The 71054-nt window shown below is 33.2% G+C and overlaps 8 protein-coding genes across 12 annotated transcripts; 4 read left to right on the top strand and 4 right to left on the bottom strand.

The window, feature by feature from the left end:
* The first annotated feature begins 3453 nt into the window (after nt 1-3453).
* Nucleotides 3454-7681, top strand: LOC129310291 (uncharacterized). Of its 2 annotated transcripts, none has more exons than XM_054952103.1 (3): nt 3454-3859; nt 4349-4933; nt 6122-7681. In XM_054952103.1, the coding sequence occupies exons 2-3, from the start codon at nt 4385-4387 to the stop codon at nt 6971-6973; spliced, it is 1401 nt and encodes a 466-aa protein (XP_054808078.1). In that variant the 5' UTR covers nt 3454-3859; nt 4349-4384; the 3' UTR covers nt 6974-7681. The 2 variants fall into 2 exon arrangements, with proteins under 2 accessions (XP_054808078.1, XP_054808079.1); XM_054952104.1 differs by having other exon boundaries at nt 3455-3859; nt 4431-4933.
* A 2159-nt stretch (nt 7682-9840) lies between these two features.
* On the bottom strand, nt 9841-11912 carry LOC129311431 (protein SHORT-ROOT-like). Its single transcript, XM_054953762.1, has one exon. It carries the CDS (start codon nt 11696-11698, stop codon nt 10178-10180), a length of 1521 nt encoding a protein of 506 aa, XP_054809737.1. The 5' UTR covers nt 11699-11912; the 3' UTR covers nt 9841-10177.
* Nucleotides 11913-21321: 9409 nt separating this feature from the next.
* LOC129311170 (uncharacterized) lies at nt 21322-24261 on the top strand. The gene is made up of 4 exons (XM_054953238.1): nt 21322-21663; nt 22599-22746; nt 23490-23560; nt 23656-24261. Exons 1-4 carry the CDS (start codon nt 21436-21438, stop codon nt 23875-23877), a joined length of 669 nt encoding a protein of 222 aa, XP_054809213.1. The 5' UTR covers nt 21322-21435; the 3' UTR covers nt 23878-24261.
* Nucleotides 24262-27277: 3016 nt separating this feature from the next.
* LOC129311169 (adenylyl-sulfate kinase 3) lies at nt 27278-31758 on the bottom strand. Of its 4 annotated transcripts, XR_008593248.1 has the most exons (8): nt 31317-31757; nt 30313-30453; nt 28713-28880; nt 28509-28627; nt 28284-28368; nt 28140-28186; nt 27451-27648; nt 27278-27342 (listed from the first exon to the last, which is right to left on the bottom strand). XR_008593248.1 is itself a non-coding variant. In XM_054953237.1 (7 exons), the coding sequence occupies exons 1-7, from the start codon at nt 31630-31632 to the stop codon at nt 27905-27907; spliced, it is 903 nt and encodes a 300-aa protein (XP_054809212.1). In that variant the 5' UTR covers nt 31633-31758; the 3' UTR covers nt 27278-27904. The 4 variants fall into 4 exon arrangements, 3 of the variants coding, with proteins under 3 accessions (XP_054809212.1, XP_054809209.1, XP_054809211.1); XM_054953237.1 differs by having other exon boundaries at nt 27278-27931; nt 31317-31758; XM_054953234.1 differs by having other exon boundaries at nt 27278-27648.
* A 6773-nt stretch (nt 31759-38531) lies between these two features.
* On the bottom strand, nt 38532-42847 carry LOC129311766 (BTB/POZ domain-containing protein At3g49900). The gene is made up of 4 exons (XM_054954218.1): nt 42702-42847; nt 42492-42561; nt 41117-41641; nt 38532-39367 (listed from the first exon to the last, which is right to left on the bottom strand). The coding sequence occupies exons 1-4, from the start codon at nt 42842-42844 to the stop codon at nt 38702-38704; spliced, it is 1404 nt and encodes a 467-aa protein (XP_054810193.1). The 5' UTR covers nt 42845-42847; the 3' UTR covers nt 38532-38701.
* A 7686-nt stretch (nt 42848-50533) lies between these two features.
* LOC129311626 (60S ribosomal protein L26-1-like) lies at nt 50534-51248 on the top strand. The gene has a single exon (XM_054954005.1). The coding sequence runs from the start codon at nt 50632-50634 to the stop codon at nt 51070-51072; it is 441 nt and encodes a 146-aa protein (XP_054809980.1). The 5' UTR covers nt 50534-50631; the 3' UTR covers nt 51073-51248.
* Nucleotides 51249-55475: 4227 nt separating this feature from the next.
* On the bottom strand, nt 55476-59353 carry LOC129310965 (mitochondrial outer membrane protein porin 2-like). The gene is made up of 6 exons (XM_054952869.1): nt 59128-59353; nt 58942-59009; nt 56646-56756; nt 56479-56565; nt 56191-56399; nt 55476-56089 (listed from the first exon to the last, which is right to left on the bottom strand). Exons 1-6 carry the CDS (start codon nt 59174-59176, stop codon nt 55783-55785), a joined length of 831 nt encoding a protein of 276 aa, XP_054808844.1. The 5' UTR covers nt 59177-59353; the 3' UTR covers nt 55476-55782.
* A 2473-nt stretch (nt 59354-61826) lies between these two features.
* LOC129311111 (casein kinase II subunit alpha-like) lies at nt 61827-68773 on the top strand. Its single transcript, XM_054953129.1, has 10 exons — nt 61827-62280; nt 62658-62787; nt 63429-63623; nt 64407-64564; nt 65946-66036; nt 66701-66766; nt 67191-67273; nt 67367-67430; nt 67516-67584; nt 68443-68773. The coding sequence occupies exons 1-10, from the start codon at nt 61832-61834 to the stop codon at nt 68500-68502; spliced, it is 1365 nt and encodes a 454-aa protein (XP_054809104.1). The 5' UTR covers nt 61827-61831; the 3' UTR covers nt 68503-68773.
* The last annotated feature ends 2281 nt before the right edge of the window (nt 68774-71054 follow it).

Below are 71054 nucleotides of genomic sequence, written 5' to 3'. Positions count from 1 at the left end.
TCTTCTATCAACTAAACAATTGATCTTTTGCTTTCAACATATCAATATTCACAAAATATTTATAAATATAAAATTTAACTCATTTGAGAATTATGTTATTTCTCAACAAAAATCAAGATTTTTCAAACAACAAAACAAATACACAATTAATTACACACACGTATATTATTATACATTAATAATGGTTACCTCGTGTCTTAAACAAGATGTTTCCCTATACAACACCTCTTTCATCCCTTTTTTGGTTAACACAATCCACATAATCATTTAATAATATATGTATAATATTAATTTCATAATACTAAATATTAATTTTATATTAAAATTAATAAATAATTTTAATTTAAAGAGCTAGAAAGTTTAGGCCTAATTTTTATATTAACATTAATTCAAAGTCAGTGCCTTATTTAATTTTTTTTTTAAAATTCTCATATCCCAATAGACTATATTTAAGTCTTAAATTAATCCTAATGTCAAAATTTTATCAATTTATTTTCCAAAAAATCGTACAAAAATAAATTAAAAATTTAAAAATTATTCTCAAACCTCGAATTACCATTTTATAACCTTAAAAAATATTTATTCATACTCAAATGAATATCTAATGATCAAAAATCGATCACAACATCTCATATCTAACATAAACTCAACCATAGAGGTCTAGAATTTAACTCAAAAATTCTCAATCTTAAAGAAAATTTCTTTAGTGTTTATTACACCCTTAGTAACCTCAACATTTACTTTTAAATCATTATAACTTTATATTAACTATCATATAAGAAAATTTCAATCAACAAATTTTCTCTATTTATCAATATAATACTATTGTCAGACAGTTCTTAATGAGTGAAAATATTTAGAAAGAGAACTTGAAAAATGAAAGTAATTTTAAACACCTAAATAATCTAAAAATTTAGAACTTTACTTGAATAAAATGAATAACATTGAGAGAAGAAGAAGATGCAAAAGTTGAAATGGAATGAGAAATGAAAAAAAAAATAGAAAGAAGGCTATATAAAAAATAAGAAGGAAGATGTACTATTTATAATAGAACATTGGTCTCATAGTCATTTATTTTATTATTATTTATTTTATATATATATATATATATATATATATATTAAGTGGCACAGGTCATTGACTTTTGTCCCCCCTTTTTATATCATTTATTTATTTTTTAAATATTTATTATTTTATTATTTTTATTGTTTTTTAATTATATCATAAATAAAGCTAATAAATGAATCTTATATGATTCTAAGTCTAAATTTAATCCATAATCAAATGTCTAAATATGTTATTAATTTCAAATAACTTCGAATATAAATTTTTTTATTCTAAACCTCAAAACAATATAAATTGCTATTTTTGAATCATTAATAAAAATTTAAATTTTATAATTTATTTATTATTTAAAGATAAAGGTGTTATGAGTTTAGCTTTTGAGTCCATGACTAGATCAGCCAAAAGTTATTGCGCATAAGAATTGAGATATACATTTCATAATTATATTTTTTTATATTTCCTCGTGCATCTACATTTGGTTAATTTTATAAGAATTAAGATATACATTTCATAATTATATTTATCAAATATTTATTCTATCTCCTTATGCATCTACATGTGGTTAATTTTATATTTAGTTTTGCTTCTCACAAAATTATTTTAGAATAAATGTGTATTTTTGCTTTTAAAGTATTCTCTGAAGAGTATCAAACATCTAAACTATTGATTTGAATAGTTTTACCCTTAAAGTAATTAAAATAGAGCATTTTTACTCTTGCTGTCAAATTTTTAATGTTGATCGTTAGAAAATGCTAACTGAAACTCCGATTAGAATAGGGAATAAGGGCCAAACTTGAAGAATTAGGCTTGAAAACTTTGTTTAAATAAAGGTTCGAACTTGAAAAATGAGTGTTTTTTAGGGTAAGCAGGCTTCAGGGCCCTGCCCTGGTAAACCCTAAAAAGAGACTTTAGCTTGGGTGGCTTCCAAGCCCTGCTCTATTTTTTTCCTTCTACCTTGGAATGTATTATTTGGAAAATAAGAAAAACCTTAAGTGTTCAATCATTCTAAATTCTCTAACTTTCTTCATCTCTTGATTCAATCTCTCCTTCTCTCTCTCTCTTCTTTCCTCTAGCCGTCTCACCACTCTGCTCGTCCTCTGGCTCTCTCTGGCTCTTGACTCACCTCTTCCTCTTGTCTTGACTTAGCATCTCCCTCTTAGTGTTCCTTTACTTTGCCTTTTTTGCTCTCTTACTTTTAAGTAATTTCTCTTTTAGCATAAACCTTTTTGTAGGTTATAGATGTCTAAGATTTCAATTTAATTATCACTTTTAAGATTTTAATTTGATTTGAAAATTCTGACCCCCATCTTATTCTGTGAGGATTATATCAATATGCTTAATATGTTTTGTTTCTGAAACTTTGTTGTAAATTGTGATGGTATCAACTAACATGTATTTAAACTTTTAAATCTTTTATTTGTTGATAAAAAAAAATCTTTTATTTAGTTTTTAGGTGATGTGAGACCTTAATTTAGTTTATATTAAATTCTAGAGTTAAATATTATGATGTTGAATTAAATTATATTTTAGAAGAACAATATTAAATTATAATGTTATTCTTTTATTTTTTTTCAAAATTAAATTTCTGGGCCTATCCTTGAACCCTTTTAATAAAAGTCGAACCTTAGGATTTGGTCAAAAATTAAAAAATTGGGTTTCAAGCCTGAACCTTTAAGGGTTAGTCCCAACTATTTTCACATCTCTAACTCTAATGTTGATCATTAGGAAATTTAACAATGACAAAAATGTTCCATTTTAATTATTTTAAAAACAAAATTAATTTGATTAATAGTTTAAGGTATTGAATGCTCATCGAAAAATACTTTATAAATAAAAATGCACATTTATCCTTTATTTCAAATACAAGAATGTCTTATTACAGTGATAAGGGAAATGGCCGAGAATGAGTTATTGTTAAGATAAATATATTTAGTGCTAAGAAGATCAAGATAATAGCTGAAAATTTTCTAAAATATTATTTTTACTTCTAGTAATGCCCAATCACTATGATAGGTCATTCCATGTTTTTAATTCTAAAATTGTTTTAAAAGTAACATAATTAAATATACTTTTATTTTGTTTTGTCATGAAAAAATTTACAAAATAATTTCTTAAAAACAAAACTAAACAAAAATCTGTAGAAACTAGATACCACTACACAAGAAAGTCAAAAAAAGGATTTGAGTGGTGCCCTTGGATTTCCCGATGCTACTCCTTGTTCTGAAGGTTACTATATACCAGGAGACTATACTACTATTATATATATGGGTATATATTTATATTGGATATATTACAAATGATGAGTTGTTGCTAACTGTACCGGTGTGATTGGAGGTTGACAGTAAATTATTGAGAATATCAATATCAACGGCTAATGAGCTCAACGAAGAAAGCGAACGGCGAAAATAGAAGGCAAGACAAGAGAGGCAAACGCAAAGAAGGCTCGTTATGTCGAAGCTTCTAGCCTGTCTTTACTCTTTCGAGACATCCGCACCAAAAAGCACCGTCTGATAGTGCAATTGTAGATTTGGTCGCAAGTCAACGTCATCAACCTCAGATCGAAATTTCTCCCAAGCTTAACTACCCCAGAAACCCAACCTTTGCTAATTCCATTTTCATTTTCATTTTGCTCCAACTCCCTTTTCTGTTTCTCTTCGCCACCAGCCTTTTATTGCGGCTGCGAAGTGAAATCGGTGTAGTTTGGTGGTCGCGGTGCTGTTATTCTAACTTTAAAAGCCGCAGGGAATACTCATGTTCGGGAGTTTTGCTCAGTTCATAGTTCGGGTGGCATCACGTAAGTCGTCTTTTCTGGTCGCAATTTGATTGTCTGATATTATTATTATCATAATCTTAAAAAAAAAAAAAAACTGAGAGCTTGTGGAGGATTTTCATTTTCTCCATTTTGAAGCGATGATAATTTTAGGGGTAAGCTATGTTGCATTGTTGGGTGACGGTCTAGTGGATCTGACCAATAGGTTTTCACTTTGATTCTGGTTTGATGGGAAGATTGACTTGTATCGTATCTATTAATGTGGCAAATCGCTGCTCATCATGATGAATTAATGGCGGTCATTAGTGGGATTTGAATATGGCGAGGAAAGAGAATAATCCGATTAGTCAACAGTTTATTGTCACCCTTTGAAGTGATTTCTTATCATCTTTCCTGAATTGGTTTTATCACAATTAATTGCATATTATCTTTTGTACAAGATAGACTAGATCGTTGTAAGTTATATTTAGTGGGGTTGTGAGGTCTCCATAGGTTGCATTTTGTTAATTGCAGCATTAGCTTGAAGAGAAAAGGGAAGAGAAAGAGAGGATGAGGAACAAATACAGGAAACCAACAAATTTACGTTGCAATGCAGGGAGCAGATTTTCTGCATCTGCTGTGGTGTGGAGCTTGGTAGGATGCATTTTTTTGATTCATTTCTATTCCAATATTCATCAAAGAGATAGGGAAGGTGGCGAGGTCCAATTGCGAGTAAGCGGTCATCCCCAACTCCGTGAACTTCTAGTAGTGGAGGAGGAGGAGAACATACGAATTCCCACACCAAGGGGAAAGAGGTCCCCTAGGGCAGCAAAACGTAGACCTAAGCGTGCAACCACGGTGATCGATGAATTCCTTGATGAAAATTCACAACTGAGACATCTATTTTTTCCTGGTCATAAAAGGGCTATAAATCCAGCAAATGCTGGGAATGAGAGTTATTATTACTACCCTGGCAGAATTTGGTTGGATACAGATGGGAATCCTATTCAAGCCCATGGAGGTGGCATTCTGTATGATAAAAAATCTCGGACATACTACTGGTATGGTGAGTATAAAGATGGGCCCACTTACCGTGCTCACAAGAAAGGAGCTGCCCGTGTAAGTCTTTTTTACTTGAAAAAGTACTTGTTTTTAAGTATAATGTGATTTCCCCCTCTAATAATAGGAATTCGTGCATCTTATTTTGTGGTCGGAAAAAACGCTTGGTCATTTTCATGATTGTTGAAGAGGCTAATTCTTATGTTCAGTGCTATGCTTAGATAGTTGCATCCCTTGGTCGTCAAATCTATAACGATGTCTTAAATAAGAGGAAGGCTTTATCATAAGGAAGAACTCAGTGATTGGAGATGCTTACATGGCTTTACATATCTGCACTGTTCCTTCTTTGACAAAACTGCTTAGTTTAAGGGGCCTTATGTTTCATTAGTAAATTCAATATCTTGAGTTTTGAATATTCTTGATGTCATTATTTGATGTGAAGTCTTTGGCAGAGGGATGGCATTTGTTTTGGCTGTCATTTGGTTCACTAGATGCTAACATTGGCACAAAAGTTATGTATTCTAATTAGTCTTCTGGTCATTTGACGATCTTTCAATGTGATAAGTGGAGGATTTAGAAAACGTAAGACTCTTTCCAATGTGGAGCAAGTGCAAATATATCATATGAAAAGCTTTTATAGGAAAATAGCATCGTAATGAGATATAAGCATGACAGCTTCATCGATTTATGGAAATGCCTTGTGGTGACTTGAATCACTGGGGGATTACGAATTATTGACCTGAATGCCATAGTAAACATTAGCTGTGTCATAAAATTAGCATGTGGAGGTTGATATGTGGTATGAATAAGTGGGATGTAACTTATTTTTTCATTTTCTTTTTTCTTGTTCACCAGATAATTGGCTTCAAACTGAACTTGCAACGATAGTAATACTAGCTATATGAAATGATTCCATGCCCAAGTAGATATCAATAAATTCTTCATGCGTACACACACACATTTATCTATGCCTTTTGTTGTGTCTCTCTTGTTGTCATAGAGTGAACATTTTTTTACAATATATCAATGTGCTCTGTCTCTGTCTGTTTTATCATATTTTAAAAAAAAAAAATTGCCATAGTGCTCATCTAATAAGTTATACCATGCTGTTATCAGATATGACGGCCTCTTTGAGTAGCAATCATGGGATAACCCCTCAAAATATATATATATATATATGTATGTATACTTTCTCAGCTGCATAACCTTGTGCCAAAATTCTAATTAGACTATCTCTATCTCCTTCAGGTGGACGTTATAGGAGTAGGCTGTTATTCTTCCAAGGATTTGTGGACTTGGAAAAATGAGGGAATTGTATTGGCGGCAGTGGAAACGAATGAAAATCATGATCTGCACAAGTCCAATGTGCTTGAGAGGCCGAAAGTGGTTTACAATGATAAAACTGGACAATATGTGATGTGGATGCACATAGACGATGCCAATTATACAAAAGCTGCTGTTGGGGTGGCAATCAGTGATGCTCCTGATGGTCCTTTTGATTATCTTGGTAGCCAAAGGCCACATGGATATGAAAGCAGGGACATGACAGTTTTCAAGGATGATGATGGGGCAGCATATCTAATATACTCCTCTGAGGACAATAGTGAACTGCACATTGGACCCCTAACTGAAGATTATCTTAACGTGACTTCTGTCATGAGGAGGATTCTGGTGGGACAGCACCGAGAAGCACCTGCTCTATTCAAGCACCAGGGTACATACTATATGATCACATCAGGCTGCACCGGCTGGGCCCCAAACGAGGCACTGGCTCATGCTTCTGAGTCAATATGGGGGCCATGGGAAACAATGGGAAATCCATGCGTTGGAGGGAACAAAGTATTTAGACTGACAACTTTCTTTGCTCAGAGCACTTTTATACTCCCTATGCCTGGATACCCTGGTTCATTTATTTTCATGGCAGATCGATGGAATCCTGCCGATCTAAGAGACTCTAGATATGTATGGTTGCCTTTGATAGTGGCAGGACCTGCTGATCAACCTCTGGAGTACAATTTTGAGTTCCCATTGTGGTCAAGAGTTTCTATCTTTTGGCACAGAAGATGGAGACTGCCTCTGGGTTGGAGAGGATTCATATAATGAGGTTCTCCTTGTACATTCGATCACATATGAAGCCTCTAAGTCTACAGCCCGCCGATTTGCATTGTCAAACCCTGGCTTAAAACTGTGAAAGTTCACCCGCAACATGAGTACGCGGATACAGGACTTCAGTCTCGAGAACTAGAGTTTTCACATTTCTTAATTCACAATAGTTAGAAGTAGCCTGTATATATATATCGAGAAAGATTGGCCATTGACCTACCGAGTCCTAACTTAGGTGGATACTTTGTTTGTTGACACTTCTCTTTACCATTTTGATATACACAACGTGAAATTGCTTCACATACTTGGATATAATGTACTGATTTCATGTTAATGCTCGATAGAAAAAAAGGGTGGGCTGTGATCCATACCTTGTCACTGAAATTTGAGAGTTCTATCATAGCCCTTAGTCCATAGTTCCATTATCCCATAAGCTCCAAGTTGTAGCAGCCCACAGTTTTTTGACATGTCCAGCACAGTCCGTAAGTCCATAGTGCCATTATCCTTATGCCCAAGTAGCAACCCATTGTTTTTTTAACATGTCTTGACTAATGACTATTAACTGTTGCGTCCTAGAAAGATGGATTTTCTGACTTCTGAGTACTGTGTAGAAGTGTAGCGTGTGCCATATGAGTGGGCCTCAACTCAAAATACAGGTTCAAGTGATCCGAACTAGTTATACAGAAGAAGCCTTTATGTTCCTTTTCACATCGGCTGTCACAGTGTCACTGGATTCGTCAATTATTGCTTTATCAAAGAAATTATTCGTCTGGTGCAACTATAGAAACAAATAAACAATAGACTAATGACTATTGAGTCCTAAAAAGATGGATTTTCTGAGTATTGTGTAGGGTGTACCGTCTGACTAGGCCTCAAATTCAAAATGCAAGTTCAAGCGAGTTTGGAGAACAGATGTCACGCATAAATTCAACTGCAACATTAACGTTTCTTTCAATCTTTCATAATATTAGTTGTTACTGGATTCTTCAATTATTGCATTATCAAAGAAACTATTTGTCCGGTATAATTATGGAAACAAATAAAATACAATAGACCACAGGAACAGGAAATACAGACAGAGGGACAAAGATCCTGAAGTACTTTGGGTTGGTAAATACGCTTGAAAAACCTTTATTGCTTGAAGTCGGTCCTATTAAAACATAAAGGATCACCTGGTCGTTGTCAATGTCACAGAAAAGAGCATCAAAGGCTTAAAGTCGTAGAAGAAAGTTGGGCCCATAGCACCAAACACCCTCTATAAAATTAAAAACCGAGTGAAAGCCACAATAATTATTTTTTAAAACTCAAAAGAGGAAAAAAAATAAAAACTAAGACAAACGTGGAGAGGGAAAGCCTCATCAGAACTGAAGTCCTGGACTTGCAACCCTAAAAAGATGAACCCACTATTCATAGTGTTTCCTTTTCATTGTCTATGACACTTACAATATATTAGCTTTCATGGGCAAAAGGTGCCTCATATGAACCCTTATCTCGCCTCCATGAAAGGGTTCAGGGTTCGTGGGGGCCATACAAAGAAGCTAAAGCTAATATCTGTGTCACACACGCATTATACATAATTGTATAAAGATGATAGACTTTAGAGAGAGAAAAGAAAAAGGAAAGACATGCAAAGACTATTTCAAAGACACAGCGTGCTTTGCTGGCCACTAAAACGCTACTTCCACTAAGGAGACTCTGCTCCTTTTTATGAGATTCCCTCATATATTTAACCCAACACAGTGGCCGCCCTAAGATTCTATATATCACTTGAAAGGCTTGGAACACGTAGTCCTCTTTCGTTTTTTGCAAGTTTAGTTTTTATATTTCTTTACCACTACCGGTATGGATTGCTACCTTTATTTATATTATTGTACACCATTATCCTTGCAGATGAAATCATCTTTATACACCAAATACCAAATCTTGATTCTTTTTTTGGGACCTTTTTGTGAAAAGAAAGAAAAAACAAAGAAAGATTAGTGTGTGATAAGGCTGAGTCTAATCTTTTGTTTTCAGGTTATGTTAAGCCCATGACTAATAATTAAATATTGCAAACATATATTTGTGATAATACAAGATTGTCTTCTCCGGCTTGATTATGTTTTTAATTCCCTCGCTAGTTGAGCGAACAGACAATAATACAGCTTGTCTCTGGTCAAAATTGAACCATAACCATATTTTGGGATTATATATATAATACACCAACTGAAAAGCATATCACCTGGCTACACAAGGAAACGTTCTAACCGTATATTTATGCCGATTATTGATCTTCTTCTTCTTCTTCTTTTTCAAACTCAAGGGTGATAGATTTAAGTAGTCTAAGTCTTGATTTAATTTATGCTGTATCCAAAAGGACCAGTGGCCTAGAGGGAAATAAGTCAAATAACTCTTACTTTGATCATTTCTCTCTCAATTTTAATAATACATATACATATATTTTAATTATAAGAAGAGGTTTAAACTCTGCATATTTACCTATACTTTACCTTACACTACTCTTAATTATCCTAAGCTAGTAATCAGTTGGCAATTGCAATATTATTTTAATTTACAGAAAAAGACTTTTGACCTATATTAATTTTATGACAATAAACTCCCTATATAATTACACAATTTTGGTATTTTTATATTGTTATTTTCAAATTCCAAATTGTCAGTAATCTTTTTAAATTTTTGAACTACATAAATCAAAAGTTAAATCGTCAAAATATACCAAAAATAAAATTGTCAACACAGTGACAACTATTTTCTCACACCAACAATATTCCACACGGTCACATCCCTGTTTTTGTTTCCTTTGAACATTTCCCTTGAATGCAACTAAATATAACATTAATTTAAGGGAATAAGTTCACTATCCCTCAAAAATAAAATAGTCGGACAATTATGCCATTGATTACTTCATACATACATATATATAATATATATATTCAAAGTCATAACCTATTTCTTCGTAATATGAAAATAAAATCACAAAATGTTATCAAGAATAATTGAAAATTCAAACTCCCCTCCCAACCATATCAACCTCCAATCGTATTGTCTTGCCATGCTAATCAAATTAAAAAAAATGAGAAAATAAAATAAAAAGAAACACCCACTTCAACCGAGTTACCACCACCACGGCAACCATGCACGTGCCAAAAAAACCAAGAACACGTGCGAAGCACTCTCGCAGCATCTCCATCATCTACGTCGTCAAGGCCTCCATGCACTGGCCCACACCACCGGCTGCTCCTTCCAGGCCAAGAATATTCCGGCGTCGGAGCAATGTGTTATTGCCCATCCCTCCTTGTACCTCCTCAACAGCGCTCTCACGTCGTCGGAAACCTCATCGCTAAACGGCACCACATTGAGCCCACTTCCATGCAGCCGCTGCGACCATCTTGCTGCCGTCTCCCGCCGTTCCACCGACTGCGCTGGCTCACAAGCCACCAAGTCAACGATGGCTCGTCCCGCAGCTCGCTCGAGCATCAAACGCTCGTTGCTTGCGTGGGGGAAGCTCTCCTCCAGTGCCTCGAAGTAAACCCTAAACCACCTCAAGCATTCTTGGAAACCTCGTACAAACTCAAACCCATGAAATCCGACATCAAGATCAGCTTCCTCTTCCACGACAGTGACTATCCTAGGTTGCAATCTCCGAAACGAGGAGATCAATACGTCACGATTATTACCAAAGGCTGTGATAGAATGCAACGCGTTAACACAATTAATGGCGAGAGCCTCGTCGTCTTTGATTTCCAATTCCGAGAAATTAAAGTCCGAGAGATCACCCGCGTGATGAATGACGTTGAATTTAAAGGGGACGCCCATGAGCCGAGCGAACTTCTCCATTCTAGTCCCTATTTCCTTCATGACTTTCTGAACAGCAGCGACAGAGCCACCGGCTCGGCGGCTAACCACCGTGGTTAACCGGAGGTGCGGGGTGTCATCGCTGCGAGTGGCCAAGGCTTCAAGAAGAGTCGGCCACTGGGTGCAATACGTATCGCTAATATCGACGATGTGCAACTTGGGCTCACCTTCTAAGGCCTCCAATATGGCGCCATTGGAAGCGACGTGACCGAAAGTAGTCCAAGGGCTGACCTCCTGGAACTTCAAGACCATCTTCCTGGTGGACTCAAAAGAGCAAGTTTTGTCCGACGCGGATGCCAAAGTACGGTAGGTGCGGTCGCCGGAGTCGGTGACACGACTGAACAAGGCCTGAAGGAAGTAAGCGGCGAGCTTCTGATCGATGTCGCCATAGGGACTGGCGAGCTCGTTGAGCATCCAAATTAACTGCTGGACACGAGCGCTGTTCTTGTCGGCAACGGCACGGGCGGTTTCGAGGAGGAGATCGTGAGCCCAGCGGCCGGAGAATTCAAAGGCATGGAGGTCAGGCGCTGCGGGGGAGAGGGAGAAAGAGAAATCAGAAGCGGTGGGAGTGGTAGTGGTGAAAGTAGAAACAGCGGTGGCGGTAGGGGTGGCGGAGGAGGAAGGATTATGAGGTTGATAAGGATAATACTGCCTAGAAGAAGACGAGGACAAGTCGTCTTCATCCATGAAAAAGTTGAAGCATTCTTCGTCTTCTTGCTGCTGGTAGTGATGATGATGATGATGGTTGTTGTTGTTATTGTTTTGTCTGGAGGATCTGGAGCTGCTAGAAGTTCTACTAGAAGAGTTGTTGAGAGAATGAGGATCAGGTTGAGGTTGAAAAGTGACTAGGCGAAACAAGGTATCCATTTAACCCACATCAAAGCATACAAATACGGAGACTGTGAAGTGTGAACACAAGGAGAGAGCGAAAGAGGCGTATGAGTCACTGTTTTTAACAGCGAGAGAGAATTGAAAGGAAGTTGAAGAATGTGGAATATATCGTAGGGATGGGGTGGGAATAGGGAAGAGGTTATGCAGAGTAATTAAATTTGGTGTAATTTGAGTTTGGTAAAAAGTAGAGGGCAATGGAATGAAAGGATTAATAATTGGAAATGGAAAGGAAGGAAGGAACTAGGTAGGAGATGGGCTAGTTGAGGGGGTTGGAATAGAATAGTTCTGACAAAAGATGGGAAATAAAGTAGGAATGAGGAAATTAAAGGGGTTAGTGGATGAGCTTTTCATTGTTTTATTGTTTGGGGGGAAGAGAGAGAGAGAGAATGATAGCAGGCGTGACGAATGAGGGTAGAGAGAGAGAGTAAAGCTGCCGGCGTGAAAGAAGATGGTGATGATGATGATGAGCAAACCCACTATCTCTCTCTCTGTATCACAACGCACTCACGTTGCTTGCCTCCTAATCACGCTCCAATCTCTGCCAAAATTCCCATCAAACTTTTTCCTTTTCCCTTCGTTGTTTTGCTCTTTTTTACATTAACCCCCATACATGATACACCCCCCTTTTCAAAAAACTGTTATTGTTATATTAATTGATCTATTTATCAAGAAAAATTCACCATTTAATTTTATAATCTTCACTCAATTAAAATTTAATTTATGAACTTTGACTTTGACTCATGTAAATCAATTCATATAATTTTATCTATTTAAAAAGTTAATTCCTACATTTTTAAAAAATAGAATTAAAAAAATAAAGTTATTTTAAATTGTCAAAACTACATGGATTAAGTTGCATTGAGTTAAAAGTTTTAAAGACTAAATAATAATTAAATCAAATTATAAGAATGAATTATATTTAGTTACAATTGAATGAAGAATATAGAGATTAAATGAGTATAACGATAACTGTTCTGGATCAAACTTAGGGTCGTCAAATCTACCACTTGATAACCTAGACTTTACAATAATATTTCTGTTCAAACTTGTAACCAGAAATGACTTAACTGTTGCGCTTAATTGATAAAAAGTGATGATTTTGAACAGATTGGGAAAAAGGAATAAGAAAAACGTTGCAGTGATGATATGGTGTTGTCCAACTCCAAGTTCTAGGGCATGCGGTTGTTTACTTTTTTCACAAAACCTCTCATTTGATCTGGATGGTTTATAAGCATGCAGTGATATTCAGTAATCACTTCAAGGCTTCATCTTTCCCTCTGACCCTAAATGTTGGAATCCACTTACTCACCAGAACTCTTTCTTGTAACAGCCTTTCAGAATCTGAAGCTATCCATTTTCAACCTCCCATATCATTGCTTTCCAAAGTCTCTCATCCATCCCTTCCTTCTTCCTCTTGCTCACTCTGCTTCGCCCAACCCACAACATCACTTTCTCTTCTTCTACCTCATCATATCACTCTTTACTACTAATTTCATCTCTAGCTCTCTTCCCAACTTTTAGCTGTAGCTCTTGAAGGAAACTATTCATCTTTTCTTTTGTTTGTCTTCCTCGATATTTCTTTTTGGCAAACTTTTGTTTTTCGTCTATAGACTATACAGTCCTTTTTAATCTGAACCTTTGCATATTTTTCCCACTAGCTAGTTAAAAAAATTAAGTTTATGTAAGAAAGTCTCTTCTTCCTATATTAATGTGGATTATATTTTCGAAATATGCTAATCGCCAATTTTGAAAAAGCCACTCGAGATGTTGATAATCACATGTTATTAATAATATAGCCATGTGAAAATATACTAAACAAAATTGTCATCAACAAATTATTGTAGAAGAGTCATTATCAACACAATATACTGCCTTTTTTCTCCACCGATATCCTCCTATTAAAAACAATCATATTCAAGATATTGTTGGGCATTAAATATGGACACCTCTTTCAATGAAGATTTAAATTTTGGTTCGTCACATTATGAGAGACGACTAATCCTTTTTCCTAGACCTAACTTTGAACAGCATTTTATAATGGCCACCAAATAATTCACTTTAATAAGTGGGCCTTAATTGAAAGTATTGGGGTAAAAGAAAAAGGAAAAAAATGAGACATACAGCTTTTTTCCCCACAAAATGTGAAGCCTACTACCCTTATTAATTCATGGCTTTTTGAACAAAAGAAAAAGTTATAAAACATCTATTAATGTGGTGCCCGTATTCAGGCGGAGATCAAACCGGGATATATATCAAAAGATAATGTATAATATAAGATTGATATATCATAAACTTTAGAGTTAAGAGGGAATTTTTGCTCTCAAAACTCAAAGTTGGCCAGTTGGCTCTGACCAAGTCCATTGCATTAAGTTTGACTTTAATTTACCTATTGATTAATTAACTTGTTATGTACTCTATCAGTATTATTATCACATAAGCAATATGATCTTGCTAATCAATTTCTTCAGGAGAGAGGAAAGAAGTCAAACCATGATATATATATATATAGAGAGAGAGAGTCAGGAATAAGGGCCAGGCTTGACAGGCCGCCTGTTTAAGCCCGTTTTAATAAGAGTTCGGGCTTAAAAATTTGGCATTTTTTAGGGTAATCGAGCTTCGAAGCCCAGCCCTTTTAAGCCCTAGAAAAACAGGCTCGGGCCCGTGAAGCCCGTTTTACTATTCACAAAGTATTGTTTTCACCTCTTTCCAAATAATGTACAAACATTGATTTGTATTTTGTACCAGCAATTGGTTGAATTGTTTTGTGCCATTTTATAGTAATTTTCATATTTTATCTTGTGATATATGTATAGATATATATTTGATAATAAAACAATTTAATTAATAATTATTGTAGGTGATGATGAAGAAACTACAAAAATAATTAATATTGAGTCTTCGCCTCCATCTTTCATAAGTGGACCTATATCTGAGGGTTTTAATATTTTATTTATGGATGATAATGAGGAAGATCTTGATTAGGATTGATGATGATGTTTGCCTTCATCTTATTTGGACTTTTAAATTTTTTGTTCATTTTTTAGATTATGTGAGACTTTGGTTTGATATATATGTTAAATTTTAAAATATTCTAAATAAATTTTAATGTTGAATTTTATTTTATTTTATTTTATTCTTATCCGGGCTTACGGGCCCGGCCCTAAGCCCTATAAATAAGGATCGAGCTTCAATTTTAGGATAAAATTGGGATAACCGGGTTTTAGGGCCTAGGCCCATAAGGGCTAGACCTGCCCGTTTACCAACTCTATATATATATATATATGTAGTGATAAGATTGGTCCATAGAACTTTGTTGACACATACATGAACTCAGTCACCTTCTTCCAATACAACTATTCAAAAGGTTCCATGTAGATCAAATTTCTGGTAAAAATATATAGATCAAATTTAGTTAGTTCAATATAAGTCATTATTGGTATTTTTATTCAAAATTTTTAATAAAAACAAAAATGTAAAGAGAAACATTAAAAATTAACAAGTGCTTTATAAATAGGATCATATTTTTTTTTCCTCTCTCTACCATATAAAAAGATCCAACTATTTATTGACTTTAGCAAAAACACGTATTAAATGTGGTTTGCATGTTCTTTTAAAAGTCATCCAAATAGACTATAAAATAACATGATTGTTGATAATGGGGCATCCACATTTACAATTTGGACCTTACTTTCACTTTACTGAATGGGCCATAATTGGAAGCATGAGTGGAGAAAAAGATGAAATGAGACAGTTCACTTCCCACACTAATTTCATGGTTTTTTTTTCGCATAAAAATATTTTTTTACATCAAAATTTTAGCTCATCAAGTTTATAAAACAAAAAATATTTACCCAATGTATTATTTCTAGTTGAAGAGGCTATGATTTCTTAATTAAACACAAGATCTAGGTCATATCTAAGCATGTTTAACTACAAAAATTACCTTCAGACAAAAAACTGCCTCTAATTGGATTCAACAATTAATGTTTAAATTTGACTCAATAATACTCAAATTTGACTCATATAATTGTATAAAAATATTTACTTAATTATCTTAAAAAAACACAAGACTTGCATTTAATAAAATTGGGAGTAAGTATTGGTTTTCAACCAACAAAATGTTATATTTTAAAATTAAGAAAATATAGTTTTTAGTCTCTTTGTGGTTAACATGGATCAATATTCCTATAGACTTTAATTAATTAAGATTAAATCTCTATAGTTTTCATTAATTTTGAGCAAAGTCCTTATATAGAATAGAATACATGACCTTAATCAACTCTCAATTTAAATTAAAAATATATTTTCTTTACTCAAAAGTCCTAGCTTAAGATTCACGTCTTTGACGGTGGGGAAAGGATCATAGCTTTTGGAACTCAAGTGTTTCCCACTTTCCCCCCTTTTAGCCAACTAAATTGGTAATATATAAAACATGCATTTATGTCCCATCTTTAATGTAATTATAGTCCTTTTTTTTTTTCTATTCTTATTTCTTAATTTTTAATTAATGTGGAACCCACATTCAGGCAGGGATCGTACCGGGACATATCAAAAGGTTGTGTGTAAGATAAATCATGAACTTTTGAGTTGGAAAGGAAGTTTTGATCTCAAAGTTGGCCGGTTGACTCTTATCAAGTCAACATTAAACTTGACAATTTAATTTACCTACTAATCTTCTTCTTATGTATAAGTTTTATCCCCATGAAGGAAGGTGCGTATAATTGTCCCTTTTCCCAAATAACAAAGATGTGTCGCTATTGTGCTTCAAATCTATATTAGATTAATCTAAAGAGATAAACAACCATCTTTCTTTAATAATATATGTAGTAGTAAACTAGCAATGGTAGTTAATTAATTGTCATCATCATGCAATATCTATTTCCGAAAGATTATATATATCAAACTTGCTGTGGTCATCATCAGCTAATAAGTTTCTGTTCAGCGACATGATTCCGTCTTGGCCTCTTCAATAATTTCTATTAAAAAAAATCCTCATGTAACGTCTCAACACACAGAATCTGATAGTCTAACTAACATGCATTTTGGGAAGAGTTTGTGCATATTATGTTGAAATAAAATTCCACATACAGGGCCTAATACATGTAATTATTATAATTTAGCCTAAATAAGGCAATCAGTTTAGATTGCAATTTTGAGGTTTATGAGTTTAATTATCATATTTATAATTTGTTGAGAAACCAAATTGTAAATATCATAAACTTAAGTTTAAAATAGGGGCTATGGTTAGTGATAAGTCAAGGAGTTAAAAATACAGTTCTTCATTCCCCTTCTTATAGATAGTCATTAATTCTCTGTGATAATTAATAATCTAGAAAACACACTCGTTCATGAATCAGAGATCAAATAAAAACAATGGATTCAAGTATGTTTCTTGATGCACACAAAATTTAAATGCATCGCAAGTGTACAAATTAGACATAGCATAGTGAATCAAGGTTATTCCGCAAGGAATTAAAGTAAAAGGAATTAGGCACAATTCAATTTCTCCTAGTTATCTAGTTCAATTTCAACTTTAAAATTAAAGCTCTCAATTAGATCTAAATGTCAGTCAATCACAAAAATCCATAATCTAACTAATGTTATGGTGTCCCATACAAGTCATGATTCAATTATATACAAATTTTACAAATATTATCTAGAGCTCTTGAATATAAGTTTATCTCAAGCGTAAATTAGATAAGTTATAATTTTAAGTTGCTTAATAAATGATCTAAGTGCAATTCTCTTCTTTTGAAGGCAAATTTCAAATCCCAAACATATATTAAAGTTGGTCATCCAATAGCAGGAGGAAAATGAATTCATAGTAAACACTAAAGCATTCATTCAACATCAATAACGGCCCAAAAAAAAATCTAACTATAGAACGCAAAGATTTATAGAATTCTAAAGTACAGATAAAACTAGCCACTCATGGCTCCAATTATATAAATAAAAAAATCAACAATAATACAAAGAATCAAAGGCCTAGCATAGAAGAGAAGATTTCTCACAAAATCTCGCTCAAGAGCTACTCAAAGTGCTCTCCAATATTCAAAAGCACTTTCAAGACCTTAGTTGAAGTTTCAAAATTGCCTCTTATACCTCAAAAACCGTTCATAATAATGTCGAACTCTCTAAAATCCTAGCCTCCCATGACTTAAATATAAACATCAATAAATGATGCCGTGTGTTTTATTGTACGACGTCGCCATGGCAGCTCCCATGACCCCAATGCTCTCTATTTTTTGTTGCACTACAGCACACGGCTGCCATGGCAGGTCATTAAAAACTTTAATTTCTTCTATTTTCCTTCCTTCTACTCCTTCTCGCTTTTAGCTGGAGTCATCTAAAATACAAGCAACACTACTCATTTTACCTCAAAACACTTACAAATTATAGTGATTAACAGAAAATGACCCATTTACAAATCATAACAAATTAAAGGGAAAATGAGTCAGAAAATTAACCAAACTAAAGGAGATTACTCTCTAAATTTGCGAATAAGATATATTCAAAACATAAAAAAAATTAGAGAATAATCACTTTCACATTTAGTTTTTCTATTCCTATGAATTGATAGGGGACTTTATTCAAGTTCATGAATTTAATTGCAATAATGGATTTGATTTCATAGTTTGAGTGTGAAAACCCGGTTGATTAGCAACAACCAATTCCAACATATTATTCATGAACCCCACTCCATTTCCACAAAATTTTGTTTTCATACGTGTACTTTCTGAAGCTTTCGCGCGTCCTGAATCCGATGTCACACACACTTATCTCAAGATGACCAAGTAAAACCATGACATTTTAATTTGTTGTCATTATCCATGTCACTAATAAGGCTAAATTGAATTTAGCAGCAACTGATGGGTCAAACATAACTGTATATGAAATTCATTCTTTTTTTTTTTTGTGTATTCATTCACATCTTCTCCCCTTTTTTATCTTATAAATCATCACTTTTATATATATTGAAGTCATATACCAAAACCGAAATCCGCAGAATAATATTGTAGTGCGTCCTAAACTAGATGGCAGTGAGCAGCTGATGAGCAAAAAAAAAAAAAAAAGTAACGAATTCTGTGTGGAGTAAAGTGAATTGATTGGATTGTAACGCGTCCCAGAAAGTAAGGATCAGACAGCTGTTAAAAGAAAGATTGATCGTCCAAAGTTGTTTCTCAGAGAGAGAGAGAGAGAGAGAGAGAGAGAGAGAGAGAAGTGAATTGTTAAAAAATCTGACAAGGCAGCAACAGGACATGATTCTGAAGGTCTGAAATTTTCCATTGGAGACTGGAGAGGCAGGGACAACACACCTAGTACAAAATTATTCTCCGTTGGTAAATTCTAGGTGTTTTACTAGGGACACCATTATGTTGTTTTCCATGTCATTTTTATCGGTAATGAAAATCTACAGATGTTACATTATCGATAAAGTCAAGTTACACTAGGTTCTTACTATCATCATCCTGCAGGACAATCCGACAATAATGTATCAAAACTTTCTCATTACTCTAGAAGATATATAGTTCCCATGAGAAACTTCTAACACTCTGTGACATGTATGTCCTTATAAAGAATCAAAACAAAATCAAATTCTTCAACTATTTAACACTACATAGCTGCTGCATGACTTTTATTTCATTGTTCTTTGGGCTTTTGTAATCTGTCAGTCTTTCTCTTTAGACTTTAACAGCACGTTCTTCGTTCATGGTATGCCTTAAAAAGAAGGTTTTGGATGAAGATACTGTGTTCAAGTGCTGGTGAGAGCACATAGCCTCTTTTTCTTTCGGGGCCAACACACGAAAAATTTTAACAAATTCAATATGTTTAATTTAAATCCGCTAATTTTAATGCCTGTGTCATTAATGTTGTCTTCGTTTAACTCCCTGAGGCTGTTGTGTTGTGTAAAGAAGCATAGATTTCATTTCAAAACCACTGGAGTGGGGGGTCTTTCGTTCTAAGTTGAGATTTGGTTACAAGCCATTCCAACATCAGCAAGACGTATAGCAGATAAACTAATTTGTGATTTAGAGAATATTCAAAATCTAATAAATATGCCAAGCGAAATATTATTTGTGGAAGTTCAAAATTAGGGAGATAAATTAATAAACCATTGATACAATCAACAGAAATACATAGTTTAAAGTAGGAACACCATGAAGTCGACCCATACACGTTTTAAGTAAACATCTATTGTTCTTTAACGTATTCTTATAGCCTAGTAAAAGATATACTTTTTCTTGTTTTTGCCTTTGCTTTTGCTTTTTTTTTTTTCCTTTTTTTTATGGGCTTTCTTATTTAAATAAGTGACTAAGAGTTTGAATTCCAACTACATAGCAACTCAGTTAAAAAGGGTTTTAGATACCATTAGTTTTCAATATCCTAAGAAAATAATCTTTGCTATCACCATGACTTACCTTTTTTATTCAAAAATATATATCATTTTTTTCTTCATCCCAAACAAAAGATACACTTGAAACATGGGTCAACTATTAGAAGTGGTAAAAATAAATTAGATTAAATTAGGCTTTGATTAAATAGGCCTGAACCAAGTGAGCGTGATGCACCCTTTAAACATCATTTTAGAATTTGATTCTTGAAAGCATGTATGGAGAGCATAGCTTGAGAGAGAACAATCCTTTAAATGACATTGAAATTTTTTGAGAAATTAGTCTCGTAGCTGCTAACTGTAGAATACTTTAAAAAACTAAAAAAATGGGCCTAAGCCTATATGGTATATTAAAGGCCTTAGTTTGATTTGAAGTTTGTATAATATTTTTCTTTCAACTCATATTTAAGTTTATTTAAAGTATGACCTTATTTAGAAACTTATTTAAAAACTTACTTAAAAGTAAATATTTTAAATAAGTTTACATATTAGTTTTAAAAGTCTCAAATATACCTAAAATCTATATATATATATATATATATATAAAACATGGTTGATCAATTCCAACATATAATAATTAAGATAATTTACTAACTATAATATAACATTTTGGTGAAAAAAGAAATACAATATAATTTAACTAAAAACAAAAAAGAATAAATTGATTGAATATCAAATAATGAAGCTAATGTGTATGTAGTGCATTACAAAATAATATATATGTAAATAAGTTAGCCTATTAAATTTGTAAGTTAAGCTTTGTAAAGATATGTTTGGCGGGGTCTTAATCAAATATCTCAATCTAATTTAAACTTATTTAATAAATAGATTAGATTAAATTTGAAACAGGGCACGCTGTAAGGCCCTATTTCCACCTTTAACTGTGAGTGCCGTGGACCAGTTGTCTGTCGGTCCTTGTGTATTTCACTCTTAAAGAAAAATTAGATTGTGTCTTTTTAGGGACAGAGCATTCATTCAAGATTGTTGTATAAAAAGAAGAAACTGTATTTCAGTATTTGAATGGTATATTGGGCGGGAATTCATATGAGAGATATGAGGCCCATACTCGCAACACATTACAAGAATGGGCTTGCTCATAATTACGAGAATGGGCTTGTTCAGAAATTGAAAGAAGCATTGGGCCCATAGAGTCGTAGCCCTAGAAAGCAAACCTTTTGAGTTTCAGACACACCGGGCACCTCAACTTTCAATCGGCACGTTTTAAATCAAAAAATACAAAGTTGCCAAGAACAATCCCAAGAGGGGTTTAAGGCTGACTGAAATTGGAATTGAAATAGTTACATGAGAAGCAGGGATTATAATGGGAGAACCCAGTAACGGCTACGACAGTAGCAGTGGGGAGGAAGATGGAGATGCCACGTGGAGGTCGGCCATCGAATCCGTTGCCGGAACTACCAGCTACATCTCTTCTTTCATGAATGGCTTTTCCTCTTCCTCCAAAGTGAAGTTACCCGCCAAAACCAGTTATTCGAACGACGATCGACAGCAGAAACCCCAAACTCAGAAGATTAAGCACTACCAAGTCAAGGTCAGTTCTTTTTGTTTCCCTTCGGGTGTCTCCATTTTTCCTATTTTCTGCTTGTTGGTATGCGTCCCTGTTTGCTTGAAGTTGATAATGGATCATTGGTAACACCAAGACATGCTTGAAGTTATCAAGTTTCAAATGAAATGGTAAAACAAATTTCACATATCAATGGGCCCTTAGGACTGATTAGTTGCACTCGCCAGTTATACAATGTAGGTTGGTTAGTTAATCAAGTTCACAGTTGTTATATGAAATTAAGTTTATGGTGTATGGGTTAGACTTTATATCTGAGCATCAAAAACAATGTGCAGCAACTCTGCTATAGAATGTTGTTCGTTATTGGAATAGTCTCTTCGATTTTGGCAATTTGTTTTGAGCGCAATTTCATTGCATGGGGCAATGAAGAGCCAGCCACCTGCTACCTAGTCAACAGTGGATATAAGAAGATTCATGCTGCCTCCTGTGAGATTCAATGAAAAATAAGATGAAATAAATAAGTATAATTTTGTAGCGCAGTGATTTTTAGGTGAACGAATTCATCTTTTCTTCTGGAACAACATGTGGTAATTGAATTCATGTCACCTGTGTATTTCGGTTCTTTATATAAAAAAAAAAAAAAACTATAATTCTTCTGAACCGTATAGCTCATTTTCTTCCTACCCTATCCCCCCCCCCTTTTTTTCTGATTTCTTGATGATGCTATGTCCATTATCTGGTCTGTGAACTTCTTTCTTGTCCTGTCATTGTGATTAACCCTCCTTCATTTGGACAGGGAGAAAAATAGAGAGGAAGAAAAATTAGGAGGGAAAACTCCTAAAAATAGTTGTAAAAACTACTATTTTTGGGAATTTCTCCTCCTAATTTTCTACCCTCCCTATTTTCTTCTCACTTTTCTCTTGATCCAAACCAAGCCTAATGGTTATTGATGCTCTGGACAGGCACAAACGCTTTTGAATGACATCTTAGAAAATACATTAGAGGTTGTGAAACAACCTGTCCCCGTCCTGGATGAGGATCCCGACATCCCTGAAGGTGGCATCCGTTTATTTAAACATGCTAAGCCTGGAATAGTGTTTGATCATGAGGGTAAGTCAGTCTTGTAACCACTCCTGGCTTTTTAAAATCAAACACAAGATAATCACCATGTCTTGATATAGATAGTTGATTTTGGGTTTGGAGAGTTAGGATGGTTCTACTTTGGTAGTATTGGGGATTTATTTAATGTTATTGTTATTGCTCACCTTTTGTGTTCAATCAAAATAAGGTTCTCTGTAAACTATTATTTTGCATGCTTGTGACAACTTTTCTGAGATATGCAATAGCTCTCAAAGATTGAAAAAGTACAATCCTAACGTGAAAAAGATTGTGCTCTTAATGGATCTGCATACATCTCCTTTTCGGTTTTTCCTCTTTTAAATTCATTATTTCTTAATATGAAAAGGGTTGAAGATTTTTGTCATTAACAATTTTGCGTTGCTCTATGATAATGCATGGCTATAATTTTTGCCCTTCTTAGCCCATAAGGTAATGGGGTGCGAGGCACTAGCTGCAGAGCAGCATGCTTGTGTGGTCTCCCTTATAGTAGCTGGTCTGGCCAAACAAGTTGCGAGATGTTTTCTCATAATTATTGATTTGCAAAATTAAAAACGCAAACCTGGATTATTTACATTCAAGCAATCTAATGATCTAAATAAAATTCAGCTTTTCTTTTATCCTTGTTAACCGAAAGCTTTTGGAAAGGTTAAAAACTTGTATACTTGTAAGATCATGCTTGAGATTTCACCAAGTTACATTTGTACATGTGTGTGAAATTGTGTATATGGCTGCAGATGAGCCCCAACCACTAAGAAGAAGACCTAGAATACTTCCTGGAGAAGATATTGATGAGAAATCGAAGAAGGTCTTTCAGTCTGTCTGTAGAATGTCAAACTTAGTGCTTATTTTGTTTTAGTTATACACAGTAATTTTCTTAACGATTGCAAGTTGCCTTGACAGTTTAAACGGCAGATTCAGTCTGTTGCTGTCAATGGGAGAGATATTTTAGCTTCAGCAGAAGATGCATATCGGAAGGCATTGGCTAGACTAGAAGCTAGAGATGCAGCAGCAAAGGCTGCCTCCAAGAGAGAAAAGGAAAGAGTTGAGAAGTTGAAAAAGGTTAGGGGAGAGAGATGGTTACCTTCCATGGCCAGGGACATGCAGCTTGGGTATAAACACTGACAATGGCTTATATTCAAGTTCATTCCGTGTTGGAGCTAGTGTGATTACAAGAGAAATTGGAGGATAAAGAATTGTGGAATGGTTCAAATTAGTGAAATTAAATGAAAGACGTAATGAAATTACAATTTCGTTCTGGCTGAAAATGCAATAGAATCGGTGTACTGTGTTTGAACTGGGAATTATCAGTGTGGGAAATTTGTAGGAGTTGCTATCTTCCCTGAACACATACAGACGCTTGAACGCCAGTGTCCGCCATTGAGGATTTACGCTTGCAACATCATTAAAAACCTTGTGGAGTTTGCATATGTGACATGTTTATTTGGGGATCTCTTTTCAAGCATACTCTTTTCTAGTTTAAATTATAAAACATTTTTTCTTAGCTCATCTTGGTTAAAAATATAAGGCACTTTGTAGATTTTGAATTTTTTTTTCTTAGTTTACCTTTGTATTTATTGACTTGGTTTGTTGTGTAACCTTATTGGTATTTACTACATTTTTCTTACTCTTTATGACAATTAAAATTTATTGGTCTGCACATTTTTTCATGTTATAGAACTTCATTAAAAAATATTATATTTCTCATTTAATTTATTATTGATAGTTGGGTAAAAGGGTACAAAAAAAAATTATGATATTTATAACTAAAAACAAAGATATAACTGAATTTTATTGGTATTTAAATTATAATTAAAAATGTTTTATATTTTAAACTAAAGAGAGTATATAAAATTATGAGGAACTTAGATATAACAATGCAAAGAGTATGAAGTCAGATGAAAATTGTTTAGACTGTAAAGACCAAAAACTAAGATTTATATGAACTATAGGATCAAATAATTAATTTTTTTCGTACTTTAGCTTTGAAATTTTTGTTATCCCAATTTTGGCCAGTCCAAGTGAAATTTCATCTGCGAAGTGCGGTGAAAATGAGGAATTACTTTTGCTCAAGGATAATGCATGAATCACATAATGCAACGTTGATGCATTTCCAAAAACTATTGAGCTAGTTCGCTAGGTCGCCAGCATTAGATGGAAAGAAAATATAGAAATTTGAAAAAATATAACTGTACAATGCCCATATTTTTAGCCTTTTTTAATATTATTTCTTACATTTTTTTTCATTGCTTCGAATCCTTTAAATTTCATGCATTTGCAATGTTAATTTTTATATTTTTAAATATAACTATAAGAACTTAATGGTGGTTTATGTGTATAAAAATTTCTTTACTTTTTATACTAATTTATATCATTAAATCAAAACAAACAGCTCATTAAATCAAAATTTTAAAGACGACACGATAATTAAGGTAAGCAAATCGAAATGTTAGCTGTCATTTTGTTCATACAATATCCAACTTCTCAAAATTTTATCAAATTAACAATAGAATTAATAAATTATGTACACATTAACATATTTAATTCTATCAATGACAATAAAGACCAATATTGTAGATAGATGAAAATTAAGATATTTGGAACAAAAAAAATAAAGTAGAAAGACTAATATCAAAATATGCCAAACGCACAAGGATCGACTATCATATTTTCCCTAAAAATTTTATACAAAAGATTCTAAGGAGAATGACAATAAAATCTTTTTAAAATATATAAATAATAATTTAATTCTTCAAAATACCATAATTTCCCTGAAGTCTTTTGATACTTCTTTGTCATTAATAAATTTATATAAATTATTAAATTGTCCTTGTTGAAAATAAATGATTTACAAGTTTTGTTTAAATATTTGTAAGTTTTTTTCTTATATTCACAATAATACAACAATAAATAAAAAATTTCACATGCGAAGTTGTGATTTGTTATTGTATTATTACAAATATAAAAAAGAAAGTTGTAAACATTTAAACAAAACTTATAAATCACTTATTTTCAACAAGAATAATTTAATAATTTATATAAATTCATTAATGACAGAAAAGTCTCTAAGAACTTTAAGGAATTATAACATTTCAAAAAATTAAATTGTCATTTATATATTTTAAAGAGATTTTATTATCATTTTTTCAAGATTCTCACTGTGATGTTATCCACGCCTGAAATATTTATGACCAAACTGAAGCAACTAATTAATTTATTGTAATGAATTGGGAAAACATTTTGTTTCAATTAGAATTAGGATGAATGGCAGCCGTTGTTTGGTGTGAAGCAGACGCGGTCACAAAACTGTAAATTTCTATTACGGGAAATCCAGCACAAGTCCAAGTGGGGGTGAGTGCCTTATAAGTTTAGCGTTAGGATAAGGTAGAAAAGAGGAAGCGTCGCGGAAGCAACCTAATGTATGTTGATGGAAGAGTACTGTGAGCAACAATAATTGTGATGTTAGAAGCAGCCAAAAGCAGGCATTGGAGGAGCCTTATTTTTATTCGCATGATATACTTATGATCTTCTGTCCTTAGCATTAACTGAAGCGTAAGTTAGAGTGGGCGAAACATGGCGCATGTGGTGGCAGTGATGGTGCAATACGTTGGTTACTTTCTGAGAACCATTTGGGGTCTGCAAGAGCGGCGTTTTGCCTCTACCTTCGACACTGTGAGCTCCGCTGCCATATCCGTAAGCATCTCATTCATGCTCTGCCTCTTCTCCATCAGTTATTCACGACCACCAGGTGCTATGGCCTTTGCCTCTTTCTAATCTCCTTTTCCCATTGTCAATTATTATAATTCCCTCCTTCCCTTTTCAACTAGTTTAATCAAATTTGGATCTGCTTTATTGCTTCCTTTTTTCCCCCCTTTTTCAAGTGCCAGCACTGGTTTGTTTAGGGAAATACGTCCCTGAAATTTAAAGAGATCTTAATTTGGACGAATAAATATTACTTCGGTCATAGATATCGTGATATTGACTCGTCATTTTTTTTATTCCATCATTATTTTCAAAGGGTTAAATTCATCAACGGCTTGAATACTGGGGACTGAAATGGATTGCAATAATTAAGTAATGAAAGGAAAAGGAGTGTAATGCATGACGACAAAGAAATTTGATGTGCTCGTTGCGACATTCACGTTGCCAATTCATCACAAGGTGCTTGAGTATACCATGAGATAAAACATTCAGCAACCATTTCGCTTTAATCCATCAGCACACTTGCTTGGACGGTAGGACCATCTAAATTTGCATTCAACTTCTCCATGTTTATTTTATCAGGTTTCAAAAATAACGGAATACATGAAAGAGCCAAAATTGAAGTACCGAATCGAACATAAGTAGAATTTGAGATGTTCATGGACCATTTTCCAGAGCATCAAATTTGAACGCAGCAAGCAGAAAAACGATGCAAAATCCTTTTAAAAGTCGCGCTATACCTTTTCGAGTCATGTCTTCCACTGAAACACCATGTCACATTCTCGTTGGTTTTAGAGAATCATTCAAGGGTTGCGTCATGGTATTAGGAAGAATGGAAGGTGACTATATGATTATATCCCTTGCGTCAAGGGTTTTAATTGCATCCCTCTGCATCGATACAGAAATAGTATCAACTCCAACTACAACTACACCTTAATTCGTCAATGGATAACAAATCAAAGAAAACCAATCCCTTTGTAAAGAATAGAAGCAGACTTGCAGGAAACGATAATTTCCTTGCAGCTGGCTTTATTTCTGCAGTCGATGTTACCACAAACATGTTGTGATTGCAACAAACAAGAAAGGAAGGTCCCTTTAGGCCCGCAGGTAGTCATTCTTTTCTAAGTACGCTATCACTGTTTCTGCCATGTCACTCGGAGAAGCACAGTCAGTTCCTTCTGTTTGTAACACTATCTGCAACATCAAGCACGCATGCATTCAGTTTTTAGAAAGAGGAAGGGGAGAGGGACAAGCAAGATGGAGAACAGAAAAGAAAGAAAGAAAGAAGACTTGTAATTCAAGGACAGACGAACTTAAAGAAGTTTAAAGGGAAAACACAAGAGGATAAATGGATAAATTTATCTGGTAATAAGTCAGGGCCCTGGTGCCTTGCATTTTAGATCAGACCGCCCCGAAGAGAAGGAAAAGAAATTACAGAATGAAATCACTGCTAAAGCCAGAAATCATCAGTATTCTCCTGTCAAAATTAAAACCCGAGCAAAGAGAACAGAACCTTTGAATTGTAAGTATGCGTAGCATCCAAGCTGACACGCTCACACTTCTCCAAATACACATCTCAATGACCCCAAGTAAAGAGAATATAATCTTTGAATTTTAGGTCACTATATCTATTCATTATTTCTCTCTAACAAAACTGAAATATGCACATTGTAGCCAATACACACCTCACAACTAGATGGTGGTTCATATGGATCATGTATCCCTGTAAAACCTGCAATACCAAAGTAAATTCAATCCCATGATGAGAACTGATACGCCAGAAAGTCATTAAGAAGAAAAATGCAGAAGGGTACTTAACACCAAGATACCTGTGATCTTTCCAGCTCGGGCAAGCTTGTAGAGTCCCTTCGGGTCCCTTGATTCACATATGTGCAATGGCACGTCTAAAAAAACCTAGAGCACAAGAGCATTGTCAGTAGAAGTATGAATAACCTCTTCTATTATTCAATAATCTTACTTTTCCCCTATTATTATTAGATGTAAAACTACTTACATTTATTATTTTATTGACCATCAAAACAAAAGGCATATACCTCAATAAAATCTCCCTTGGAAAGTAGTGCTCGGCAGGCATCCCTATCTTTCCGGTAAGGTGTTATTAAACTCGTAATGCAAATAAGACCAGCATCTGCAAAGAGTTTTGCTACCTCACCTGAAAGTTATTAAATAAAAAGCTTGAAAAATTAAAAAATAAAATTGAATACTTTTGAGGCCAAGTGCAAAATACATCTAGATACATTTATACAGTATCTGACCAATCCTTCGTATGTTTTCTGAACGATCTTCAGCTCTAAAACTAAGATCCTTGTTGAGACCATGCCGAACATTATCACCATCAAGGATGTAAGCCAGTTTTCCTCTGGATTGCAGGATTTCACTCAAAGCACATGCTAGAGTGCTTTTCCCTAAAATCAATGATAGATGAATTAAAGAGAAAATAATGGTTTATAAAAGAACGAAAGTTAAAGAAACATGTCAAAAAAGGTATCATTAAACAAAATTACATGCCCTGCCAATTCATGTACATTATATATGTATCCTGAAATCTGAAGAAAAGAAAGATGCATGTATTCATTTTCTTAACGCACCATCTGTATATATTCTACAGCACACAACTAATACTGATAGTATATGGAAGAACTGCTACAGCAAAAGTCATGCTGTAATAACTTTTCATTTCTTAAAATTATGCCATGAAACAATTTTAAACATCTTTAGATTTTAATTTTCTCACGAGTCGAGACAGAAAAATACTGATAGTTGCTCAGAGATCATGAGGCTGTTGATAGTCATTCATAAAAAATTAACCTGAAAACAACAGTAAGCTTGGTCTGACAATAATAAACTTGATATTATACTTTAGTATTGTAATTGAAAGTTGAAACATTGCAAACACAAAATTCGCTTGGACTGTTAAGCTCAACCACAATTACCACATACTAAAGTTGAACCTGAACAGAAACATAGGCTCTTGGTTGGAACATTGACAAGCAGAAATTAGAAATTTGGAAAATAGTAGCTAAAGCAGTAAATTTTGTGAATGATATATGCTCAACCCATGAAAGATAGAACCGATTACTGAAGGAAAAATAATTTAAGTTTGCATCACTTCCTTTGCTGGGTCTATAAATTGTCTTGACCATTTACGTGCTTTCCCCTGGGTCCATATGCATATGCCATCTTCAGATAAAACAATAATTTGAACGTCGGTACTCTATTCAGCAACAATATTAACATTTACTTGGACAGTTGAGGGCAATTAGTGTGTTTCATCATCCTTTTTTATCAGGCAAAAAATATGGTAACTAGGATACAAGATTCCACATCATTTTACTAATTAACTGTTTAAAAGATATTCAAATAATCCCTGTTTCTTCCCACGCGTGAATGTAAGACAGTAGACAACATGTGAAAATCATGGAAACACCATGAAAACAAAATGAATTAAACTAGCTTTTAAATCTTGAGGAATATGAAATTGGAAAAAAAAATGAACCACAAGTTATTTCTTGTACGCAAAGTGTGCCTTTAAATCCACTTAATCTCAATGGACTTGAGCATGCACTCTGAATCTCAATTTGTTTCTAATTGATGTAGCATTTGATGAGTGGATGTTTTCATTTATCAAACATTAGGAAACCTACTAATATGACAGATATGGATTTTGAAGAATGTGAAAAAGTTATCCCCATGTTACTTATCTATGACTTATATACAGGAGAAGCCCTTTTAATTTCCTTATATATATAAATTATATATTTTACCCAAACATCATTTAAATACAGTCTCAAGTTCAGGAAACTAAGATCACCACCAACTCAACTAAATTTCACAAACCTGATCCACTAAGACCAGTTAACCAAATGACACAGCCCTTTTGCTGAAGTAACTTTTGCCTATCAAGTTTCTGAACTGGAGTTTCATGCCACAAAATATTTGTCGATTTCCCCACATTTGACATCTGGCCGAGATTACTACCTGTATACATAACAAATTGTAGAAATTAGAGCCCTAACATATGATCATGTATTCGATCGCTGTAATAGAGAAATCAAGGGCGAGTAAGCAGCGTTTATCAAAAGCTTAGACACAAGTCTACTGAAGTCCACGAGAATTTCAGTATCGCTTTAAAAGAGGGGAAAATCAGAGACAAAGTCTTCTTTATATAACTAAAAGAAGACTCAGATCATTTGAGCGTAACAAGTCGAGCGAGAAAAGGAAAAACAAAAAAATACGAATAGAAACAAAATTCCAGATAACACTTACTGCTGCCTTTATTTATTTTGCTTATTTGAGCTCGCTAGCTTTTTCCTGCCCTTTATTCTCGAGTTTCACCTTGCATTAGATCTTCCGGATTTGTTTATCGATAATCGGAACAACATTACGCGAAAGCCACGATGTTTTATTATTATTATTATTTTATTTCCTAGGAACCGCTCAAGACTCGATACTCATTGCCATCTTTTAGCATATACCAGGATAGGGAGATTCTGAGCTGACCATTTAGCAGAACATAGAATTTTGTCATTGCTGTACAGTCTTTGGAATCATTTTTCATCATTCAAGTGTTGAACTGATAATCACTTTGTAAGGCAACTGATGGCATTCTTGCCTGTTTTTCAACGATAAATAAAGTCCACGGTTGTGATTAACCTCATGCAACATCGGCTGTTATATTTATAACAAATCTGGTTGAAATTTTATAACTCGAAATTGCTAGCTAGATATCTTCCGGAAGAGGGGAAGAACAACAAAGAGCAAGAAAAACATAGCGGAAAAGGCAGGCATCCAGATCTAAAAGAAATTCAACTTCAGAAAAAAAATAATCTGAAAGTTAGTACCGGAATATTCAGTACAATCATCAACTAAAGATGCGCCAGAGTCATCCTCCGCTTTAATCGGCTTGAAAAAGTTTGACCTCACGCTGTTACCATACAGGCTCAAACTTTTACGACTGCGGTCTAATCCAATCACATTGCTTTCGACAAGCTTCATAAATCGTAACATCTCAGCCGTAGACGGCGGAGACATCGCACACTGTCTACAATCGGCATTCTGTATAAATCCAAAACAACACCGTGATCGGAATGCTAGAATGGCGCTCATCTTCGCCAACGAAGATAAGTCCACTGTAATATCACGATTCTGCCAGAACATAGAAGAAAGGAGAGAATCTGAGGAGAAGACCGAGTGAAGGCGGTGTAACCGTTTTCAGTTTCAGATAAGAAACGCTCATGTCTGTATGCGATGTCTTCAAAATTGGACACTCAGGTGACGCTGTGCATATTTACAAGTGACATAAGTTATACCAGGATCAAAATCAAGAAAATATTATATTTATTTTGATAATATTTCATTAAAATATTAATAATTTAATAAATATAATAATTCAAATATTATTATTTACAAATCTCTACACATAATTTACAAGTTAATTTTTGATATTTACAATTTCTTCATTGTAATTAAGAGAAGTTAATTGGTATTAATTTTCTTACACGGCGATGAATCCAAAAACAAGTACATGGAGGGAAAAATTGAAAACTACTTAAAATATGGGCGCTTGACACTAATTTTAACAATTAAAATTAAAAAAAAAATTGAAGGGGTAGTGAAATTGGGGGGATGACTCCCTTGGCCCCCCTTACATTCATCCATGTTCTTACATTGTACTTATTTATAATTTTGGATCCTTTCTATAATTATTTGTTTTTTTATGATTTTCTGATTAATTAATGATTAAAATTAATTTTTTATTACAATTGGACAACATGGTATTATTTTCAAATATTGAATAGAAACATTACACTAAAAATAATTTTAAGATCTTAGAAGTTACTAGAACTATAGTTTAAGAATGAATTTATCCATTAACTCTAATTTTTAAATAAGTCTAAATTGTGATTCTCTCAAATTATTACTCCTTGCAGTCCTAAATATAGGAATAGCATAACTGATTTACAAAGATAAAAAAATAATTAAATTAGCTATTTGCAAAACATATGGGCGTTGGTTTCTATAAAATGCCTTACTTAATGGTTTACATTGGAAATTACTCTTTTTTGGCCAAAAAAAAATAGAAATTACTCTTAAATTTGGGAACCTCTGCAAACATGTGCAGTCAATAAAAATAGCTTGGAAAAAAAAATACTCCATTCATCCCAATTTATAAAATATTTTTTTTGGTGATTCGTTGTCTCAAAATTTAAAGCTCTTTAATAAAAAATAAAATTTTATTAATTATATTTGTTTTAATATTATCATTCTCTTCTTATTATATTTTCTCTCTCTTTAATGTTCCACAAATAACATTATATTATGAGAAGGACATTTTTTAAAATTTATGTATGTGTTTTTTTTAAAAAAATAGATTGTAAATTTATTTAATAAAATTTATTCATATGCGTAATTTTGTCAATAAAATATCTTATAATCTAATAGAGGAAATATAAATTTTAGGGGCAAATGAAATTAATATCTTGCATTTATAAATTAAAATTAAAATTAAAGCAAATTCATCACTCCTGCATACAATGGCAGAGAGAGTATGAGAAAGTTATTAAAAATTTTATTTAAAAATAGTACTCCCTCCATCATATATGTTATGAGATATTTTTAAATAAAATTTTATATGCTAATAATTTTCATTAAACATACTTAATAACTTTTTTTAAAAATAAAAATATAAATTTTTAAAAATACTTTAATTAATATTAAATAGAGAAAGAAAAAAATAATATTTAAATAAAATTATTTAATAAAAATTTAATTTTTTAAAAATATTTTATATTTTAAAATGATAATTTTTTTTAAGTGTACGAAAGAAGTATACTTTTCCCTATTTGTAAAGGAATAGACATTCGATTAGACCCACTGGAAGCCTGGAAAACGACCGTTAAGTCAGGTCACTATGGATCTATAATGCGATCCTCGTTCATCGCAATCACTCCCACTGAGTTTGTTTTGACTTGACGTTCTTTGGATTTCCATTCCATTGGCAGTTAGAGTACACGCGAAACACTGCACGTTATGTCTTCATCTCGCAGTGGAAAACACGTGAGGGATTGCCTTTTTCAATTTATCCTTTTTTAATGAAATTGCTATCGTTTATTTACAATAATTAGATTAATTAATTGAAATATATGCAACCAAGTTGATTTGTATTCGGAATTGTCCTCGATTTAATGCGCGAGACAACTCATAATTTGTCTGATATTGCACGGAAAGATTTGCAAGATCTGCACAAAATCTACACTGATCTCCTAATGGAAAACACGTCGTACATCTGTAAGGTTGTTGCCTTGTGCTTTAATCTTTTCTGAATTTGCTGTCGTTTTATTTATAATCATTAAATTAATTAAGATGATTTAGATAAGAAAACAAATGCAATCAAGATAATTTATTTGGAATTTTTTATATCTTCCCTCACTAATCACTATGAAGTTTGGACTCTTCCCCAAGAGGACCTACACATTAAGCCCGTGCATGGCATTTTGTCCCGGGGCTAATTCCTATATTGTTAGTGCTAAAACTTAATGATATGTTTATATATATATATATGAATTTGAATTTAAGTAAAATCTTTTATTTGAACAATTAAAAAAATCATAGATTTGAATCACAATTTTATCTTAATTCCTTTTCTAATTTGAAATATTTTCAAAACTCATATTATTTTAAATCTGTCGGTCTCGCTCCCCTTTTGTGAATGGTTCTTATCTCTTGTTCTCAGTCAATTATTTTTAAAAGAATTTCAATTACATAGATTTTAAACGTGATATTTTAAATTTAAAATTCAAATCAAAATTCATTAATTCAAACACTATTTGAAATTTTTTTAAGGGTGAAAAAAGCAAATCTATAACATTCTCTTATGAAGAAAAAATTAATTTTTTAATTCTTTAACTTTTAATTCATTTGTAATTCAATTTTTCAACTATGACTCATTGCAACTCAATTTCTCAACTATAACTCATTGTAACTCAATCCCTCAACTTTGGTTCACTTATAATTCGATACTTATTTTTTAATTTTTTTTAAAAAAATTTCTTATCAAATAAGAGGGATAAGAAAATGCTCATATATTATTTTAAAATACCCTCCTCCTGCTCATTAATGTGAGATATAAGCTAACATGAAAAAAAATTAACAAAAGCTCAGGCACTAATTTGTAAGTGATTCAAAAGTTGAGGAATTGAGTCATAGGTGAGTCATAGTTGAGAGATTGAGTCACAGTGAGTCATAGTTGAGGGACTGAGTTACAAGTGAATTAAAAGTTAGAGAACTAAAAGATTAATTTTCTCACCAATTTATAAATTATATTTAACTAATTCAGACAGAGTAAGAAAATCAGTGGACATGAGTTCTTCAAGTTGAAGTTCATTACCTCAATTTTCTCGAAGTGCATAAAATAAATGTATCTTGAGAAAATGCTTTGAAGAGCATAAAAGGAAATTATTTGCTTCCATGTTCGTTTTATTGTCCTTGGACTCGATCTCCCCTTTCTGCTACATCGGGGCTGTGGTTGTTGGGCTTTGGCCCCTTGATCTGATGCTTATGGGCTTCCGAGCTCCTTATCTCACAGATTTATCCTGTCCAACTTTTTGAGCTCGGCCCAGTTTAATCTTGGTGCCAACAAGTTTTGTATTTAATGTTGTGCTACCTCGGCTAATATATAATATATATGTCACATTTTAAAAGAAATGTGGATTCCCAAAAAACATGAACTGAATTTTTAAAAATTTAAAAATATGTCTGGTTCACACTAATATACAAAAAGTTTATCATTAAAAATTTAAAAATTTATAAAAAAATTTATCATTTATATACAACGGTAAATTATTGACAAATATAATAAATCATTCATGATGTAAAACATAATAAATATTAAACTGTTTGTTTGGATTGTTTTTATAACATAGGCTATGTCTACAAACGCTCTAAAAAATTTATAATCTTTTTTATAAGTCATTTTATATCACATGTGAAGATTATGTATTTAATAAAAGTAAATTGATAATTTTTATTTATTTTTTAAACAATGTCAATAATTTAATTATTTTTCATTGATTCAGTGATGTAATTAGAAGTAATTTATATATAGAATTGGATGGAGTACATATCAAAAATAAGTTTTCATGAAATATACGCTATATTGGATGTTATATTATATTCCCCTGAATCTTAATATAAACGAAGTCTAAAAGTTTTTTGGTCTTTAATTATAAGAAAAAGTTAGAGTAATTAATATTTATATTCCTAATCTATCACTTGCTTATTCATCAATGCTTGAATTCCTAAACAAAAATTTATTATGATTATTAATTGCAAGTAAGTGTACAATTAGAAAGTTGTATTTTTTTTAACAATTTTAAAGATATCACTACCATTTCTTAATAAGTGTAAACCTAGTTAATTTTGCCTTATATTAAAAATTAAGAAAATATATTTGATATAACACGATTCTTTTGTCACCATCCATTTTCAATGGCCTCTTGACACCCAACCAAAGTTTGGGTGACCCAAGCCTCATGTGAAGCATGTTCATAATTCTACTTGCTTTTCAAGGAATATGATGCATTTCAATTTCTCCATTCTGTGAATCACGTGTCAAGCGTCCATAGAAAACAAATTGTGGACATCTGATGCATGATTAATGATTGATTCTGCATCCTTGGTGTTCAACAAAATTGAAAGTGACATTGATCAAAAGTAAACACATGTTAAGTGTTTGTGGCTATTTTAATTAAAGAAAACATTCGCTTCAGCCACTCCACCAATTGACAAATACCCCATCAATTTTATTTATAAGATATTTTTTAAAAATAATTTTTGATCTAATAAATATAATATTTTATAATAATTAAATCACTTTTTTAAAATGTTATCTCTTCTTAATTAACATAAAAATATTTAATATAGTCATATTATTATTTAAAGTTAAAGATAAAAATGAAGGTACCTCTCACTTTTTTATAATATTAAAAAAACTAAAATTTTTTAAAATACATAAAACGGTTAAAAATATCTTATAATAAGGATTGAAGGGAGTATTTTAGAAGTAATTTCATAGCATTTAATACCCCAAAAGTTTATTGTCATGAAGCATTGTTGGCGAAATGAGATCGCAGGCCTTTTTATTGATATATTATAAAAAATTAAAAAAATTACTCAAATGCTACACCATGAAGAGTATTTACTAAAATGTTATACTAAAAATTGTTCCGACCAAAAATGATTTTATAGTTGTGAAAAAATCGTTTACACTGAGAACAATTTTTTAGTCAAAAATTATTTTTTATTTAATAAAAAGTGAAATCGTTCAAGTCAAGAACAATTTCAACTTTTTTTTATTGACATAACATAATATTCACTATTAATTATGGTAATATCTTACTTTCCCTCATCATTATCATCACCTTTTTTTTACTTTTTCCAAACTTACTCATTTCAAGTTTTATTACATGCCACCTTCATCATCATTCATTTTCAACTCAGCCACTTCTACTCATTTTGAATCGGAGCCTTTACTTGATGATCCCATATTATTTTGGACTAAATATAACACTTCTACTTTTTTACATGGTGGAACATCAAATAAAGCATACGTCACCCATCAACGATCGATTTCTTTAATTGAATCACCTTAGTTTGATTTAAATATGCTGATTACACAAATAAATGAAACATTTGAATTTCAAGAAAATGAAAAGAAACAACAACAATAACAGTCACAACATATGAGAAGGAGAACGATGTGGTGTCGAAAGTCATTATTTGTAAGATAAATTAATTTTTACTTTTTATTCATATAGCTTTATCATTTATTATTAATTTATTTAAATTAAAATTATCAATCATTTTTAGGCTTTATGAGAATTAATAATAAATGATTAAGTTATATGAATGAAAAGTGAAAATTAATTTATAAAACAAATAGTGACTTCTGACACTATATCTTGTCCTCCTTCTCATATGTTGTGACTGTTATTGTTGTTGTTTCTTTTCATCTTCTTAAAATTCAAGTGTTTCATTTATTTGTGTAATGAGCATGTTTAAATCAAATAAAGATGATTCAAATAAAAAAATTAACCGTCGAGGGGTGACGTATGTTTCATTTGATGATCCACCTTGTAAGAAAGTAGAAGTGCTATATTTAGTCCAAAATAATACGGGATCATCAAATAAAGACATAAATGATTCAAAATGAGTAGGAGTAGGTGAGTTGAAAATGGATGATAATGAAGGTGACATGCAACAAGATTTGAATTAAATAAGTTTGGGAGAGGTGAAAAGGGGCAATTATAATGATGGAAAAAAGTAAGATATTATCACGACAGTGAATATTATATCATGTCAATAAAAAAAAATTAAAATCATTCTTAATTTGAACAATTTCACTTTTTATTGAATAAAAAATAATTCATAACTAGAATATTGTTCTCAGTGTGAACCATATCTTCACAATTATAAAATTGTTATTGATTTGAATGATTTCTAGTGTAGTATTTTAGTAAATATCTTTTAAGGTGTAGTATTTAGATAATTTTTTTTACTATTTATAATGTATTGGCCAAAAAAAAACTGAGATCGCATCCCACCTTCGACGCGCATTGATGATATCCCAAAGCTTCTGCTGCCTGTGAATAAGTCCGTAACTACTTTGCAAGAAGCAGGGGATCCATATTCGTTACCAGCTCAGATCAGAGCCCACGTGAGGTTATCAGGATTAAAGGAAACCGGCTTTTTTCAATTTTTAATTGAGGAAAAAAACAAAGAAAAAGTCATTGCAGTTAAAGTCAACTACTCAAACACTCCATTCAAGTCTCACTCTTGCTACAGATATTGCTGTCACTCTTCCTCAACTATCAGTGGCTGAAGCTGTGGAATGAAGATGCTGCTGTCATGACTTGTAACTGTAAATTTTATATTCTTATATTCAACAAATTCTTCACCGCTGGAGGCTGAAGCCCTCATTCTATTAGTAGCGTCATCCATGAACATGGAAATCAAAAAACATCACGAAAGATTCAGTGTTGGAAATTGAAAGCAAAGAATTATAAATTGACCCAGAAGAGGTGGCTTTTTTAATTGAAATATTTTGTGGAAAAATAGAAAACGACCAATCAGAAGAAGAGTTCTTCCGAAGGATAACATTAATGAGCAGCATCACTTCAATTTCTCTATGTACAGCTTCATCATCTGAGTTTGCTCTGTGCATTCCAACTCAATTCGACGCAGAAGTTGATACACGAAACGCATTCTTAAGTCCATTTATCAGCTTCTGGCGAAATGTCTTGGCCACTTTCGGAGCTCCATTGAACTCTTCAGGATTCTCCGTTCTGCTATCAAACCGAAAGCTCGACGATGAAATAGATCCTCTTTGTCCTCTTTCTACTTTATTTCCATTATCGCTCGGCACGTAATGGAAACTCTTTGGCCGTTCCGAGTCCAACAACTTGCTCCGCCTCCCCTGCTCGGCTTGAGAGCTCTCGAGCAAGAGCTTCTTCATTCCTCGAAGCTCCTTCTCAAGGCTCTGAATACGAGAGCTAGTGGACTCCATCGCCGCCCGGAGGTGAGCAGAGTGGTGAATGACGGCTTCGTGGTGGAGATGCTCGCCAAGCGTGGTGGAGTTCCGGTCTAGTTCGGAACGATGGTGTCGGTACGTCGTGGCGGCGGCGGCGTCGCTGTGGTGGTCAAAAACTGCGGCGGCAGAGACGATGGAGTTGCGAGTGTTGAGCTGCTCAACTAGCATGGCTCGGATTATGAATCTCAAAGGCATCCTTGGGTTTTGAACGCAATCAACTAGCGTCTTAGGTGAGAGCCTCGTGCAGTCTATGCAATTGCAGATCTCAGCCTTTTGTTCTTCTGCTAGTTTCCCAAAGTTGTTTTCCTTCAGCAACACAAAAAATAAAAAACAGATTGTGAATACCCTACTCTAATTTTAAAACTTTTTAAAATCTTTCATTTGACTTTGGTACGCAGATACCGACATGATCAGTCTCTCTTCATTTTTTTTCCTTCATTTTCCTCCACCTTCCCCATTCTCATCATTCAAATTTTTTTATTAAATAATTTTTTTAAATAATAAAATTAATAAATGATAAAGATAAAAAAATGAAAAAAAATGAAGAAAAAGGAAGTGAAGACCCCACTTCCCATACGGTTACTATGTCACCATAAAAGTGGGGTCGATCTCATCATATTCTATTTTAAGTTTAAATAAAAGAGAAATTATCATGCATTTTTTTTGTTTTTATTTATAAACAAAATTATAAATTTTAAAAATATTTTCACATTTTTTAAATTTTTTTTCATAAAATTAATGTTTATTTTTACTAGATAAATTTATTTTATTAATTATAGGAATAATTTAATTCAATTTTTTTAACTTCATTTATATCTAATCAATTTTTTAAATTATAATTTAATTTTTTTATATTTAAAAACGAAGGAAGTACTATATTTTGTTGTTATCTATAAATATATATATATATATATATATTTATTTATTTATTTGAATTAAGAGCGACATTTCGTCCAAATCAACCTAATTTATGGACTAAAACTTAATAACGAGAATCTAATTCAAGGTAAACAAAAATAACAATATAATAAGAACCAAATTAATAGTTTAACTACGAAAAGTTGATCATAAATCGTAAGCAATTCTAGATATTAAGTTAAAAATCACATACACTTAGGTATTTAATTTGAAACCCAATAAATTAATGAAACCACCTTAAATAAAAATTCTTGGGTTTTTATTATACTTTCAATGAATAATACAACGTGCAAAAATATAAACAGTATATGAATAAGTTACCAAAGCTTTTATTTGACTTCGTTGAAATTATACAAGCATCCTATCTATTCTAAAAATATATAAAATTTTACTCATAATAAATATTTATGTTATATTTGAATGTGATTTTATTTTCCATGAAAAGATTATCTGTTTAATTAAGTTTGTGTATATACTCATTTTAGTCAATTAGTACTTCCACTTGATACCTCAAAGTTTACGCCAAAAAACAAAAGACAATTTTCATTTAAAAAAGAATTTATCTGTATTTTTAAAAAAAATTATCCAATTTTTTTTGTTATCAATTATATAAAAAATTATATGATTTATTCAAAATTTAAGCATCTACCAATCTTTTTCATAAAAGATATTAATAATTTCAATATCATAACGACAATTGAAAAAGTATAGTAAATTAGGTGGAGCAAGCTTATTTAAGTTAATCTAAATATTTAAATTATTAAATATTATTTTAAATTATTTTTTAATTAATTTCAATTTTTATATTAAAAATTAATAGTTTAAACTTTTATCCAATGTTTATTTTATTTTGTTAATAATAAAATATAATTTAGATGTTCGGAGGAAGCCAATTTGAATTTAAGTTAGGCCACGATCTGAATCAGCCCAAAATAAATAAAAAATTTAAAATTTTAAGTTTAATATTAAAATTTTTTCATTTTATTCAGGCTATGTGAGATTTGATTTAAATTATTGACTTTATTTATGCATCCATTATATATATTTAAAAAACATCGGGAACAAAAAAAAACAAAGACCCAGTAATAGTTCAAAATAGGGAGGGAATGACACACCAGCACTGGTGACGTGGCGTACCTTGAGGTAAAGATCGACGAGCCGATAGAGGATGTCTTGGTTTCTGAATCGTCGGCACATGGACTCGGCGACCACCAGAAAATCTTGAGGGTGCATCGCGACGACGTCGTCTAAACAAGTGATATCTTCGATATGTCCACCCTCCGCTAAAATAAGTGCTTCAACACATCTACTAACAAGAAACGCCGACGTTTCGGCCTCCGGCAGTAGAGGCAAGCACGAACGCAGCACCATAGACGCGTACTCTTGATTAATGGCAATCACCCCCCTGAAATACGCTTCCGTCACCTGACCCAAATTCTCTTCGTCGTCTATGCCTCTGGCTTCCGTCATGCCCAGCAATTCCGTCGCTGTCCTGAGGGCTGCGACATTGGACGGCGTTATCTGAACTTCGGAGCCGTAACAGAAATCGGCTATGGAGGTGAAGGTCTCCGCCGTTATGCTAAACGGTGGAGAGAGAGTGAAGTCGGAGACAACTTCCGTTAAATGTCGTTTCAGGTATGAGCTTCGTGATGTAAGACGCTCCTGAAAAACCAGAAAGCGCAATTAGTGTTAGGGACATTAACAGCACAAAAGCGAAGCTCACATTTTTATGCACATTAAAGCAGTGCAGTGCGATGCCCCTCCGTGTTGTCTTTTATAAAAGCAAAGAACCTTGCAATGAAATTGTTCCCTGAAAGTGATTAACTTTACAATCAGATGCCTAATCGCTGTAGCTTCCACTAATTAAATCTCACTGGGGTTTCACATGTGGGGTTCTTCATTGTCTTCTTTCGTAAGAGAATATATATATAACGACAAATTTTGTTCTCGGCCAAGAGAGAGAATAAAGAAGATTGAGATTCCACAATCCATATTGTGCAAATTGTTCTTGCTTGAGAGATACTCATTGGAAAATAATCATATTAGGAACAAGAATGAAGCCCAATCTAAAATCTAAAGCACCCTCTCTGCCTTTGGGTTCACAAAAACAGCTAGTGAAGCTTGAATTTTTCTAAAAGTTGAATTTTTTTCCACTAGGGTAGGCACATTCAATGACTTGTTTTGCAGGCCATATCATTAACAAAGGAGATTGATCCCACATGCGGTAAAATAAAATGCTTCATGTCAAATCCTGTATTGCCAAAATTTGCAGCCAACTACAATCTCGGTGATCTAAGGCACAATCTGGCCACTCATCAATCCAATAAGAGAAAATTACAGTTCGTGCCACGAAGAAATAGTTTTTTAATTCAAGCACTAGAGAAAGGCAAGCTAGATTATGTTTCAACATTCATGGCAGGCAAAAGACAGCAGAAACAAAGAGCATTCTCTGATTAACCCAACCTAATCATACTCAACCAGTAAACGACAACTGTGGATCCGATCAACAGACCTTGTGCAGACGAAAACATGTTCCTTGTACTCGTATCAAGATGTCTGTTTCACGCCCGGTGGCGAGAGACCTATTATATGTTTGTGATGGAAAATATTATTAAACACCAAAAAGATGAGGGCAATTGATTTCATTATATCAATAATTGAAGACTGAATTAAAAAATTCCAAAAAAGAGGGGATTAAGAAAGAGGAAGAAGAGGAAATTACCAAGCCTCGACTCTGGAGTGAAGGGGCGTGTGAGGAGAGAGAAGGGAAGGAGAAACAGAGGGAGAGGAAGAAGACGAGAACTCGCATTCTTCCTCGTAGATGGTCTCAACGACACCTAAACTGCCCCAATTTCTGGTCTGCATTTCTTGCCTCTCTCTCTCTCTCTCTCTCTCTCTCTCTCTCTCTCTCTCTCTCTCTCTCTCTCTCACTCACAGAGGAATCACACAGTTCTCAAAGATTTTTGAATGCTTCAAGGGATGGCCATTAGGGTTTTGGAGGTGGGGCGAGAATTTGTTTGCAGGAGTCATAAATTGGGTTTGGGAAGGGCATTAATGACATGCATGTGAAGGCTCATAAATGCCCACCTTAATATTGTTTCCCCTCATATATATATATATATATATATTAAAAAAAATATTATGTAATGTTTGTTAGGAGTAGAGTGCTGTGATATTGAAGGGGCAAGATATTCGGATTGTGATCCAAATTATCTGGGTTTGGGTGATTCCGAATCATCGATTCTTTGCTTTATGTTAGAGAATAAGAAAGAAGCGACTAATCGTAGACCTATTGGCTTCCATTGACAATTCTGTTCCTCTTCTTCACTGGTGAAAATGAAAGCTATTAGTTTTGCACTCGGAGCGCTTCTCAACGGAAACAGACAGACACATGTGTCCATAAAGGAAGGGACGGTTTCTCTATCAACATTAACTACTGTATTCGGCAAAATTAAATTGAGTAAGTTACATTTTAAAAAAAAAAATCATTGCTATTATTTAGCTTTTATATACATGATTTTATAATATGATGACCATCATTGTCCAATACTACATGATAAAATTCATGAAAAAGACAATGTCTATAAATTATGAATTGTAACTCTGTAAGTATAACTAACCGACGTGTAACTTAACTAGAGATTACTTAACTTAATCATTGGTCTTGACTTTAAGCTTGTGTGTGCAATCATATTGAATGACGTGAGTTTTGTCGCCATTGTATCTAGATTTATTGGAATGCATGCAATATGAATTGCAGATTTCCGTTGGTGATTTAGTGCCAAAAACAAAATTAAGAATTGTGCGGATTATTCAAGCTCACAAGGTTTGGATCTCTTATTTAGTTTTAACTACTAAGTAGGTGTATATTGGATTCAACAAAATTAAACCGGGTAAAAGTCACTTTTAAAAAAATCACCGTAATTATTTAACTTTTATGTATTTTTTTGATATATGAGAATAATCATTATCGTATCAATCCACATAGAATAAAATTTATGAAAATGACATTATTTATAAATCATGTACTATAACTAAAGAGTGCGTGACTTAAATATTAGGAATTTTGTTAACAAAATTATTGATTTCGAATTTGAGTTTGTATATCTAATTGTATTAAATATTTGTTGGGAAAATTTTATCACTTTTGTAGTTCTTCTCAACTAGAGCTATACTTGTTAGAATGCGATGTGACTTCCATATATGGAGAGCAATTTAATACCAACAAGAAAGTTATGAATTGGACAACTCGCCTCAAGCTCACAAAGTCTGGACCTCATAATTTAATTATTCTATAAAATAGGTGTATATTTCAATTAAGGAAATTAAATTAAATCATGAACTAAATTTTGTGTAAAAGTATTTTTGTACACATCATGTTAGATGAAATAATAATATCATGACGTATTTGAATTAATAAGGATTTGGATACATAAAAATTCATGAATTTAAATTTATTTCAAATTCAAATCTATTTTAAATTATGATTCCTTTGTAATTTTAAATTCCATCAATACTCTATTTATTTGACATTTTTATCATTTCAAATATCTTGTTTTCTTTACATTTTCACTGTTGATACCTCTATGATTCTCGTATTTTTTTCCATGTCTTATCAATTAGAAATAGAAATAAACTTATCATTTTTAATTTTTTTTGTTTTGAATCTCGGTTCATCTATCTTATTCATTTAAAATTTTTTAAATTGCCTAAAAAAGGATTTTAAATATATGAGTTTTAAATGCGAGATTTTTGTTTGAGTAAAGGGACAAAAATATCTACCAAGTCCAAGTGGTCAGCTAAGAGCATCCAGTAGTCTAAAATAAAAAAAAAGACAAAAATATTCATAACATAACTATTAACTTACCCTAATGTCCACCAGTTTTTAATATTAAATGTTGATTATACTTGCCACATGTGTTAACATGAACTAAAAAGGGGGGTAAAAATATTCATAAAGTTGTCGATCAGGAGCATTAGTAGCATAAAGTTAAAAAAAGTGTATGAATACCCATAATGTTACTTTAGTAGGTGCAATAATGATCAATTTATTAAATCCCTTAAATGTTGATTGTTTAGTTAACACCTAAGAAGAAATTAACTATTTTTTCACTGACATGGATAAAAAATATTCTCAAGTAGAATTTTACATAGGTTGGTCAATTATTGTGTGAATATAATGTGAGAAAATATCATTTTGACTGAATAAAAAGTTAATTGCTTGCTTCTTTATAGCATTACCAGAAGCCAATTGAGGATTTTGAATTTTATCATGAATAAAATCGCTTTAGGTTATGTCAATATTTTTAAGGTAGGTAGCATATAAGGTGTATAAGGTGTGTGTAGTCATAGAGGCATTACGAGTAGAGAAACTTTTTTTATAAAGTGCTTGCATTCTTTGTAATGAACCACAGCCTCTTCATTCTCAATTTTCAATTGCATGCAACCTACCTCACTATGTTGAATCTCAACTTTTGCAGATAAAAAGAATGAGTAAAGAGGGAAAGAGGAAGGGGTTGAGATCAATGGTGGAGCTATGTGTATATGAGGAGGCAAATGCACCCCCTCACATGGAGAAAATTACATAAATTGTACGTAAAAATTACAATCTTATACCCTTAGTTTTATAATTTTGAACTCTCTAGACTTAATAAAAATTATTTAGGCTCAAAAAATTCTTAAATAAATAATATTTTAACTAATATTCCATAAATTTAAATCAAAAAGTTTTAAACTCATTAGACATATTATTAAAAAAAGGAGCAAGAGTTATTTATTTTATAATAAAATACACGAATAACAAATTAAAGTCATCCTTTTAGATAATAGTTTTCTTTTTTTTTAAATTAAACTTTATATTAACTTTCTCAGCATATTTTTTTGTCCAAACAAATCCTCAGTATATTTTTTCCAAATAACAATATGTATAACTTTACTTATGTTATTATATCTTTTGTCTAATGTAATTATTTTTAAAATTATTATAATATTTTTTTGAAATATTAATTTTAAATTGAATTGTCTCACATCCCCTGACTTTAAGTCTTGGTTTCGCCATTGGGTAGGATACCTGGTGATAAAAGAAATCATGTGGCGTGCATTTTGATATATTAGTTATTAATGCACTTACTAAAGTAATGTTATAGGTACTCTTACTTGTTTTCTTACTTTAGGTTACTAGATGCTTCTACCTAATGGCTTTGTTGATATTTTTATTCCCTTTTTTAGTCTACATCAGCATACATTGACATATAGCAATCACAGTTAGTATTTAACACCAAAAACTAATGGACATTAGGGTAAGTTAATGGTCTAATTACTTTTTTCACGTTAGGTTGCTGGATGCTTCTGGTCGACCACTTAGTTGGTATTTTTATCCCCTCTTCCCTTTTTTTCTTTTGGCCAAAAACACTATATATTAGAAAACATAATAAGTCTAACAGTACACTAATTAAGAACAAATGAAACAAAATAGAAACAACACAAAAAATAAACCAACAAAAGCAAAGAACAAGAGGTTCAAACACCATCCAAAGGAGAACATCCTAGAGCGTACAAAGTCACGGTCGAAAATAGTCAATTGTGGTGGGGCCTAAATAGTCCAATCCAAAAAGTACACCTCCTTCCATATTGTAAGAAAGACCTAGTTTGCAACAAGGTTAAACCTTTATAGGATTCACTTAAAGTTACAAGGACTTAGTGTTTGCCCATGATTCAAACAATAATCCATAATGGTAAAGCAATCTGGGCATGATGCAATGTAGCATAGTCTCATAGAAGAGCAATATTGTAGGCATTGATTCAAAGCTTCATCAACACTGTAAGAAAGGGAAATAGTGCACACACTCAAAGCAACACCCTTAGAACAGCTATTAAATGGCGATCAAACCATGAAACCATGACTAATATTATTAAAAGCTTAATAAAAAAACACCACCACATAAAATAAAAAAATTAAAACTCAACGGCCACAAAATTGATATCAACAAACTTGGGCCTCTCATTAGTTGCATCTTGTTCTCTACTATCCACATTTTGCACTTTTGTTGCATCGTTGCACCAGTTATTGGTAGCCCATGGTATAACTAATTCAATGGTAGCAAATTTCCAATCATAATTCAAAACCATATGATCTTTAACAAGCTTCAACACAACAAAATCCTCCATGAAAAAATAACCATTAACTTGATTGATTAATGGAACCATCCTTGCTAATTGAAACACAACAGAGAAAAAGATCTAAAGACAAAACATAACATCCATAATCTTATACAAGGCTATACCTACAAATAGCATTATGCAATTAGATTTAGGAGAGTTAACCATTTATAGAATTGAGGCACCTAAGGAGGTAAATTCACTTGTTGTTCTTCAACAATTTTGAAGACATTCCTCATCAGCTCCTTATACCTAAATCCCTTAAATTCACCAAGCCACTTCTCTGCCTTTGCTAGCTCAACCACATTTGATTCCTTATTACCCACTGCCAAATGCGCCTCAAAGCCATAACTCAAACCTCAACTTGTCCTACATCTATTATGTAAATTGTAATCAAAGTTCTTTTCATTCATCCTTTCTTAGTTTTGAAATCAAGACTCTTTGATTCATCTGTGTGATGAAGGGAGAAACCCTTGGCAATAAAGAAACGTGACCACTTTCTTACCCTGAATATGATTTTAAATTTTAAATTTAAATTTATTAATCCAAATGTTATCTCAAAGAATTGTAATAAAATTTACAATAAAAATGGGAACCAAAAATACAAAATTCCATGTGATATTAAATGTGAAATTTTCACTTGAATAAGATTATGTATGACAAATAAACGAGAACGGCACTTTCTATCCATAATAAATGGCAGTGTTCAAAACCTTGTGTTCGTCGAACTTGAATCCCCTAATATGGTGGACAAATAAGTTGGGCTATGGGAAATGCCCTCTTACCGCCAAGTGGATAGACCACACGTAATTATGGGCTGCTTAATTGAATTTGACAATTCAGATTTAATAGGTTTTAAATATATAAATTAGCCTATACCATTAAAATTTAACATGAACAGTGCAAAACTGAAATGAAGAGAAACTCAACGGAGTAAAACCATGATTGGGCTGATGATAGTGGTTATTAAAGGAAGACAAAAGCTTTCATTGAATCTTAGTACAAGGGAATCTTCTGATAGATTAGATCCATACGAGTTAGCATGGGACACGAGTGAAGCTACTTGCGGAATAGCAAGATACTGTTATGGTGGAAGAAATTCTGGGCATTCTCGAAGAATTACTCATTGAACGGGGAAGTCAGGGAACAATTTACTGTTTTGGCTGAAGTAATAAATATTATCTTGAAATGTGAGAAAGACACATCCTTGCGTACAAGTTATTTTGGACACAAGGATACAGGAACTTTTGACCGAGAGGTTGAATATCAAACTGAAAAAAGTGAAAACCAAGCGTCGACAAGCCAGGTATGGTCAAGTGTCACCCCAGCTTGATGTCTATTTAAGGAACCCATCAAGCCAATCCAATGCTCACATGGTCAAGTTGGGTCTGTCCCTAACACAAAAATAAATATAAAAAATATAATTACCATAATTTAAAATATTCATCATTTTAAAATTATATATATGAAACAATTATTCGTTAATTTTGAAAAATACTAAAACTAAAAAATAATTTCAAATTTAAATTTAAATTTAAATTTTTAAAAATTCCATGATAATTATAAAAAAAAATATTACATTAGGAATTTTAACCCCAAAAAAAAAAATTACACATGGCATGGTTGGGCTGGACTTCAATCACGGTACCCGACTCAATGCCCAACCTAACTTGCCCAAATGACTCAACTAATATATCTATGACTAGGGAGTCTTTGAAGTAGACTTTGACGATTTGTTTCACTCACACACGCTTTATGTTTTTATTTTTTATTTTTTTTTCAATGATGTGTAAACAAAATATAACATTTACATATCTAATCAATAAAAAAAGATATCAATATTCAGGAAATTATCTGACAATATGAACACAAACATGGGAATAGATCCTCTAAAATTGAGAATATGAGAATTTCATAAAAATTGTTTTTAAAAGAAAGGAGGAAAAGGTTTTATGTTCACAGCAAATAATAAAATGAGAAAATATTGATGAAAGAAAGAAAACGAGAAACTGTCTGAAATCGAGGAGTCTCAGTTTTAAAAGATTTGCTTCCCTCAAATCTTTCTCTTCAAGCTTCAGTCCAAAAAAATTTTCGTTCTTCAAAATATCTTCATAAGATTGTTCTATGGTTCACAATACTCCTTGCATGCTTAATATAATCAGGACCTATGAACAATTTTGTATAAATTCAGAAGCTTGCTTAACATTATTGTGAAACTTTCAAGTCAATTCTCCACATTTATTATTTTTATATTTTTAATTTATAAAATCATATCAATTTACTCATAAACTTATATTACAAGCAAACTCAATTAAACTAATGAGTTAACTTTTTGAGTTTATTATGTTATATTTTTAACTTATAAAATTATGTCAGCTTGTTTATAAATTTGGATTAAGTGCAAACTCAATTAAACTCGCTAAATTCATTAATTTTTGATCAACTTAAGCGAATTAGGTATATGTTGCATAGGACTTGGTTCATAAAAATGCTTGGACCCAGTTTAAACCAATATTAATAACAAAATACAACAAGAAAATATCAAAAATAAATTTCTCTAGTTGAGCATAATAACCTGTCAATGTATATGAATTTAATTTCAATAATTTATATTTAAAATATATTTAAATTAAATTATGGTCACAATCTATACTTTAATTATTGAATAATATACTTTTAATGACTAATTATTAATAGAAGTAAACTTTTACAAGTTTATGATATGAGTTTACTATTTAAACTTATAAAATTATCATGAATTTACTTAAATTTATGAGTTTGACAAGTTTGTTGCTTAAACCTAATTAAAATTTCAAAATTTCTCAATTAATAAGAAAACTTTATTTAGTTTCATTGAGATTATCTAATTAGTTAAAAAATATAAAGGCGGTGGAATTCTTGAAAATGTTTAATATTTTTAATAGAAAAAGTATAATTTTGAATCTTATATTTTGCTTGTATTTCATTATAAATTTATTTTTTTAATATTTTAAGTTTTTATATTTTTATTTTTTAGTGTTCTAAATCCCGACAACTTTGTTCATTTAGAGACTTATAACACTAAAAAAATAAAAATATAGGACCAAAAATATTAAAAAAATTACAGAGATCTGTAATAAAATATGAGTAAAGTGTAGAGATTTAAAGTTAAGGTTTTTTTTAATAATTCATCATTATTAAGGTTCATGAAAAAGGTTCTTATGATATAGTGTTTTAATATTTGTAGATTATGTTGGAAGGGATAGATGAACAGTGTCAGATCGCAACTGAGTTGTTATGGGCCAAGTCGGTATAAACTCAATGCGATGAGTTTTTGCGGGTTGGACTACGAAGGACCAGGCCCATTATACATATTAAAAAAGAAGAAGAAGAAGGAAAACTACCCTGAGTTTTTGCCTTTATAAACTTTGCAAACCCTCGGTTTCGTATTTGTTCGCCGTCACGGGTAGCACTGAAAAACCCTAGCCTTTCGTTTGTTGCAGAGGAGAACGAAGATGAAGTACAATCCGAGAGTTTCCAGCTCTCGCCGCAAGAACCGGAAGGCCCACTTTACGGCGCCTTCGAGTGTTCGGCGTGTGATTATGAGCGCGCCGCTCTCGAATGACCTCCGCTCAAAGTACAACGTGAGATCCATGCCCGTTCGCAAAGACGATGAGGTTCAGGTTGTTCGAGGTACCTACAAGGGACGTGAGGGTAAGGTCGTTCAAGTTTACCGTCGAAAATGGGTCATCCATATCGAGCGGATTACCCGCGAGAAGGTAAATGGACAAACCGTCAATGTTGGGATCAATCCATCAAAAGTGGTGATTACGAAGCTGAGGCTGGATAAGGATCGCAAGTCATTGCTTGATCGCAAGGCTAAGGGTCGTGCGGCTGCTGACAAGGACAAGGGAACCAAATTCACTGCTGAGGACATTATGCAAAGTGTTGATTAGTCGGTGAATTTCTCGAATTATTAGATCTCTTTTCAATTAGAGGAAACTGATATTCCGTTTATTAGCATCACTGTGTTTCTTTTTACATTTAAGGTCTTGTGTGTTTTTCTGAACAAATTCCAGTATCTGGAGGCCTTTTTGTTATGCTTTAATGGAAGTTTTGAAATTATTGGTAATTATTGTTTCTTGCATCTTATTTGTTTTTGTTGTGATTACTGCTGAGCTCACTTTAAAGGTTGTGCATATTTTGTGATTTCCATAACCGTAAAGGAGAATCTGATCATGGGAAAGTATGCATGCTCTATGCTCTATTGTTTGGCTCGAACTTATTATTACCGGAGATTCGGCCATGTAATAGAATTACATTCAGTCTTTAATCTCTTTTAATGACATTGAAATTAGTTGGAATTCTGGTTAAGGGATTTGATCACGAATAACAAATCTGAAGCGGTTTAGTACGCATATTGATTTGTTTTCGGTTGGCTTGGATGTTGTTTTTAATTATGCTAATGTTTGCTTTATTGTTGCTAGTTTTCAGATTGCATATAAACTTCATGTTTGCTTGCATTGTCCAATTCAGAACACTATGCCCTTTAATGTTTCGCTTTATTGGTCTAACGAGTTAGAAAGACCATAATTCTTCTTGGCAAGGGGATGTCAATCTGGTTATGGGGTTTTGTGTAATTGGTCATGAAATTGGAGACATCATTTTTTGCTTAATGAAAGTAGTGTGTTGCGAGTTGTAAATGCCAGTCAGATAGGACATAGCTGTATTTCCGTTAAAAACCTTCAGAAATTGAAGAAGCAGAAGCTTATGATGGGTGGAAAATGTTCTTGTTTTGATCGAATCAGCTTTGAATGCTTGGTTTTCCTTCTCTGACTCCCTTAGTTTTTGAGGTAGATTTGGTTCGTGTCTGTGTTGGATGTTTTTCGCGTTTAGGCTTGTATTCATTAATTCTCCAATTTTATTTTTTATATATTTATTGGGGTCAAAACTGTTTTTTTTTTTAAATCTTAAAATGATCATAACTTCTAATCTACAGTAAATAAGAAATCTCGAGTTGCAGATGTGTGCCTTTAGTTTTGACATGTGATAGTTACGCATTAGTGGATTGCATCTCTCTCTCTTCCAACTTGAACTGCTTGCTGTTGGCTTGAATGGTATTATGACCAGGATGATGCTATAAAATAGCTGAAGTGAGCCACAATATCGGCTCGTACTTGTGCAACTTAATGCATTCGTTGAGCTGAGAGGATGCATTATGCTATAGTTGACTCTTTTGAAATGATCAGAGGGGATACCTTCATGAATAAAGCTTCTTGATCTGATTTCATTGTATAATATGATCAAGCAAGTGTTGTAATTAGATTTCTATTGCATGATGATGATTGTCAATCCGGTAAGGAAACAATTTTTCCCGTTTTAATTTTAAATAGCCCGTACTTTATCCAAAAAAAATTTAAATAGCCCGTACTTTATCCAAAAACAAATTTAAATAGCCCGTAACGAACTGGCCTAAGAAGTACTTGGACTGTGTTATGAGTTGTCAACTAATGGGTCAATGGTTACATGTGGGCTCATAAGAAATGGGTTTAATGGCAAGGAATTGGGTATATGAAGGGGTAAAGCATTGGTGAAATACAGAAGGCAAGGGACCACAAAATATTGGTGCATAACAAATTCGAATACCCCTTTGACCTCTATATATGCCAAATATAAAGTCCAACCATAGAGATAGGTTGAATCTTGATAGTGGAGCTGAACAAGCGTCAAGCAGCCATTAACATTCACTCGAACAAAAATAGTAATGAAGTATAGGATCTTGTTGATGATGGAAACAACTCAATGCAAATAGGCACAGCAACTAAACGGGTACCACTTATTTATGGCATAAACACATTGCAAGCCCTCTTTGATTGTAGCCTTACCAGGATCAAAGATGAAATTGGAAAACTCAAGCCCAAAGTAGCAATGTTCAAGCACAACAATTAATTGTGAGGCCTTAGCAACAACATTAAAGCAACAATTTCGATGTAAATTCCCCAGATTAAAATTGAGTTTAGCAATATGTTGGACTAAGCCAGTCCTTAGGATCCTAAAGCAGGTGGCAGGAAGAAATGAGAATGTTTTAGTCACCCCTGATTGCTTTATCCTCAACATACAAAAGAACTCTTCAAAAGAAGGGATGAGTACACCATAGAACATTCTAACATCAACAATGCCAACTAGTACAAAAGCCCTTGTTACCACTCCATTTACATAGTAGGATGCCAACCTCCCAAAAATAATCTCACAGTGTGGAAAAGGTTGCAATGCTGATTCATTTATTCCAGGATTAAAGACTCGTATAGCAAAAAGGAGTGGCATAGAAGTAGTCTCACTTGCATTAAGTAAAATAGCTAAGATGCCATGAAGGAAATGCAAACAACAAAATTCCTTACCATTTTCCAATTTGAATACCAGATTCCAGGGGGGAGTCAATAGTGAAACACCAACAATTGCAGCGGAACTATTGTAGCAATCACACAGAATCTTAGCATGCATAATATGCCAAATACAATTCCCATTCATCTCGATGTCTTTAGGATCACATAACCGAAGGTAGCTTAGAGCCTATAGTTGAAACCAAATCGCAAAACAGACAGATGTACAGCAATTAAATAATTCCAATTGAACAAGATTCTCAATTTGGAGCACATCCCCAAAAGACATATGAGATTCTTTAAAATTGACAAAACTCACACTTGGAGTAAGCAGAGTGAGCAATAGTTGCATAACAAACATGATAGCCATAGACACATAACCCAGTCCAAGTATTTTTTAGGCCAGTTCATTACAAAGCCCATCTATTTAAATTTGTTGTCAAAACTGGGCTCAAGTCCCTTGCTGTTTTACATGAGCGTCTGCATTGGTTTTCAATGGGAAGTTCCATTTGCCACGAATTTATGCGCATTTCACAGTCTTCTGTTTGAAGGAACGAAGTAACAAGAATTAAAAAGATAATAGTTTATTTGGCAGGCAGGTGGATGGAATTTTGATATAAATTTTATTTATCTTAATATATATATATATATATATATAAAGATATAAAGACTAAATGCCTTTTCTTTTTTAAAAGATTTGTTTAACACAAATCACTACTTGAACAGACATTTGCCTTTGATGACAATTACCGATTGGGAAAAAAAAAAGAAATAAATGAATAAAAATAACGTAGCAACCCCGTGAGACTACGGTCCAACGCTTCACTTCTTGAGCAACCTGAAGTGAAGGACTTGAAGCTCACATGGAGAAATCGGAGGCCAAACGTGAGGCCAAGAAATTGAACATTTTTGGTTTCTCGGCTTGACGTCAGAGAACGTGGATGCCACTCGCTGTCCATGACATGCCCATCCGAGAAGCCCGTCTTGGTTTCTGTACATGGAACCTTTCATGGTTCACAATCGCACCTCCATCCAAGATGCGTCCATGATATGGCAAATGTTTTCCTTGGCGTAGATGCCCTAATCTTCCATTATAATACAATGTTATGAGATATTCTACGCTAAATTGAGTACCCATCGGTTTAAGATTAAAAATTAAGTAATTTGTATGTAATTTAAATATTTCATAAAAGGAGATTGGTTTTGTAGAAATTTTATAAAAAGCAAACGTTAATTTATGTTTGATTATAATGATAAAAAGAGTAATTTTTTTTTTGTAAAATAAGCTAAAATAAACAGGCTTTAATACTTTTCATGATATAATAATTGCATATGTACCTATATATTGCATGAAATTGGAGATAAATTAAACTATTGTTGATTTATTGATAGCATGCTTTTCTATAAATAATAAACTAAAATTGGCATTCGTAGTAGGAGCTTTAATTACTTAATTAAATGGTTAGAATTTCAAATCTCAACTATTGTATATTTAACAACTTAGTTAGAAAAAACTTACCTCATGCTTTTAATATTTCATGAGAGATAATTTCTATGCTCAACAGGGCCTACTCTTCGTGCTCATAAAAAAATAATGATACTGATCATATTTTGCCAGGAGTTTTTTTCTTTTCGGACTGAGTAAAATTTTGGAGAGGTGGCAAGTTCAATACAAAGCTAAGATAGCCTTCGACGTGTTTTTCCACAAGTTTTACTCAACCGCGTATTTTAAATTTTAATTAGATAGCATCGAATTGAAAACTTCAAGGGCACTCCGTAGCCCAGTCCAGTCTCGGCCCTATCTGTTCCCCAGGATTTCAAAACACCCAAAATTGTGACATGTGAGAACCATTTGTTTTATATGTCCAGATGACTGGATCAGATTTGAATATTGTCAGACTTAATTGAAAATAGCACTCCCAAAGGTGTTAACGGAGAACCATTTGAATTAGAACAATCTTGATCATATCAGACAGATAGAAAGAAAACATTCCTGAAATCAGGAATTTGAAGAATACATCGCATAAGATTCCTCCAAGCAAATAAAAGAACTTCCTCATCTCACGATGTTTATGGCAAGCGGGAAAGAAGAATCAAAACATTAAATTGGCAAACATAAGAGTGGTTGATTCCAAGACGTTGAAAAATTTTATCCACAGCAATGAAGGAACTAGAAACACGCTCATCTGTGGAACTTATTCAGCCCTTCCTTCCAGGGTCACCCAAAAAAAAAAAAAAATTGAAGCTTGGAATCCTAGTCATGCAATCTAAATAGAAGAATTTCCTTCACGGTTTGAGAGCAATGGCCAATCCAAACCTGGGATTTCTATCTAGGGCCTTGGTGTCAACCTCACCAGAGAGAGTCATCACTGACTTGGGCACGATCTCGTGCTGCAAGAGGGCACCGAGCGTTCCATGATTGTTGACCCTCGCTTTGACCTGTGTCAAGTGGTCAATAGCAAATGAGCCTCCAACCGTGAACGTGTTCTCATTTGTGGAAAATTTTCTAGTGATCTCTGCTACAGCAGCACTCTTCTTGGGTTGGTCTAGATAATGTAAATAGGATGCTCTAATGCTGTCTCCCTTGTCGCCACTGAATAGAAGGAATATGGTTAATAAAAGTTGCAAGTGAATATGGTTACTGTTGCCAGAGGTTTGGAACAATAATCTCGCAAACAGGCAGAGAAATCTTACAGGATTATGGAAGCACAAGAATCAGGCCTTGTCACACTTATCCCAGCAGTGTATTTAGGAAAACTACCATTTGCAGTATCATAGCCTGCCTCAGCACCAAATGCAATGCCAGGGGTACCAATAGTAGCAGAAACATCAATTACAGGGGGTTGTGTTAGGCCAAAGGCAGTTGTTAAGGTAGCATGGTCGTGGAAGTACTGAACCTCCAACTGCCAAAAAAATTTAGAGATTATAAGAACCAAAATAATTGAATTTCCCAGCTAAAAAGATGCAACATCGCGTCTGTACCTTGCCAGAATTATAGTCAAGCAGCTTAAATGAGGCAATGGTCTTGGTGGATTGAATGATGTCAGTGAATGTCAGAGTTGTGGAGATCTGAAAATAGAGTAACCAAATAAGATGATTACAGGGGGGGGGGGCTACAATGTTAGTATATATGTAGCATAGCAACCCACATTTGATTCAGCGTCAACTTTGACATCAATAACGGCATTGTTATGCTTGTACTGTGCTGCTACATCTCCTGTTGAGCGTACTCCCTTTTTTACAGCCGTTGAAATGAGGGCCTGAAAGGAGATAAAAAGGAAGAAAATCAGGTTCAGAAAAAAATGGCATATTTTGCTTTGCACCTTGCAAGCTGGGGGCAGATCCAAATTATAGACTATGGGCTCAAGTGCCCCTGCTAACTTTTAGAATTTCTTATAGTTATTGTACTTTGCTTTATTTCCGCCTTTGCCATTCATCTATATATCTGTATCAATAGTCATATATTATTAAAACCTATAGCAAGCTGCAACATTCATAAGCTGTACATAGTGTGGCTTGTTATGTGAGATTTCATATAATATAGGGAACCCATTGTCTAGTTTAATAGTTAATCGTGTGGCTGAAAATTACAAAAGTATCCCAAAGACATAGTTGACATGCCAATCAAAAAACGAGAAATTTTGTTTACTCATTTGGACCCCAATAACCATTAAAGAAAATGAACTTTCTATTGTGAGAATCATCCAATATCCAATTTATTGGCTAATTAGGATTCACATTGAAAAAGTCCCTAATGGACGGAATCAGGGATGCTCCCCTGGCATAACCTTTTTCCAGTTACAAGATTTGAACTTGAGACCTTTCATAATCAGTAAAGAGCTCCTTCTACTCAACAACCTAACCATCATAGATAAAAAAAAAAAAAAATAAACTTTCGATACAAATATAAGAAAACGAGTTTAGATGCCACCCAGAACAAGGATGCCATCAGTCCCACTAATGCTAATTCCGCATCCCAAATACTCTAGCAAACAAACTAGAAATTTACAATAATCTAATGGAAGTAAACCATAAACGTTAGCACTACTTAAGTTGCATTATGGCATTATCAATAACTGGTAATCAATGCAACGAGCATACAGAAGGAAATCCTAAGCATGATTCTCCAATACTTATGATGTCTACATAAACTTAAGCTACAAAGAAGCTAAAATTGTAGGATCAGTTGATTAATCTTCATCTATTGAACCTTACCAATCCATTTTAATAATTTATTTCTGAACAAATCCAGTTTCATCAATCATCTTTTTTCAATTCTCTCAACCTAAAGATCAGTTATTTATTCTTAACCTTTTTCTTCATGCTTTGTTAAGCAAAGAAGTAGCTTTCTACTTTCTAGTCATCAGGACATCCAGTCCCAGATAGCTTAATGTGAGTGCACACAACATGTCTTTAACCACTCTTACACAAACTAAATAGCTGTCACATTCTAGTCAATATTCTCCGTCTCCAGCTTCAATGAGGGTTATAAGCCATGACAAAAGAGTGCAAGTGCTAAGAAATGTATGAGTTCAGAGAACATCCCTTCTAAAATTGATTTTTAAATACAGATTAATCTCTAAATATTCATTTCGTCGACATTGTTCGTGTTTTGGGGGGGGGGAACTAAAACCTAGAGCTGGTAGAATCCAACCAATATGTTTTGCTACAAAATGGACTCATATCAAACTTTATGACATTTTGAAAGCATGCTCCATTTTTATGAATAAACAGTGAGTACACAAACTGAAACTCACACCACAAACACGCACCTACACAGAGAGCACAATCTGTGCAAGACTTTAAGTTGGATTCTAACGGAGGGAAGACAAGCACAATAAAGTTTACTTGGACCTCCAAAGAACGTATAGAACACCATGAACATGGTTTAGGATAGAAGAACATGAATACAGAATACACTCATTCGATTTCCTTCATTTATTGATCTTTTTATCTGTACTAACTTGTCTATACTCTAACAAGTGTACGGATATAGTTAAGTGCCAATAAATCTGAAAGCACACAGACAAGCATTAATATTGGGAGAATGGGAGGCAACTTTTAAATGTCTCTCGGGCTTTCTTTATTCCCTGTCTCTTGCCATTAACACAAATACCATGCATGACAAATACCTCCTATTCATCTTAGCTCATACCCTCAATTTCAGCCAAGCTTGATAGATAATGGTCTAATTAAGGTGACTATGTACTTAGGAAATCGAAAGGCAGATCGAAAACTTCAAAGAATCATAAATAGAGAGCTAATTTGTCCTCAAATCATTCCAAAATACAAGCCAAGTAGTGGATGACTTCTTCCACAGAATTATAGTTTCGACATTCAAGAAAATTGAAGGCTTAATCAAATGTAATTGAAACTTAACCGCGATGTGAAGTAAATAACAAGATTTGAAATGTACATGGAAGAAGCAGATTGCGAAGTCCTTACCACTCCAGCACTACTGTAGGTGGAGATGGTGACTTTCTGATCGGAGTTGTAGTCCTTGGTCAGAATGTCTATGAGCCAGAACAAATACATTCAATCATTTTGTCTCCGGTAAGAGCTACATATAAAATCGTTATGCAATTGAAAGAGATTGAGAGGAATTAGATCGTCTTCATAATGCAAAATCACCTTTGGCTTTCTTGCCGATATCCGAGAAGAGAACTGGCCCCTTGCTCATCTTCGCAGTCGCAGGCCTATTGCGCAGGGGTCTGCTTCAACCACTCGAGGAAGAACCGAATCGAGGTGCTGTGTGGAAATGAAGAATTGGTATATTTTTATTTTCGATGCAAATAAATCAATAATCACCAATAAAATATGTAATAGCGAATATGTTTGGTTGTCTAGCAGAGCTCATGCTAGATGCGAGCTGTCACTTTTTTCTTCCCCCACAAATGAAAAAGCTCAAGAGAGTTTGGCCCTAAGAATTTATAAAGATTAAAACATATTTTCAGAGTGCATACAATTACCCATTAACAAATTTCTCACATCCACAGCATTTAATCCCATAATGACATCATAAGTTATAAACAAAATTCTTACTAATTAAATTAACATTTGTTACTTATTGGTGCCAAATAAATTTAAAACATGACATGGAATGTTAATAAAAGTGGATCTGGTTGATGAATATTTGATTTCTAACTTAAAAAAATTGTGAGATTAAATCTAACTAATGATGTGAGGACCTTGTCATGGGTGATATAGAAATATTTTTATAAGCATTATTTAAATCTAGAGGCACACTTTAGTTATGATGTGTTCTAAAATTTAACTCACTTAAATTTTCATTTTAACAAAATAGGACATGATATAAATCAATATTTTTTCAGCCAAAGTTTTAACATATTTTGTTTATTTTTTATAATAAAAGTTTAGAAAAATTAGGTTCTAAAACCTTATCAGGACTAAGGCATATTTTCATATTCAAAAAACATTTATAGAAATAGTTATAGATTGACTGCTAAGAAGATACTCTTTTTATCTGAAATTATAAAGTACTTTTAGAGAGGATTCGATTTCTCAAAATATAAAATATTTTGATAAAAATAAAATTTTATCATCGATACTTTTTTTAATATTACCTTTTCTACATATTCTCTATCTTTAATATTCTTTCATCAATGAAGTATTAAATGAAGAGTATTTTTAAAAGTTTATATTTTTTTCTTAAACAAATAAGGTTATAAAATATATTTAACAAGCTTTATTAATATTTGAGATTTTATTTAAAAATATCTTATAATTTAAAATGAAGGGAGTACTTACATATTTTGTTTGTTTTAATTGTTAATTAAATTAATAGACATGATTGAATTGTAAATGGATTTAAAAGGGGGCATGATTAAATTGGATTGTAGACTTTGACTAGCTTTCGGTATCGGGCTTGGCCTATTGGCTGGAGGTTGGTGATCATGCTGCGGAGAGGGTTAGGTGTCAATATCATGCTCGCGGTTAATCCTACCTTACGTGAATTTAAGAATGATTCTTTTTTACATGCATGCCTTAAATTTTTTTTTTGCACCTTTTAATTTTTATTATTGAAAAGATTAAAATCTTATTTAATTATTAGGAAAAAATAAAATAAAAATAGATTGAAAATTTAAAATAAAAATAAATTAAATTATCTTTTCTTTCATGATAAGTAGGAGTGAGTAAAATTGAATCAAAACCAAAAATCAAATCAATTTTTTGTTATTTAATTTGGTCTATTCAATTTTTCAATTCGATTCTTGTTTTTTAATCTTTCTGTTGATTGGTTTGATTCGATTAATAAAACTTAAAATAGAATAGACCAAATCCACTAAATTATCATGTATATATATTTTATTAATTAACAAATTATATTTAGTTCATCAATTATTTTATTTTATTCTTTTAAATTTTATACATAAATAAAAGAAAATATATAATTTAATAAGTTGAAACCCTAACCCCTCATTAAAATAGGCAACTATCACTTTATAAGCCCAATTTTATATATAAGTTATGTCTATTTTAGTTAAAAAATAACAACATTGACCCAAGTCCAAGCGATCTAATATGAAATCCAAAATCAAATTCACCGATCAAATTGAGTTGTTAAATTTTGATTCGATCCTTATTCTGTTCAATTATTTTATTCGGTTTGATTTAGTTCATATTTTTTAATGTTGTTTGGTTGATCGATTTTACACATTTTGACATTGAATCAATAGATGCTTACCCCTAGTGATAAGTATGGTAAAACCCATTAATATATATTGTAAATATAAAAATTATCACACATTTTAAAAATTTTATAAATTATGATTCACAACCTCATAAATTAAATTATTCTTTCTTCTTATGAATGTACTCACTTATTTCCTTGATTCATTTTATTTCCTTTTTAATTCCATTATATTTTATCTTTTCTAACAACATGTTAACAGATTCCATGTCCAATTCCATTTCTTTTTCCATGAACTACCAAACGGGGCCTAAGAGTAAGTGATTGAATGTATTGTAAAAACCTTGTTTATTGTCTCATTCATTTCCTTTAACAATTGCAAGTGGAAAAACAAGTTAAAAATTTGAAAAGTACTACTATCTAAATAGATTTGAGGAAAAACATTAAAAAATTGCTGGTAAAAGCGTAAAAAAGTTTCAGTCAAAATTTACTTCTTTTGGTGGAAATTTAAAATTTCCTTCTTCCAAGAAGGATGGTCCCGGCACACGAAAGAGAGAGAAGCAAGATTTCTTAAAAAACAATTATCGAAAAAAAGATAAAAAAATAAAGCTAAAAGAAAAGGAAAAAAGAAAAAAGGAAAAAAAAAAGGAAAGGGGGCGTGACTCGTGAGTTGAAGAGGCATTGATGCTTCCCTGCATCCCTTTTTCTATTTGCGATTTAATGGCCATAAGGCCCTTCCATTTCACCTTCTCGCGTGATAAATTCTTTTCTCTTCTGCGCGCTCCTTTGCTTTCTTCTTCTTCTCCTCCTCGTTCTTGTTCTTGTCCTGCTTCTTCGTTTCCCTGGCGTTATAAACCATCGTTGTCCACTCGATTGTTTTCCCCTATTTTTTTGTTCCGTCACTTCGCGGCGTTAGCGGCAACTCCGTTCTCACGCGCTCGCCAGTGTTATCCGCCACCGCAGCCACACGACGACCCCCTGCGGTCGTTGTCACCATCCAACACTCTGGCGCAGAAGATTGGAAAATCCATTCGCCGACCGGGCGCTGCCTCGAAGGCGAGGGTTTATGCCGATGTCAACGTTGTCCGTCCTAAGGAATACTGGGACTATGAGTCACTTACCGTCCAGTGGGGGTAATAATCCGTATGGTAGAATTTGCTCCGATTTTTGATACCTATAGTTTTAGGTACTAAAGGCGAAAAATGCTGTAAAATGGAAGGGCTACTTGTTTCTGTACTTTTTTGTGTCCGGCTGATGAAAAGCCTTTCAATTTGTTTGTTATTAGTATATATCATCTGATTTTTTGGATATGATTAACAAATTGAGCTAATTTGAGGCATGATATTTGATATTATTTCAAGCGAGCCTCTTCTTATGCCAAGTGCTTTTTTGCTCAATACGAATGGATTGAAAGTTTAGGACCTGGTATTTACCTATTGGAGTTATCTTCAAAAGATATTGCTCACTTTTAGTTTATCTGCCTGTCGATGTTTATTATCATGACTTTCAGGGAGCAAGATGATTACGAGGTTTCGAGGAAGGTGGGAAGGGGGAAATACAGTGAGGTGTTTGAGGGCGTTCACTGCACGGATAATGAAAAGTGCATCATTAAGATTCTGAAGCCAGTGAAGAAGAAGAAGGTGACTTATGGCATAGAATATTTTTATCATTCTGCAGTTTGGCTTTTCTTTGTTCTGTATGCTACTTTGGTAGTTTGTTTGTTGCATTTCAATTGTTAGGTGATGAATGGATGTTGTCTGTGGCTGTCTCACTAGACAGGCATCTGGGCGGCTTATAAAATACGTGAGCATGCATTGTCAATGTATTATATTTTTGGGAACTTCGAAATGAGCTGGAGATGATAGGAATATCTATGAGGAGATGCCTATAATGTGTGTGTGTGTGTGTATTGTTTTCAGTTTGGGTCATTCTACTTACTGAAGTCCGTTTTATTTTGTAACATTCCTTTGATGCCTGATTTTTACGGCCATATCCATATCTGCTGCATTTACTAGACACCTATCATTGCACCCCGGGGAAAAAGTGAGAACCCACCCCCTCCCAAAAATAAAAAAAATAAAAAAAATGCAATGGCAAAACTGGTTGAAACATGTCTAAAATGGGTCCAAAGGTTTCTAATTCACTTTGAAACGTTTCTAAATACCAAACAATATTGAAAATCAGTTTAAAATACAACATAATATATGTATTGGTATCTAACCTTCAAAGTTCTGTTCATGCTCCCTATATCACATTCGGTCCACTCCTAATCTGAATGCAGATCAAGAGGGAGATCAAAATATTGCAGAATCTTTGTGGAGGGCCCAATATTGTAAAGTTGCTTGACATTGTTAGAGATCAGCAGTCAAAGACTCCAAGCCTTATTTTTGAATATGTTAACAATACTGACTTTAAAGTGCTCTATCCTACACTGTCAGACTATGACATACGGTATTACATCTATGAGCTTCTAAAGGTAAGTTGAATCTTCTCAAATTGCTTTGAGCACATCATGTTGTCTGATTTAACATTCATAGCTGTGGTAATCTTGTTAAATATCTCGACATCTTGGTTTTTTTCTTCTTTACTCTTAATGAGGTTAATCATTATGATTAATGGAATTTTCTTGTTTCGGAGCTAAGTTCAAATATACCTAAGCCACCTATTTTTGTCTTTAGTTGATGAACAATATGCCATGTTTGTTGGCGTCCTGTGACCTGAATCCTCAAGATGGTTACATACTAGCCGTCTTCAGGTTATTAGTTGAAATCAGATTGTTTCTCATGATTTTCAATTCAATTTTTTCTTACAATTTTGATATTTGTAGTGCCTCATGTACCAATCTTGATCATGAGTTTGTGAAAGTGTTTGATGGTGATGAATCCTTTACTTTGTCTTCCACAGAAGTTCAAAGTCCAGGATAAGAGCATGCTTTTCTGTCATTATTGGTTTTAGAAATATATAAAGCTTTGCCTGAAATATTTCACTGAAGAGATTATGATTTATAAAGCATGTTCGCACAAGATAGTGTATCTGTATGTACATATCTGCTCTTGTCATTTGGGTAACTTGATTGGGTTTTGTAGTCATGAATGCTTATATTTGGTGATTTATGATTTGATGTTTATCCTGTGCTACTTTCTTTGCATTTGTTTTAACTAGGCAACCACGTTATTTATCAAGTTGTTTTGATATATAGCTATTGCAATTTGATTAAATTGTAAGAGTTGATTTTTTTTTTTTTGAAACTTTTTTACAGGCCCTGGATTATTGCCATTCACAAGGAATCATGCATCGAGATGTAAAGCCACATAATGTAATGATTGACCATGAGCAGCGTAAGCTTCGCCTTATAGATTGGGGCCTTGCAGAATTCTATCATCCTGGTAAAGAATATAATGTTCGAGTTGCCTCAAGGTTTGTTTGCATGTTTAATTTGTTGTTATTTATTTATTTTAACTTTATGACTATAATCATGCTTTATAATGATTGATAGAATGCGTCATAAGTTATAACTACTACATTGAAAGTTCTATATTCCTTTATCTTGCAAATATTTATTTTTAACAATGTCTGTTGAATAGATGTAACTAATTTAGTAATATGTATCTTTAAAATGTAAATTCCTCCAATATCTTGCTCCCTCTCTTTCATTCTTTATTTGCAGCCAGACTCAAGGGGTTGGAATTATATGGAGGTTATATCAATGAAATGAAATTGACTACTCCGTCTCATTTGCATGGAAATAATCTCATACTTACAGATGGAGTTTACTTTGCCATCTGGGTTTCGACTTCCTGGGAAAGAATATGTGAGAAAGCATGTAGATGGTAGCGCTTATTAATAGCACTCCCTGATAACTTTTGTTTGGATGCAAATGTGGAGCAACTCTAGAGCTCTATTAACCCTGTATAATAATCCTTCATTCAGTAGAAACAGATAGAACCATGTATCAACTCATTAATCCATATTTCCATGCAAGGCATGACAGAAATAAGGAAGTAAAGATAGGAAAAGCAAATGCTAGCTTTTGAAAGGCTAGCTCCCTCCTAGATCCTTTGACCTAATTTTTCACTGCTCCCCCACAGCAAGGCACGATCCTGATGAGCTTATAAGGTCTGACCACTTTTGTCTCTCTTCCTGCTCACTCCTCTCGCAGCTGTAGACTAGTTATCATCATGAGTTACCCTTTCTGCCCCCAACCTCCTCACTCCCAGGGCTTCTATAATACACCTTTGATGATATAGTTTGATCGCTATCCTTGGGTCCATTTCCCTTTATATCCCCTCCTCCTCTGACGACTTCTCCTGCTGTAAGTTTTAGTAGTGCTGGTATCTCGAGTAAACCCTTCATGTTCCTTGTTTTAGTAGGAATATCAACTGATGCATCACTGTCAATGCATTATGGCAAAATAATGATTTCAGCTAGTTTTCCTTGACATATTAATGTAGCAATCTCTGCTGAGTTGGTATTAAAGTATTAGACCAACCAACCATTATATATAAATTGTCAGACTGAGTGTAATTAATCTGCTTTATGCATTAAATCTGCTATTGGCAACCGATGGGGAAAATTGGAATGGAATGACCTGATGACTATTGTCAGCTCATTGATTTCTTTGGCAAAAATATGTGGGCTATGGTTACTTCTTTTCTTCTGTATGTGAGTGCAGATGATTTTTTTCTGATCTATATGTGTGGGCTTATTTGTAATCCTAACTTGACAAGTTCTTGACTTTCATCATCTATTTAAACCCTTTTCTGTTTTTGACTCTTCATCATACATGTATTATTTGTAGATATTTCAAAGGTCCTGAGCTTCTTGTTGATCTTCAAGACTATGATTACTCTTTAGATTTATGGAGTCTTGGTTGTATGTTTGCTGGCATGGTAAGCAACTTGCTTCTTCATCTTTTTCTTTATGTAGTGCACTTTAATTGAAACCTCTTCCAGTGATGCACTAAAGATGTAGAAATAGGCTATTCAGTCTCATTCAACACTCAGGAAAGTAGAATGAAATAGAGCACTAACCAATATTGGAAAAGATGCATCGAATTGAGCTATGTAGAAGAAAATACTTGGAGAAATAAAAGGAACGTGCAACAAAATATCATAGGGTTCCAGCAGTTTGGGAAGCTCGATATCTCCTCTAAAACTCTGCAAAAATTCATCGTGTGTCCCAAAATATACTAGACACTCTCCCTAAGCTGTCTGTGATGGAAAACATCCTGCCAGCTCTCCCAACATTTTTTACAGGCTACCTGAGTTGGTTATCCTAGGAAATTTCCTTTTCTACGCTTGAGCCTACCTCTCCATCTTTAAACTAGTCATCTTGGGCCCATTTTCTTCTGTTCTGCCACAGCTGTCCGCCTTTGACTATACTCCTTTATAGGACTCCCACCTGCATTGCACCCATCACATTTCAATTACTAATAGGGTGTCTGCCTGGTTCTTACATTGCATTTTTAGACAGGTGCATTTTGTTCTCTCCACTGACACATCACATATAGTTCAGTCTTCTGTTATGCTTACCTTTGAGGTTGATGTTTTACAGATTTTTCGTAAAGAGCCATTCTTTTATGGACATGATAATTACGATCAACTGGTCAAAATTGCAAGAGTAAGTGACTGAACATTTTACGAGATATTTTTATTTTATGTATGTTATGGGGTGATGATTTACTGCAGCATTTTCCCCAGGTATCGGAAGTTCTGTACTTGTAAGTTGTAACCTTATGTTTCATTCTGGTGAATTTGTCTTAAATTCCCCTTCCCCTAAATAGTAGATTTTGAGGATGTCTATCTTCCATTCCCATCTTGATGCCTAATTTTTCTGATACCCTTTAGGCAGTTACTTGAATTCCCCTTTTTTTGGTGAGAGGAATTCCATGCCTGAAAAGTCAAATTGGAAACTGATTGAGAAGTGCAAAACGATGTTTACAATAATGTGTATATGTAGTTATGTGCTGAAGCAACTTGCATGTTAAAGAGAGACATGGAAAACATTAGATTCATTTTGTGTTGGCTTTCCTTCCTTTCTATAGGTACTTGGGACAGATGAATTGTATGCATATTTGAACAAGTATCGGATAGAGTTGGACCCCAATCTTGCAGTACTTGTTGGAAGGTTTATTTGTGATTTTACAAATTTTATTTGTCACTTTTTAGTTTAAAAGGATTATTTCAATTTATGCTGAAAAATGCTCCAATATTGGGACAGGCATAGTCGGAAGCCATGGACAAAGTTCATTAACGTTGAAAATCAACATTTGGCTGTTCCTGAGGTAGAATGCATTATGTACTTAGTGTATGCGTCTACCTTTATGGTCAATGATTTTTATTCTAATTTACACAATTCTTTTTTCAAAGGCTATTGACTTTGTTGACAAGTTACTGCGATATGATCACCAAGAACGACCCACCGCAAAAGAAGCCATGGTAAAACCTAAGTTTTAATAATCTTTTTTAATTGTTCTAGGTCCAATGACATATTTCTTATGTACTTCTGGTCCTTATTATAAGGCATCTGTAATCACTTCACCAGAACCAAGAAGAGGTGGTTAAGTCATTGACTTTGATTGAAAATGGAATAACTTTATGATTATACCCATATTTAATTGAAATGTTTTCAAATTTGCATTACATTCTTTCTCATAGTTAATGACTTTCAATAAGGTTAATATTAAAATAATTTTATTAATACCCCATCAAGTAACTTATTAGGACCACCAATCTCTTCTAGAAGGTCCTTTATAATAAGGACTGGAGGCTGTATTGGGTAAAGCTGGTGGTCTGTCACTCTGTTGGCCCAGTACTCCCTCTAGCTTTTATGACTTGACTCTATAAATCCTGTTTTTTTTTTTTAATAAAAAAATTAATTTTGTCCTGGAATTCCCTGCTAAGGAAAAGAGTCAATTGCAAATTTGATAGTTCTAGCGTGATCTTTCATTTTGTGGTGTCTATTTTCACCTATGAATGTTTATTCTTCCCAAAGAAAGAAAAAGAAAAGGCTGGTCAATTTCTAGGAACCCTTCCTAGAAGGTGACCTGAGATTCTTCCCGATCCGTTTTGTTGCTATTGAATGGAATTTACATTTTCACCGGAAAAGAAGCTGGCCAATTTCTACGCCCAGTTTGTGTTTGTAAATGGTCTGTTGAGCCTGCTGGCAATATGTTATTGTGTTTAATGCTCTATTTGCTTAAATTATGTGCCTCATTTCTACCCATCTGCTAATACGAACTTATCATGTAAACATATAGAATGCTGATTGACGTGTAAAATATTATTTCTGTACAGAGCCATCCTTACTTCAATCCTGTTAGAAATGCAGAAAGCAGTCGAACTCGTGCTCATTGATTTCTGCTTGATATGGTACTTGCTGTTGGTCACGGTATTACTGCCTCTGGATGACAGGACTTATAATTCTGGTGGAACTTGCTTTTTAGGAGATTCTGCCCATATTCTGTTGTAAAAGTCATTTTGCATAACTCTTGCCTGTTTTTTTTTTTTACCTGGTCATATTCCGGTTTCTCAACAGTTTCATTGGTTTGTGTGCTTCCTAATTTCGGAATTAATTCTTGGTTCAATTGAAGTAATGGCGTCTCTTTTTCTGTGTTTGAACTGATAATCACTTCAACTTTCGGTAGATTTATTATATTCTGGAGTTGGGAATGGGGATAAAAAAAATTGACTGGAGTTCACAATAAGTTCTCGCTACATTTCTTTGGTTTTCTGAGATTGGTGTTTGAATGTGATAGAAATTATGGAAATTAAGGTAGTATATTGATGGCACATTTTGGACAGGAGTAGTTTCTCTATAGTACAGTTTTATTCGCTTCATCTCTACCTTAGTTTTTTTTTTTTTTAAATAATACAATTACCCATTATTTGAAGTTGAGCCAGCTAAGATCATGTTGGCAGTAAAGCTCTCCCAATGAGAATTGAAGGAATTAATGTTTTGGACAAAGCTACGCGGTAAGTGTTTGGATTGTCTTGTGGTTTGGATTGGATAAAAGCGAAGTGATGAGAATTAGTATTATGTTGATCGACGTCCTCGTTTCATGTAAGAATTAAATAACTTCAATCATTACATAGAAAATTCCATCTATTGATCAAAACTTCTACGCACAATCAATAGGGATAGTTTGAATAAAAAATAAATTTTAGAGATAGAGTAGATTAAAGCCTAATACTTAAGACCAAATCAAGCCCCTTATCTCGCAGACTTCAGCTAGGGTTGGTACGTTTATTGGCGGGAGATGAAAATGTTGCGAGGCCCATCATCAAGTACATTTGCATTTCTGCAAGCCCATCCTTAGCTCATTCATTGGCAATAAAAGAATAAAATTGAAGGAATACTTTTACCCAAGAAAGAAAAATTGAAGGAATATCATTAGCATTACTGTAGCTAAAAGGAAAAACTGGATTTGCCCTTGCTTAATTTTCAAAAACTCTAATATTTTCATTAATTTATTTTTTTTTTTATATTTGAAGGATAATTTGGTCATTAAACATCCCTATCTTATTTAAGTTTGGGTGATATTGTTCCATTGCAAGGCTCATTCTCACTCTGTCCTATTCCAATTCCTCTAGAATTCATTTCAATATACCAAAGATACAAGTAGTTTTGAAAGACTCCTTATTCCCGACTGGTGCTCATCGGAATGTTAAGTACAATTGAAAATGTGAATCTCTTACATATGGGCTTCCCACCCCCACCCAAAAAAAAAAAAACAAACATTTGTTGATCTCTCTAACATCTGGGTTTCAAGATGACAAGTATCATCTAGAATGGTACTGTCTTCTTTTTTTATGAGTTTCGTGCATGTGTTACTTTTCATTTATTTTGGGCCTATAAAAAGCATCATCCATTAGGTTGATGGATCAAATGTTGGGCTATTGGAGTCCAATCAGAATAGTCCATTTTATTTGCTTTCGAACCCCATCGGGAGGTGCACTTTCCTTTCCATGAAATTTGTTTGTCTATCATTTCAAAGTTATGCGGTTTCATATCAGCTTAACAAATTTTAATTTTTTTTACTTGAAAAACAATCAATATATAGTATAAAAATTATACGAGGTTACATTATTCAGGATAGATGGGCAAATAAAAGGACATCACATGACTACATTTTAATTCAAAATTTTAAGACTTAAGTTTATAAGTCTTTTCTAACAATTGATTATCTAATGCGAGAGTTTTTACATCAATTCAAATCTACTCTCACTTGCACATCCTGATATCTGAGGTTTCATATGCAAGATGTTGCATTGTTTACGAGCCATAAAACAGCATTCCTTTCATCAATTATATATATATATAAAATATTTCAAACATTTTTCATGTGAATCAAGAAAATTTATTAAATTAATTTTTTAGAAAAGTATTAAATTATTTTTTTTTTCAAAAATACTCTAATATTTCAATTGCACCCTATTAATTAAAAGAAGGGAGAATCACATCTAAGGACTTGACAATAAAGTTATTTGCAAATAAGGATTAATAACAAATTACATTTAAAAAAAAAAAGTTCATGTTGTCATTTTAATAACAATTCATTTTGTATTAATCTTTATTACCAAATAACTTTCTTAGCTTGCTAGATCTTTGGATGTGATTCTTCCTTAAAAGAAATCTCTGTATACCTTACTAAATTATTTAATATTCCGAGTAAACACCTTATAATTTGAACTAATTAATTTTCAACTTTAGAAAGCACCTACTTATACAAGGATCCGATAGAGTATGGTATTATTTAGAAGTTTGTATGAATATAGAATTGTTAAGAAATCAAACCCGGGTAGGTTGATATGTATGGGATATTAATTTATTTAAAGAACATGTTCACATTTTGAGTATTACATTCCTCTCAGGAGCAAGCCAAACGGAACATGTTCAGTCGGTACAA

The sequence above is a fragment of the Prosopis cineraria genome, unplaced genomic scaffold (genome assembly GCF_029017545.1).
Source record: "Prosopis cineraria cultivar Desert tree isolate PC_DT_omini unplaced genomic scaffold, ASM2901754v1 PC5, whole genome shotgun sequence".
Classification (NCBI taxonomy): domain Eukaryota; kingdom Viridiplantae; phylum Streptophyta; class Magnoliopsida; order Fabales; family Fabaceae; genus Prosopis; species Prosopis cineraria.
Note: the sequence above shows the minus strand (reverse complement) of the source record. Positions and strands in the feature narration are given on the sequence as shown.

Coding starts and splice junctions, on each gene's coding strand:
- LOC129310291 (XM_054952103.1), top strand. CDS start 4,385: ATGAGGAACAAATACAGGAAACCAACAAATTTACGTTGCAATGCAGGG. Junction 4,934..6,121: donor ACAAGAAAGGAGCTGCCCGT/GTAAGTCTTTTT, acceptor TATCTCCTTCAG/GTGGACGTTATAGGAGTAGG.
- LOC129311170 (XM_054953238.1), top strand. CDS start 21,436: ATGGGAGAACCCAGTAACGGCTACGACAGTAGCAGTGGGGAGGAAGAT. Junction 21,664..22,598: donor TTAAGCACTACCAAGTCAAG/GTCAGTTCTTTT, acceptor TGCTCTGGACAG/GCACAAACGCTTTTGAATGA. Junction 23,561..23,655: donor TTGATGAGAAATCGAAGAAG/GTCTTTCAGTCT, acceptor TTGCCTTGACAG/TTTAAACGGCAGATTCAGTC.
- LOC129311169 (XM_054953234.1), bottom strand. CDS start 31,632: ATGTTCTGGCAGAATCGTGATATTACAGTGGACTTATCTTCGTTGGCG. Junction 28,881..30,312: donor AACTGGTCTTAGTGGATCAG/GTTTGTGAAATT, acceptor CATTGATTTTAG/GGAAAAGCACTCTAGCATGT. Junction 27,649..28,139: donor AACCACCATCTAGTTGTGAG/GTGTGTATTGGC, acceptor TTGATGTTGCAG/ATAGTGTTACAAACAGAAGG.
- LOC129311626 (XM_054954005.1), top strand. CDS start 50,632: ATGAAGTACAATCCGAGAGTTTCCAGCTCTCGCCGCAAGAACCGGAAG.
- LOC129311431 (XM_054953762.1), bottom strand. CDS start 11,698: ATGGATACCTTGTTTCGCCTAGTCACTTTTCAACCTCAACCTGATCCT.
- LOC129311111 (XM_054953129.1), top strand. CDS start 61,832: ATGCTTCCCTGCATCCCTTTTTCTATTTGCGATTTAATGGCCATAAGG. Junction 66,037..66,700: donor GTTGTATGTTTGCTGGCATG/GTAAGCAACTTG, acceptor GATGTTTTACAG/ATTTTTCGTAAAGAGCCATT. Junction 67,585..68,442: donor CCACCGCAAAAGAAGCCATG/GTAAAACCTAAG, acceptor ATTTCTGTACAG/AGCCATCCTTACTTCAATCC.
- LOC129310965 (XM_054952869.1), bottom strand. CDS start 59,176: ATGAGCAAGGGGCCAGTTCTCTTCTCGGATATCGGCAAGAAAGCCAAA. Junction 59,010..59,127: donor TATCGGCAAGAAAGCCAAAG/GTGATTTTGCAT, acceptor TCTGGCTCATAG/ACATTCTGACCAAGGACTAC. Junction 56,757..58,941: donor CCTACAGTAGTGCTGGAGTG/GTAAGGACTTCG, acceptor ATCTCCTTTCAG/GCCCTCATTTCAACGGCTGT.
- LOC129311766 (XM_054954218.1), bottom strand. CDS start 42,844: ATGCAGACCAGAAATTGGGGCAGTTTAGGTGTCGTTGAGACCATCTAC. Junction 42,562..42,701: donor CACTCCAGAGTCGAGGCTTG/GTAATTTCCTCT, acceptor AACATATAATAG/GTCTCTCGCCACCGGGCGTG. Junction 39,368..41,116: donor TCGTCGATCTTTACCTCAAG/GTACGCCACGTC, acceptor GTGTTGCTGAAG/GAAAACAACTTTGGGAAACT.